The sequence below is a fragment of the Camelina sativa genome, chromosome 5, assembly GCF_030686135.1.
Source record: "Camelina sativa cultivar CO46 ecotype springtype chromosome 5, ASM3068613v1".
Classification (NCBI taxonomy): Eukaryota; Viridiplantae; Streptophyta; class Magnoliopsida; order Brassicales; family Brassicaceae; genus Camelina; species Camelina sativa.
Genome location: NC_141884.1, coordinates 17,705,123 through 17,777,211, shown reverse-complemented (window position 1 = coordinate 17,777,211; position 72,089 = coordinate 17,705,123). Strand labels below are relative to the sequence as shown.

General features: G+C 41.9%; 1 protein-coding gene, 1 long non-coding RNA gene, 2 other non-coding genes and 1 pseudogene across 5 annotated transcripts; 3 read left to right on the top strand and 2 right to left on the bottom strand.

The window, feature by feature from the left end:
* Positions 1 to 35,524: 35,524 nt before the first annotated feature.
* Positions 35,525 to 35,630, top strand: LOC147943892 (small nucleolar RNA R71). The gene has a single exon (XR_015558746.1). It is a non-coding gene; the product is annotated as a small nucleolar RNA R71 (small nucleolar RNA).
* Positions 35,631 to 46,921: 11,291 nt separating this feature from the next.
* Positions 46,922 to 48,634, top strand: LOC147943891 (uncharacterized). Of its 2 annotated transcripts, none has more exons than XR_015557306.1 (4): positions 46,922 to 47,480; positions 47,706 to 47,766; positions 48,353 to 48,421; positions 48,504 to 48,634. It is a non-coding gene; the product is annotated as an uncharacterized LOC147943891 (long non-coding RNA). The 2 variants fall into 2 exon arrangements; XR_015557307.1 differs by having other exon boundaries at positions 47,285 to 47,480; positions 47,706 to 47,853.
* A 3,368-nt stretch (positions 48,635 to 52,002) lies between these two features.
* Positions 52,003 to 52,533, bottom strand: LOC147943890 (uncharacterized). Its single transcript, XM_087512404.1, has one exon. It carries the CDS (start codon positions 52,531 to 52,533, stop codon positions 52,003 to 52,005), a length of 531 nt encoding a protein of 176 aa, XP_087368530.1.
* Positions 52,534 to 60,242: 7,709 nt separating this feature from the next.
* Positions 60,243 to 60,349, top strand: LOC147943889 (small nucleolar RNA R71). Its single transcript, XR_015558674.1, has one exon. It is a non-coding gene; the product is annotated as a small nucleolar RNA R71 (small nucleolar RNA).
* Positions 60,350 to 69,858: 9,509 nt separating this feature from the next.
* LOC147943888 (uncharacterized) overlaps positions 69,859 to 72,089 on the bottom strand; it is a 2,525-nt pseudogene continuing 294 nt past the window's right edge.

The following is a 72,089-nucleotide window of genomic DNA, read 5'->3' as shown; positions in this document are numbered from 1 at the left end:
TCAGTAGAACAATCCGGGATTGCTCTAGCGAGAGAACCTAACGACTCGAACCGGGTTCATTGTCGTAAGCTTGGCCGTATCGAAAAAGTGCGAAGAGCAATTGTACGCCAACTTGAAAAAGTGCGTCTTTGCTGCTGATAAGTTAGTGTTTCGAGGTTTTGTTGTAAGTTCGCAGGGCCTCAAGGTAGATGGAGAGAAGATTCGCGCCATAGAGGAGTGGCCCACGCCTACAAGCATCTCGCACGTCCGATCGCTCCACGGCATCGCTAGCTTCTATTGGAGGTTCGTGAAGGACTTCAGCACGGTCGCAGCATCCTTGACCGCAGTAATCAAGAAGAACCAGGAGTTCAAGTGGGGATGAGGAGCAAGAGCGAGCGTTCAAAAAACTCAAGAGACGTCTCACTCAAGTCCCTCTACTGACCTTGCCCGACTTCAACAAGACGTTCGAGGGTCAAGTGCGATGCGTCTGGTGTAGGCATCGGGGGCGGTTCTCACTCAAGGAGGCAAACCGGTGGCTTACTTCATCGAAAAGCTTAACGGCGCCTCCCTCAACTACCCCACATACGACAAGGAGCTCTACGCCTTGGTGCGCGCTAGGGAGACCTGGCAACATTTCCTCCTGGCCCGAGAGTTCGTGATTCACACCGATCATGAAACTTTGAAGCATTTACGCGGCCAGACAAACCTCAAGAGACGTCACGCCAAGTGGCTCGAATTCATCAAGTCTTTTCCATACGTGATCAAATATAAGAAGGGGAAAGAGAATGTCGTCACCGACGCCTTGTCACGGAGACACGCCTTGATCACCACAATGGACGCTCGAGTGTTGGGGTTCGAAAGCATTAAGGGTGCGTACGCCGAAGATGTCGAGTTTGGTGATTGTTTCAAGAATCACGGCAAATGCATCTACACCGAGTTCTACTTGCACGAAGGGTTCTTGTTCTGAGGCCGGCGTCTTTGCATTCCTACCGGATCCATACGCAAGTTGTTAGTCCGAGAAGCACACAGTAGAGGCTAGTCCCGTAACTTTGGTATCACCAAGACGCTGGCCGTGCTTCAAGAGCATTTCTATTGGTCGAAGATGCGCAGCATGGTCGAGAAACACTACAGACGCTGCGTAGTGTGTCGAGCTTTAAAGTCGACAACTCATCCTCACGGCCTCTACATGCCTCTACCTGTGTCAACAGCGCCTTGGATTGACTTATCAATGGACTTCGTTCTCGGCCTACCTCTCTTACCACATAAGGACATAATAATGGTTGTGGTGGGCAGGTTTTCAAAGATGGCGCTCTTCATACCTTGCAACAAAAGAAATGACGCTGTACGACTGGCGAACCTCTTCTTCAGTCAAGTGATCAGACTTCACGGCTTACCGCGCACTATCATCTCCGACCGAGACCCAAAGTTCCTTGGTCACTTCTGGCGTACACTATGGAAGAATCTCGGCACCAAGCTTCTATATTCCACCGCTGCTCAAACGCAAACTGACGGCCAGACCAAAGTCGTGAACCGGTCAATAGGAGCCTTACTTCGGACGGCGATCGCAAGCAACAAGGGTTCATGGCTCGAGTGCATTCCCCTCATTGAATTCGCTTACAACCAAGCCATCCATTCTTCAACAAAGAAGTTTCCGTTCGAAGTTGCCTATGGGTTCAAGCCGCTTACACCTATGGATCTCCTACCTCTACCACCGGACGAGACCGAGAATCAAGATGGAGCCACGAGAGCAGAGTTAGTCAAGAAGCTGCACAAGGAGGTTCGAGCAAACATCAAGAGAAGGACCGAACAGTATGCACGCTTCTTGAACCGCGGACGCAAGCCGATGTTGTTCAAGCCAGGCAATTGGGTTTTGTTGCACTTGAGGCCGGAGCGGTTCCAGCAGAAGAGAAAGGACAAGCTTAGCTCACGCGGAGACGGACTATTTAGAGTCATCGAGAAGATCAATGATAATGCCTACCGACTCGAACTACCAGGTGAGTATACTACATCTATTTCCTTTAACGTTACTGATCTCATTCCATTTGATGTAGGTGACGATGAAGAAGTTTTGGGGACAAAACATTTTCAAGGGGGAGGGAATGATGTGAGCACAGGACCGGAACCCGACCAAGAAGACCGAGACGCACCGGATGCGACCGAGACGCCTGACCGAGACATGCCAAACGCGACCGAGACTCCAGCATCGAGCACGACCAAGGTTCCAGCGATCCTCCCGGGAGCCACGACAAGGTCAAGGAGCTCCGCCAAGGCCACCAAGCAGAGGATCAACCTCTATGTCCGAGCGTTCGTCCAACAATGCGACCAGACCAAAGACCATGAAGAAACAGTTCGCATGGCCTTATTTCTTACCCAAGGGTGAAGGCAACCAAGTCATTGTAAGTGAGGAATCGTACTCTTTTTCCTCACTCCGGGTTTTCCCAAGTGGTTTACCGGAGGAGGTTTTAACAAGGCGAGGAGCTTCAATGCACAACGTCCGAAGCCAAGTCGTTTCCCGCGCCAAGGCCAAAGATGGTTTTATATTTTTACTTATGCTGTGCGTTTTAATTTGAACTCTAGAATCTTCTTTTGAACGTTGAGAATGTTTGTGGTTAAGTTTGATTGTCAAAGAGCGCGACGTGTTCTGTTTCGAAGAGAACACGTCAAAGGACAAGTGTGCGAAATTGTCAAAGAGAGCGACGTGTTCTATTTCAATGAGAACACGTCAAAGGACAAGTGTGCGGACCATTGCGAGTCCGCGTGTCCTTAAGCCTTCTCTTAACCTAGCTATTTAAACCCTCTCTTAAACATTTGTAGCCTTCAGACTAGAATGAAATAAAAACATTTCTCAAAGAGAGATTCTTTGACCTTGTCTAACTCCTTTCAATAGAACAATCCGGGATTGCTCTAGTGAGAGAACCCTAACGACTCGAACCGGGTTCGTCGTCGTTAGCTTGGCTGTATCGAGAGGAGAGCCATTACTCTCGTGTCGTCACTCGTTCCACCGTCGCCTCCATCAACTCGTTTCCACTCGCGTCCACCATCGCTTCGCATCGAAGCCACTCACTAGCCGTTCCGCATCCGATCCGTCCGTATCGCATCCGTTCGACCTGATCACGGCCAAAAGCTTGATCTCTCAATCCACTCGTTTGTCTTCCTTCATCTTCGGTGTCCCTCGTTTGTTTCGTCCCTAGGTTCGAATCACCAAGCCTTGTCCAAGGAAAACCTCTCACAGTCCGAACGGCCTGAGAGCGACCTCTCTGTCCGTACCGCAACCGCGACCTCGGTTCACATCACTACCACTGCTTGAAATTGTGCATTCTCCCATAACATTTTGTCGCTTACAACTTGATTAATTACCTCATATGCGCGAGCTGCATATTTTGAAAACCTTTTTTATTCATATCCTTCCAAATTGACCATAATATCCAAGGTAACTGAAGAAAGGAATCAAGATCGCCTGAGTGAGATGATCCTCTCCAATAGAGAAAATCAAGATTTGAGTACACAGACTCATACAGAACACTCCCTGAAGAAATCTGAATCAGAGATAAACCCCAAATTTGTCATGAGTGAGAACACTCAAAAAGAGCATGGTTAATTGTCTTATATGCCGAGTCACATTTTTTACACTTGATATCACACTGGACACCACAATTAGCTAATCCAAGAGTGCCGATGCAATTTGCCAAAAGAAATTATTATTTTTTGGTGAAACATGGAGCTTCCATGCTTGGGCTCTTAAAACCGTACATGTTGGGCCATATTCTACCTCTACCGCCATCACCCTAGCCAATACATAACCCGATGTCACCGAATATTTTCCAGACTTTGAATAATGATAAATCAAACGATTTGGCTTGAAATATTTGTTGATAGCCATATTCCGAATAATCTGAATATCATGCAAATTTATAAACTCTTGGAGAATAGTTAAATGTCACTCCCTGGTAACCGGATTGACTAAATGATTAACCATTAAATTTGGATGCAAATGTCGACCCCTGCATGGCCATATAACTTTCCTGTTTGAGCGAAGCTAGAATCAGGCTTCTACAGTCTTCAAGTTCGACGAAATTTAGTTTATCGAGTTTCATGTTTGTAAATCATATTAGATATGAACATCTTACACTCTGTTTCCCATGATCTTCGGCTATTATTTGTTTTTAATATCATCCTCATCAATTCACTAAAACTTTCTCACTAATATACACAAAAACATCAACAATCTCCTTAACTTGTCAATGAACCTGCTCGTTCTTTTTTTTTTCCTTTAGCAGATGTATTGGGTTTAAGAAAACAAATCTGCTAAATCGGAACAGAACCCTCTTGGAATGATGAGTTTGCCAGTTAGCTGTCAAAGGGAGAAGAGTACGTCTATGCCAATGAATACTCCAGAATGTATATGTGAAAATCCACTTTCACGTAGAACTCTAACCATGCACTACTATAACAATATTAGGAAACTCCAAATAGAAACCGCAAATTAAGAATAGGGAATACTAAAATAAATAAAAGATAAGGAAAATAGAATGAAAAACCAGACGAGTAGGATGAGATCCAAGCACTTCTTAATATCCTTTGAAGAAGCACCATTGTGAACTAATAGATGATAAAAATAATCCAAATTAAGTCTGAAACATGTACTGAAAAATAAGAAACGTTAAACAAGATGTCAAATAATGTGACACTAATTGAAATCCATTTTAAGAACTAGAAATTATTTCATAAAGGAGAGACTAAACTTGGAAATAAAGGAACAAGGAGACTGTCACGAAGAGGAGAACAAGACAAGATGTGATATGTAGAGTTTAGGGGTTGAAATAGGAGGGGCTCCTGGAATTGTTTAAAGAGCATCACCTTGTTACCATTCTTGGAAATTGCCGCAGGATGGAAGAGTGAAGTAACATCATGAGGCTTATAGCAAGTGGGGTTAATCTTGTTCAAGTCAATGGAGAACAACTTGTCCATTTTCAATAATGCCCCATCAGTGTTGTGGTTAGTGAGCCTCCAAACGTGTTGCATGCCATCTCCATTTGTCTCTAAAGTCCACACAAGACGACGGTCGTCGTCTATGCTACCGAAGCTCATATCAACAACGGATGATGATAATGTCTCAATAATAGGATTTGGAATCACTTGAAACATGTCCGTGTGAAGATCAAAAGCAATCAATTTGGTCAAGTCTAGGTGGAACCAATAAAGCCATCCGTTTGCAAAAGTTGGTAAGTTGGTGTTGTTTAAGCGATGTTCAGGAAGAGGTGGAGGCACCTGCCTCCATTGCTTGACTTCAAAATCGAATATATCGCATGATAAGGTGGTATTGTACTTGTTAATATTATGTAACCACACTATTTTGTGTGTTCCAGTAACGTAGTCTTTTCCAAATCCTGGACCTCTGAGTCATTGTTGTCTATTTGAAAGTTGGCAAGAGGAAGCTTGTAGGACCATCTCGTGTCTGGGTTTATCACTGTAATTTCTCTTGTGGAGGCATACAAGCAGACAAGACCATCGATACTATCAGAAGGAGTCCCATATTCGTCGCTAGTAGGTACCCCTTTATCTGTAAGACTTTGAACTCTCAAAGTGTTTAGGATCGGACAACAAGAGATGTTACTCTGTTTTTTTGTCTCTCTCTCTGTTTTGTTCTACATTCAATGTGTTTCTCTTGTTAATCGTACTCTGTTTTTGTATAATGAAAACCGTATGTTTTATTAGATTGTGAAACACATATTTATAGGTTTACAAGACACTCTTTGGACTAGGAGTTGCATCTCTAATAGATGCCCCAATGTAAAGACACAAACATTCAAACAATAACTACTTGGTGGTTACTTATATCATTTGTATCAAAGTGATACGAATGATTTAAATACAGCCGACTCTTATACACTATATAAATAAAACAAATATGAAGACTTGATCACTTCCAACACTCCTCCTTGATCATGGCTTCATCTTCACTCCTAGCTCTTCTTGTAGAGACTCAAACCTTAACGTGTTTAAAGGTTTGGTTAAGATATCGGGGACTTGAAATTCTCCTGGACAATGTTCAAGCTTGATCTTTCCTTCTTGTTCAGCCTCTCTTACGAAATGATACTTGATCTCAATGTGTTTTGTTCGACGATGTTGAACCGGATTCTTTCCTATAGCAATCGCAGATTTGTTATCACATAGGATCCTTATACCTTTTTCAGCCTTGAATCCGATTTCATTCACCAGTCTTTGTAGCCATATTGCTTGATTTGCTGAGGAGCAAATCGCAATGTATTCTGCTTCAGCGGTTGATTGAGCAACCGTCTTTTGCTTGCTTGAATTCCAACAGCATGCACCCGATCCAATTGAGAAAACATAGCCGCTACTACTCTTCTTGTCTTCAACTGAACCACCCCAATCACTATCAGAAAATCCCACCAACTCTGGTTCTGCTACTTGTTTGAATTGAATCCCATATGTCAAAGTCCCTTTAACATATCTAAGTACTCGTTTGGCTTCTTGAAGATGTTGCACTGTTGGAGATGCCATGTAACGAGACAAGTAAGAACTTGCATACATGATATCTGGTCTTGAAGCACAAAGATACAAGAGTCCTCCAATCATGCTTCTATACTTTGTAACGTCTTCAAGTTTCTCATCTATGGCTTCCTTCTTCTTGCCGTGAGGAGTTACTGGTGTTGACAAACTTTTGCAGTCTTGCATTCCAAATTTCTTCAAAAGCTTCTTTGCATAGTTTTCTTGTGATAAAAAAATGCCTTCTTCGTTTTGGTTCACTTCCATGCCAATAAAGTAACTTAGTTCTCCCAAGTCTATCATTTCAAATTCATTCTTCATCTCCTCCTTGAAACTTTCAATCTCTTCCATGTTGCTTCTCGTGACTATGATGTCATCAACATATAAACTAACCACCAATATCTCCTTTGAGATCTTCTTCACATAAAGCGCTGCATCATTGATGTTTCTCTCAAAGCCATTCTTGATAAAATAACCGTCAATGCGCCCATACCATGCTCTAGGTGCTTGCTTTAAGCCATAGAGGGCCTTGTAGAGTTGAAGAACCTTTCCTCTTCTCCTTCTTTTACGAAACCTGGTGGTTGTTCTACATAAATCTCCTCTTCTAAGTCTCCATTTAGGAACACTGACTTTAAGTCCATTTGGAAGAGTTTCCATTTGTGTTGAGCCGCAATCGCCATTAACGTTCTGATCGTATCGTATCTTGAAACCGGTGCAAACGTTTCAAGATAATCCACACCATATTCTTGTGTGAATCCTCTAGCCACCAATCTCGCCTTGTGCTTGATTGCTTCTCCACTTGCATTAGTCTTCAAACGAAAGATCCATTTGACACTAATCACATTTTTATTGCTTGGTCTTTCCACAACTTGCCACGTCTTGTTCTTTTCTATCATCCTCAACTCTTCTCTCATGGCTTCTATCGACTTTTTGCTTCCTCAAAAGCTTGTGGTTCTTCAGCCATCATGAGACACATCTCAAGTATAAGCGCCTCTCCTTCAACTTCAGTTGTTTGGTTCATAAGATCATTGATTGATCGGTGACCTCTTGGACCAACATATTCTTCTCCTTCTTCTGTATTTGAAATTTGAAGTTGATTGAAAGCGTTACTTACTTGATCTATTTGAGCATTTAGATCATTTCCTCCTCCTTGTTCTTGTGAATTGATCTTGACAAAGCTGGACTAGACGAGTTAAAATGATGAAAGGAAAACTAAAGGTAGCTCGTCGATTTTAGGCTTTGGACGAAAAAGCAGTCGATCGCTTGTCGTCTTTGTAACCGTTTTCTTTCTTTTTTCATAGATTCCCTTTCCTGAACACCGTACATCCGTATTTATAGGTAATCGTGTCGGTTCGTCCTCTGAAAAGACCAAAATACATCTTTCTTGCCTTGAGATTATTTGGATCTTTTCTGGGCGGGCCTTATGTGGGGGTGAGGATCTACCTCTAACAGGCTAACAAACACGAACATGCAATACAAAACAACTAAAGCGGCTCTTGAAAACAAAGACATGATGATGATGATGATGATGATGATGATTATGGTTGTGGTTTTTTTTATCGGAGAACACGGATTTGGTTAAGATTTTGGAAGAAGAGATTATGATGATAAACAAGCTTTGAGTATTTCCGCACTATTTATATATAGTGTGAGTTGCATTCACGTCCTAGTGTCGTTATGACTTAGGACTACGTTTCCATATTTCGATATTGTTTCCTTTTTGTTTTACCTTAAGTTTCCATATCCCATAAGGGATCTTTCATTAATCTAAAAAAAAAAAAAATTTTCACCTCTTTGCTTTAGCCAACACGATCTTCATTAATCCAGAAGAATTTTTTTTTCTATTCTTTTTTCTAAAACATTAGATTAATATTATTTAAAAACAAATTGATTTTTTTAAAATTATTAAAAAGTTCTACAAGATAAAATGATTGAGCAACCCTTTTTACAAAAAAAAAAAAAAAAAAAGTTCTACAACATAATCTTATAGGTTTTAAAGTAAATAAAAACTATAATCTCTTTAAATAAAGTTTACCCCTTCAATTAATAAATTCAAATATTTGTAGTTTTCAAAATTCAAGTTTATTTCAAGTGTATAGGACATGTTAAGTTGTTAACACATATACAGAGATTTACTGTATTTTGGTCCGAACTACAACTAACCGATTGCTAATCAAATCATTTTGTTTTGTTTGTGTTTACTTGGAATAGTACTTTCGCAATGGAAAAGTATTTTAACCTTTTTCCCCGGTCAACTTCTAAAATTATTGATCGATCACTAATCCTCCGGCAGAAAAGTTCAACTTCGTGGTGCCACAGACAAAACTCACAAGCAGAAGAAGTCTTCATGTCGTTATTGTCCTCATTCTATGGATGCCAACCACAGTTCCTTGCTAAGAACATCATGGTTTTACCATTGCACTTCTCTCGAACGTAGACTATTTTGAGTTGTTCCATCACCGGGTTGGCACGATCCCATTCGCTGTCTCTAATCTTTTCAATCTTGTATCGAAGTTCCACCAGCTCATCCATCGTAGTTGACAACAACGGCTTTGTAACAGAAGACAAGATCTTGAAACCATTTTGTTTTGTTTGGCCTCCAAGACAGATAAGAATCAGCCCATAGACATATTTAGCCTCTTTGTGTCCTTTTTCTGCAGCTTTAGCTAAATACAGTGCCGTACCTCATGTATATCGAAAAGGGCATTTGCCCAAGGCCACACAATATAAAAAAATTGTAAGACCACATATTTTTTTAGTTAGCTTATGTATTTAGTTTGAAAATGTGTTTACGCTTTTCATTTTAAAAATCTAAGATATTTTGTTTGTTAATAATTCTTCTTATTTCATATTTCTTTATCTTTTATTTGCATTAATAGAGTATTATATAATTTATTAAATGTTTGAAACTAAATATGAAAAACCACATAAAAGTTGAGAACTTGTGTTAAAAATTTAAACGAAAATATATTTTTAATTAATTAACACAATGCTAATGTGTAATAACACATAAAATAGACTCTCAAATATCATATCATCTATTTTTTATTGTCATATTAGCATTTTGTTAGTGTGGTTGCAAATTTTCAACTTTCATGTGGTTTTTCAATTTTACTTTCAAACATCTAATACATTATGAAACACATACGTAAAAATATTTTACTTATGTTTTGTTTATATTTTGCATATGTTTTGCTTATTTTTTGTTAATATCTATTCAATATTACAAAGAACAAAAAAATGACTAATTTACTGCCGTAGATAAACAATCACACCTACAATTTATATTTATATAGAATTTAATGTAAACTATACTCAATGTATCAAGCAATCAAATAATTTCTATATATGTAGATGATTTTATCATAGTCACAAAATAATAAATATATAAATAATTAAAAATACATATCATCTACGTTTCTGATGGGTAACCATCTAATCTATATATGTTATTTTTAACTTTTTTTAAAAACAAAAACCATTTTTTTTGCCCTAAGCCTATATGAACTTAAGCACGGCTAAATATTTGAGTCCTTTGTGCTCAAGGTACTGTAGAAAGTAGTAGATGAATCCTTTGCGATACAAAGCTTCGGGGTTTCCATTCTTGCGACATCTTTTGAAAAAATTGGAGAACGTTTCATGGTCGCGATGCCATGGGAACAGAGGGGTTTCTTGGAGCGAAAGTCTGCGGAGAACATATCCATCATCGCAAATACGTCGAAACGGTTTCGAAACTAATCTGAGATTACGAACCTCTGACAAGGAAGAAGCTGCGATACATGACAAAATCTCCACAAGAAGATCTTCCGGTAAAGGATCTGTAAATGTATAGAGGAATAACACCACAATCTTCGGCTTGGAAAATGTCAAGCGAACCTTTTACTATTTATTCTTTTTAAACTCTTAACCGGTTACAAGAATAAATCTAAGCACACTTTTCTTCTCTATCTAAACTCTCACCAATATAGATCTAAGAGAATAACCAAACACTCACATTCTTAGCTTTCTTTGATCAGCCTTGAAGTTACAATCTCACGCAAAAGGTTTTTCAAGTGTTCAAGAAAACCTCCCACACATCACCCTAGATCTTTTATATTCGATCACACTAAAACCGTAAAAAGATCTTCAAATCTTCAAGTAAGGCAATTTCTTGTTTGCCACAATCTCAGTTTCCTTAACCATCGCGAACGATGTTCTCCAGATATCTTCTCTCCCTTATGTGAGCACCAGTCGGCTCGCGGTACAGACAGAAAGTTGGTTCTTCGGAACGGTCAGGTTAGAGCCAACTTTTCTCGGGCAAAACAATGGTGAATGATTGAAGAGGGAAAACGAACGATGGATACGAGTTTTGGCGAGTGGAACGCTAGATAGAACGATGGTCACGACTTTGGGCGTACGGACTGTAATGCCCCCGAACCGTACTATGACCACCCAGGCCATCAGACGGCGCCGAGACGCTACTAAGGGAACGTTCATCAAAGGTCCGGCCGGGTGCGAGAACAAATCAGGCCCTTCGGCCAGTCCCTCGGCGAGGTTCCCGACCACACGACATATCCTTCAGGCTTTGCAACCCTACGGACACGCCGTGCGTTGGGCCGACTCGGACTAAGTCTATATCAGTATGACCCGTTTGATTTAAAAGAAAATACGAACACATTAAAACTTAAACAAGTTTTCACAACCGATTACACAAAATAGTTCACAAGGCGTAACGCCAAAGTTTTGGTTTGCAAATAAACATACTTTGAATTTTACAATAGACACCAAAAAGAAAACTACTCCGGAGCCCTATCATTCACCACGCCCTCTAGTTCCCTCTAGGGTCACCTGCATAACAACAATATTATCATAAGTAATCTAAGATTACTTAGTGAGCTCAGGGTTCCTGCAGAGAAATAAATCCCAAACCCCAATTCCCCATTAACAATCAACATGCACGCAATCACAACAACATGCGAACATAAATAAGCAACATGCAAGCATAGATAAACAACATGCAGGCATCAGCAATTAACAAGCAGCGATTAACATGCAAGCAAGCAAAACAACTTAACAACCATAAGAGATGACATGCGGAAGCTAACAAGCCAACAAAAACACTCTACCAATAATCGCAACTACATGCAACAATATACAACAACATGCAATGACATGCAACAACAAAACTTGAAATAAAACAGCAGTTTTTAACAAGTTTAATTTATCTGGGCCCGGCATGCATTCCTCTTCCTCAACCCCTCATGAATTCTCCAAAACGCAACCACAAAGGCAGGCGTTTCGATATCAACCAAAATTACACCATCGTGTAAAGTAGCCTCGGCCAGGGTAGCGAGCCCAGTAACCTCCGAGCTCTTCGTGACCAACCCTGCACACACACGAACATGGGTTGCATGTCGCGGCTGCATGTGGCACGGAATGGGAAGGATAGCCATACCAAATCTTAAAACACTTAGCCGGAATTTCTCGCGGACTAAAGCGCCTTAAGATCTCACCGAAGTTTATACTTGAGTTTATATGGTTTTAAACCCATAATCTTACCAATAACTCAACCATTTCTCGCCTTCTATTACTAGATCATTTCGATCTAGCAACTGGCGCAACCTTTCTATGCATGCATTTAAACAAGAAAACATGAAAGAACTTCAAGTAAATGCATCTACATGCAACATGCAAAATCGCGCACTAGATGGATGTTTTTAACTCTCCATCTAAGCCGATGCAAATATGTGCCTGAACTCACAGTAAACCGTCGACGAATGATCTCCTTTGATGAAGCTCTTCTCGCGGCAACTCGGATCTCCTCTTCGGTTAGAATCGATTTCCTTATCGATCTAACGTTGATGGTCTTGGTCGATAGTCTTCTCTTGCACTTCTTCTTCTTCTCGCAACACCTTCTTCTTTCTCTTGCAAACGCTCACTCTTCCTCTCTTAATACTCGCTCTTTCTCTTCTTTCTCTCTCAATTTCTCTCAACTTACCCCTTCTTTCTTTGTGAGGAAATGAGAGGAATGAGAGCTTATTTATAGAGTGAATGGGCGGTGGAGACAGCCAATGAGAGTCGCATGCACACTCTCTATTAGAGGGACTTCAACACTTGGAAGCTCCTTGATTAGCCACCTTGAATCCCACTTAAGCTTTTGAATTTTTTAATCCTTCCACTAATGCTCCACTAAGTCTTCTTGAATAAAATATTCATCCCACAATTTCCACTAAGCTTTCTTGATTAAAATATTAATCCACTTAGCTTCCTTGACTTATAATTTTTGGTGGGGAAGACTTTTAACAACTTTGGTCGACAGTCGTCGATCCTCGGCAGCTCTCTCGGCAACTATTGGCATCTATCGGCAACTCCCTCGAGTACTCGACACTTTCTCGGGTACTCGGCAACTCTCCCTCGGGTACTTGACAACTTCTTCGAGTACTCGGTAAATTCCTCGAGTACTCGGTATTCTCGGCATTTCTCGGTAATTGCCGGACGATACGTCTCGGACGGTACGGGCGGTACGTCTCGGACGACCCAGACAACTCTTGGTCCGATAAACTTTTCTCGGACTTCCCTTCATCAAACTTCCAGCTCTTCTTTCTGCCTTCCTCTTCCCGGTCTTTTGGACTTGAATGGACGTCAAAACTTTATCCCTTGGTGAGGGTCACTACATTCTCCCTCCCTTAATAGAATTCGTCCCGAATTCCATAGGGTTATGATGGTCCTGCCTCATCTTCTTCGGCGAACAACTGAGGATACTTGGCACGCAACCTATCCTCATCTTCCCACGTGGTGACTTTACGATTCTGCTTTCCCTAGAACACTTGGATTTGAGGAATGCTCCGGTTCTTCAACTTCCTGGTTCTCCTCTGTCCTATTCCAAACGGTCCTTCGGGGTATGTGAGATTTGGCTCCAACTCCTCGATAGGCTCGGTTACAATCATTCTTGGATCTGGCACATGCTTCCGTAGTTGTGAAACATGGAAGACTTTATGCAATCGCATCACCTCGGGCATTGATAACCGATAGGCTACCTCGCCAACTCTTTTCTCAATCCGGTATGGTCCAATAAACCTTACCGCAAGCTTTCCCACTTTGCCAAATCGATCATTCCCTTTTTGCGGGGCAACCTTCAAATACACCATGTCTCCAACTTCAAACTCTACTTCTCGCCTTTTGCGGTCTGCGTACTTCTTTTGGCGATCTTGTGCTTTCTTCATGCTCTCACGAATAAACTTAATCTTTTCCGTTGTCTCATCAATCAACTTGTGATTGAAACTTGTCCTCTCTCCAACTTCCGTCCAACACAAAGGTGTTCTACACGGCCTTCCGTACATGGCTTCAAACGGTGACATGCCGATACTTGAGTGATAACTATTGTTATACGCGAACTCCACCAATGGCAAATTCTTCTCCCAATCTGATGACCACTCTAGCGCACATAATCGAATCATGTCCTCGATGGTTCGAATAGTTTTCTCCGTCTGCCCGTCAGTTTCTGGGTGAAAAGAGGTGCTCATATGAACATCCGTTCCCAACGCCCTATGTAGATCCTGCCAGAATATTGACGCGAACTTCGGGTCGCGGTCAGAGACGATGTTTGCTGGTACTCCATGCAACTTCAGAATCTCGTCTATATACTTCTCTGCCAAGACTGGCGCTTGATCTATGCTTCTTACTGGAACCAAACGGGCTACTTTGGTTAAACGGTCAACCACTACCCATACTGCGTCGTTGATTCTCCCTTTTCTTATCGGTAGACCGGTAATGAAATCCATAGAGATAGAGTCCCATTTCCAAGTCGGTATGGGCAAGTTGCGAAGCAATCCTGCTGGCACTTGATGCTCTACCTTGATTCTTTGACATGAGTCACATTAGCTTACCCATTTTGCTACTGCTCTCTTCAGTCCAGGCCAATGATAGTATCTACGCACATCTTTATACATCTTGGTGCTCCCCGGGTGTATACTCAAAGCTGAGCTATGGGCGGCTCCTAATATCTCCTCGCGTAATCCGTTCCGGTTAGGTACGGTTACTCTCCCATTGAGTAGTAAAGTGTCATCATCAGCTAGATGATAACCACTAGCATTCGGTCCTTCTGAACTTTTCAACTCCTCGATGATCTTCTTCAGGTTCTCGTCCTTGGGTTACTCTTCACGAATTCGATGTAAGAGGCTCGCTTGTGTTACAGCTTGTAAACATAACGGTACACTAGATTCTCCTTCTAAGGCTAAAAGCCTTACCTTCTTCAATTCCTCGGCTAAAGACTCCACGTCCTTCTCGACATCAACTTGAGCTCTTCTTCGGCTTAGCGCATCCGCTACTACGTTCGCTTTGCCTGGGTGATACTGAATCTTTAAATCGTAGTCGGCTACGAACTCCATCCATCTCCTCTGGCGCAAATTAAGGTCTGGTTGCGTGAACAAGTACTTAAGACTTTGGTGGTCTGTAAATACCTGAACAGCTTCTCCATACAAATATGATCTCCATATTCTTAATGCAAACACCACGGCTGCCATCTCCAGGTCATGTGTGGGGTAATTCTCCTCATACTTCCTTAGCTGTCTAGATGCATAAGCAATCACCCTATCACCTTGCATCAATACACATCCAACTCCAACTCTTGATGCGTCTGTAAACACAGAGTACGGTTGGTTTGGCTCAGGTAGGGCTAACACCGGCGCTGATGTCAACGCTCCATTTGACTTCCTGAAAGCTTCTTCTACCTCCTCGCTCCATATAAAAGGTACTCCTTTTCCGGTAAGTCGTGTTAAAGGATTTGCAATGGACGAAAACCCCTTTACGAACTTCCGATAATAGCCTGCAAGGCCTAAGAAACTCCTAACTTCCGACGCGGTCGTTGGCTTCGGCCACTCCTGAATTGCGGCGATCTTTTCAGGGTCTGCGGACACACCTTGCTCCGAAACTCGGTGTCCTAAAAATCCAATCTCCCTCTGCCAAAACTTGCACTTGCTAAACTTCGCGAATAGCTTCATCTCTCTTAACCTCTCCAAAACCTTCTTCAAATGCTCCGCGTGCTCCTCCGCACTACGTGAATATATCAGGATGTCATCGATGAATATTATCACGAATCGATCCAGGTAATCATGAAAAACTTCAATCATCAATCGCATGAATGCCGCCGGTGCATTGGTAAGTCCAAACGGCATCACTACGAACTCGTACTGGCCATATCTTGTTTGAAACGCCGTCTTCATCACATCTTGTTCCGCAATTGAGATTTGATGATAGCCAGAGGCTAAATCAATCTTCGAAAACCAACTTGCTCCTCTCAGGTGGTCCAACAGCTCATCGATCCTTGGCAAAGGATACTTGTCCTTTATAGTTATGTTATTGATACCTCGGTAATCAATACATAACCGCATGCTCCCATCCTTCTTCTTGACGAACAACACTGGGGCTCCCCATGGCGACGAACTTGGTCGTATAAAACCCTTCTCCAACAAGTCCTCTAACTGAGTCTTGAGTTCAGCCAACTCGGCTAGTGCCATGCAATACGGTGCCTTAGCAATTGGGGTAGCTCCGGGCTCCAAATTTATGGTAAAAGGATGGCTCCTTGGTGGAGACAATCCTTCCAATGGCCTAAACACGTCCTCAAAGTCCTTGACTATGGCAATGTCCTCAACTTCCATGCCTTCCTTGTCATCTCCTCCCATGGCGGTCAGAGTGACTAAATAAACTTCATCCTCTTCAATCGATCTTCCAATCCTAGCTGCCGATGCGAAGTATGCCGTTTTACTTGGGCTGATCCCATTGAAAACTAGAGGGGTCCTTCCTCCATTTTCAAATATAACTCTGCTTCTGCTGCAGTCGATATGGGCTTGGTGTTCCGATAACCAATCCATTCCCAAAATAGCATCGAACCTATCCAATGGCATCACCAAAGGATTTACCGGGAGGTTCGTTTCTTGCAAGACTATCGACACTTCCTTGACCAATCTTCTTGTCTTCAGCGGTGGTTGATTACCAGCAGTGTAGACGTTGATGTTCACCTCTTTCTCCTCACACAAGTCTCCAAACTTGTCAGCCACTTCGGGAGTCACAAAACTATTGGACGCTCCCGAATCGAACAGTACATGTGTGGGGTTACCACCAACAAGTAATGTTCCTAAACGCAAAGCAAGTATAACAAAATGCAATGCTAAAACTAACCACGCAAACACACAAACAATCACTAACAAACACAAGAGAGTTAGAACCCAATCAAACCTGTTATAGAGCCTTTCGCGGCCTGTTAAGGTTTGGGTGGCTCTACTCCTAAAGCAAAAACATTTGCTGGGGTTGCTTGCTTCTTCGCTGGGGGTTCCTTCACTTTGTTCGCTATCTGGGCACGGTTCACAGTTTGGGCGTTCGGTTTGGCCGGCTTCGACGGACATGAGTTCGCATAATGTCCTAACTCGCCACAGTAGAAACATGTGATGGTTGATAGATTGTTGCTTTTTGTTTCTTCAACAGTCGGACAAGCGCGAGTGAAATGCCCAACTTGCCCGCACACATAGCATCCCCTCGGATCCATGTTGCTCACCTTACTACCACCTTGGCTAACGTTCATCTTAAGCTTCCCGCGGCCTGCGCCCCAATTCCGTCCCGCTATTTGATTCACCTTCCGGGTGTTCACAATCTTAGTCTGCTGGACGGGTTCCTTCTTTTTATCCCTAGCTGCAATCACCTTTTCTTTCTCGATCGCTTCCTCAACACTTACCGCTCTCTCTTCTACTTCCTCGACACTGCGGTACGTCACAGCGTGCAACCTTCCTCTAATGTCTAGCCTGAGTCCATTGAAGAATCTCCGGGCCATCGCTGACTCGTCGTCATTTCCTTGATACAGATACCTCCGAAGTCTCGTAAAAATTCTCCCATATGCCCGAACGGTCATTTCACCTTGTTCCAATTGCAAAAACTGACTCTCCAACTGGTCGCGTGACTCTGGTGGAAAGTACTTCAGCTCGAACTCTCTCTTAAAGATTCCCCATGTTATTGTCTGAAATCGATATCGCGAAACTACGGTATCCCACCATGCACGAGCATCTTCTTCCAAGAAATTAACTGCTACTGGCCTCCTAAACTCCTCTGGGCACCTTTTCATCTCAAAGTTACTCTCCAGGTCTTTTATCCAAGCGTCTGCTAAAACGATGTTCGCTTCTCCTTTGAATTTACGGAATCCTAGGTTTCGCAACAACATCACCCGCTTAAGAAACTGGTCGGACGGATCTTCCGCTGTACGATTTGCTTGATCCTGCTGCTGCTGCTGGATCATATTGTTCAAGAGATCTTGGACCATCTTAAGTGTCTGCTGGGTCTCCGGCACATTCGGCACATTCGGCTCACTCGGTCCTTCTCCATGCGCTCGATCTACATTCGGCATGTTCTGAGTTGGATAAGCGGCGTACGGTCCAAACGGTGAAAACCCTGGCGGGTACATACTCTCCGGCGTACTGAAACGATTTGAATTTAATGGTGTGTATCTTGGCGTTGCGCCAGGTACATTCCAATCTGGCATAAACATGTTCGGCCCATACATGTCTGGGAATGACTATTCCCTTTGTGCATCTTCAAACTGCGAATCCCAATCCCATTCCTCCGGACCAAACTGTTGACTTGAACCCCTCCCTGTGCCCGGCGATCGGTACGTCGACCTTGATCTTTCAGATCCTTGACGAGACATCTGCATCCACGATCAACAAAGGGTTTACTTAATCCCATCTAACCCTAAGTGATGAACGATCCGGATTACCCTAAGTGTCTATTGCGACCATTTGACTCGATAAATCATTTGAAAACGCGAGTCCTATACAGCATCATAACCATGCTCTGATACCACCGTTGTAACGCCCCCGAACCGTACTATGACCACCCTGGCCATCAGACGGCGCCGAGACGCTACTAAGGGAACGTTCATCAAAGGTCCGGCCGGGTGCGAGAATAAATCAGGCCCTTCGGCCAGTCCCTCGGCGAGGTTCCCGACCACACGACATATCCTTCAGGCTTTGCAACCCTACGGACACGCCGTGCGTTGGGCCGACTCGGACTAAGTCTATATCAGTACGACCCGTTTGATTTAAAAGAAAATACGAACACATTAAAACTTAAACAAGTTTTCACAACCTATTACACAAAATAGTTCACAAGGCGTAACGCCAAAGTTTTGGTTCGCAAATAAACATACTTTGAATTTTACAATAGACACCAAAAAGAAAACTACTCTGGAGCCCTATCGTTCACCACGCCCTCTAGTTCCCTCTAGGGTCACCTGCAGAACAACAATATTATCATAAGTAATCTAAGATTACTTAGTGAGCTCAGGATTCCTGCAGAGAAATAAATCCCAAACCCCAATTCCCCATTAACAATCAACATGCACGCAAACACAACAACATGCGAACATAAATAAGCAACATGCAAGCATAGATAAACAACATACAGGCATAAGCAATTAACAAGCAGCGATTAACATGCAAGCAAGCAAAACAACTTAACAACCATCAGAGATGACATGCGGAAGCTAACAAGCCAACAAAAACACTCTACCAATAATCGCAACTACATGCAATAATATACAACAACATGCAATGACATGCAACAACAAAACTTGAAATAAAACCGCAGTTTTTAACAAGTTTAATTTATCTGGGCCCGGCATGCATTCCTCTTCCCCAACCCCTCATGAATTCTCCAAAACGCAACCACAACGGCAGGCGTTTGGATATCAACCAAAATTACACCGTCGTGTAAAGTAGCCTCGGCCAGGGTAGCGAGCCCAGTAACCTCCGAGCTCTTCGTGACCAACCCTGCACACACACGAACATGGGTTGCATGTCGCGGCTGCATGTGGCACGGAATGGGAAGGATAGCCATACCAAATCTTAAAACACTTAGCCGGAATTTCTCGCGGAATAAAGCGCCTTAAGATCTCACCGAAGTTTATACTTGAGTTTATATGGTTTTAAACCCATAATCTTACCAATAACTCAACCATTTCTCGCCTTCTATTACTAGATCATTTTGATCTAGCAACTGGCGCAACCTCTCTATGCATGCATTTAAACAAGAAAATATGAAAGAACTTCAAGTAAATGCATCTACATGCAACATGCAAAATCGCGCACTAGATGGATGTTTTTAACTCTCCATCTAAGCCGATGCAAATATGTGCCTGAACTCACAGTAAACCATCGACGAATGATCTCCTTTGATGAAGCTCTTCTCGCGGCAACTCGGATCTCCTCTTCGGTTAGAATTGATTTCCTTATCGATCTAACGTTGATGGTCTTGGTCGATAGTCTTCTCTTGCACTTCTTCTTCTTCTCGCAACACCTTCTTCTTTCTCTTGCAAACGCTCACTCTTCCTCTCTTAATACTCGCTCTTTCTCTTCTTTCTCTCTCAATTTCTCTCAACTTACCCCTTCTTTCTTTGTGAGGAAATGAGAGGAATGAGAGCTTATTTATAGAGTGAATGGGCGGTGGAGACAGGATATGAGAGTCGTATGCACACTCTCTATTAGAGGGACTTCAACACTTGGAAGCTCCTTGATTAGCCACCTTGAATCCCACTTAAGCTTTTGAATTCTTTAATCCTTCCACTAATGCTCCACTAAGTCTTCTTGAATAAAATATTCATCCCACAATTTCCACTAAGCTTTCTTGATTAAAATATTAATCCACTTAGCTTCCTTGACTTATGATTTTTGGTGGGGAAGACTTTTAACAACTTTGGTCGACGGTCGTCGATCCTCGGCAGCTCTCTCGGCAACTATCGGCATCTATCGGCAACTCCCTCGAGTACTCGACACTTTCTCGGGTACTCGGCAACTCTCCCTCGGGTACTTGACAACTTCTTCGAGTACTCGGTAAATTCCTCGAGTACTCGGTATTCTCGACATTTCTCGGTAATTGCCGGACGATACGTCTCGGACGGTACGGGCGGTACGTCTCGGACGACCCGGACAACTCTTGGTCCGATAAACTTTTCTCGGACTTCCCTTCATCAAACTTCCAGCTCTTCTTTCTGCCTTCCTCTTCCCGGTCTTTTGGACTTGAATGGACGTCAAAACTTTAACCCTTGGTGAGGGTCACTACACGGACGGTCCGATGCGGTAGCGGTTTGGATCGGCCGTCGAGAATGGGAAGCAGCTAGCGAACCAAGTGATGGTTTTGCTAGGAGAAATGGAAGCGAGGGTGGATCGAGTGACGACACACGAGTGTTGGCTCTACTCGTGATACGGCCGGACTAGAAGATTACGAACCCGGTTCGTGGATCTACTAGGGTTTCTCAATAGTTAGTCCCCGGACTATGGCTAAAGAGAGAAGTGAGACAAGAAACAAAGATTCACTCTTTGGGAAAATAATTTCATTCAAGTCTAAAGAGTTTGCTAAGGAAAGGAGGGTTTAAATAGTGTGAGGGTTTAGAGGAAACCAGGGACACACGGACTTGCTATGGTCCGCACACGTTTGCCCTTGACGTGTTTTCTTTGATGGAGAACACGTCGCCCTCTAAGTGGTTTAAACAGGACCGCACACGTCACATTATTCTAACGTTACAAAAGAAAATTCTAAACAAAGTTCAAAACGCAACGCTTAAATAAAAAGATAACACGTCCTTAGGCTTTAACGCGGGAACCACGTCATCGGCTTTAAAACACGGAGATTTGCATTAGGACTCGTCGCCTCATTAAAACCTTCTCCGGTAAACCTCGTGGGACAAACCCGGAGTATGGAAAAAGAGTACGGGTCATGATCCTAACGACTTGGTCGCCTTCATCCTTGGGTAAGGATGAAGGCCGTGTGAACGGTCTCCACTTGGATCACCTTGGCCGGGTTCTTTTTTATCTTCTCGAACAAAGGCTTGCACAAACCGGTTGATATTCTGTCTTGCGTCCTTAGACGAGCTCTTTGATCGCATAGTAGCTCCCGGAGTGATCCTTGGTGCATTGGCTTGATGTTGTCCCGCGGGTAATGCAAGTGTCTCGGCAGCATCCTAGGCGTCCTTGTCCGGTACGAGCATTCCTGGCCGCATGTCCGGTCCTGTGCTCACATCATTCCCTCCCCCTTGAGAAGGTTTTTGTCCCAAAACTTCTTCATCGTCACCTGCATCAAACAGAGCAAGATCAGTAACGTTGAATGGTGTAGAAGTGTTATACTCACCTGGCAGTTCAAGGCGGTAGGCGTTATCGTTGATCTTCTCTATGACTCGGAAAGGTGCGTCACCACGTGGGCTAAGCTTGTCCTTCCTCTTCTGTGCGAACCGCTCCGGCCTTAGGTGCAGCCAAACCCAATCTCCCAGTTTGAAAAGCATAGGTTTGCGTCCGTGTTTGAGGAAACGTGCATACTGTTCGGTCCTTCTCTCGATATTTGCTCAAATTTCCTCATGAATCCTCTTGACCAATTTGGCTCTTTCGGCTCCATCTTGACTCTCGACCCCGTCTGGTGGTAACGGTAGTAGATCCATCGGAGTAAGAAGTTTAAACCCGTAAGCGACCTCGAATGGTGACTTCTTGGTGGCCGAGTGAATGGCTTGATTGTAAGCAAACTCGATGAGTGGGACGCATTCTATCCATGTCCCTTTGTTGCTTGCGATCGCCATTTGAAGTAAGGCTCCAATGGATCGGTTAACGACCTCGGTCTGGCCGTCGGTTTGCGGGTGTGCGGCGGTGGAGTACAGTTGATTGGTTCCAAGTTTCTTCCATAGGGTCCGCCAGAAATGTCCAACGAACTTCAGATCACGATCAGAAATAATGGTCCGCGGCATACCATGGAGTCAGACCACTTGACTAAAGAATAGGTCGGCCAATTGCACCGCGTCGTGGCTCTTATGACATGGAATGAAATGCGCCATCTTTGAGAACCGATCGACCACAACCATCAAACTGTCATTCCGGTTTATAGGGAGCAGCCCGAGGACAAAATCCATAGACAGGTCGATCCAAGGTCCTGTCAAAACCGGTAGTAGCGTGTATAGGCTGTGCGGGTGGGTAGTTAACTTGGACGCTCGACACACCACGCATTGTCCACAATGCTTCTCGACCATACTTCACATCTTTGGCCAAAAAAGAAGTGTTCTTGGAGCACATCCAAAGTCTTTGTTATACCAAAATGTCTGGTCAGTCCCCCGCTATGTGCTTCTCGAACCAATAAATCTCGGATCGAACCGGTTGGGATGCATATTCGTCGGCCCCGGAACAGATATCCGTCGTACACGTAGAACTCGGTGAGCGTGCCTTTGCCGTGGTTCTTGAAACTATCTCCAAACTCAGCATCGTTGGCGTACGCTTCCTTGATGCTTTCGAACCCCAACACTTTGGCGTCCATGGTGGTGATCAGGGTGTGTCTTCGTGACAAAGCTCCTTATCATAAGTATGATAGTTGAGAGTGGCGCTGCTGAGTTTCTCATTGAAATAGACCTCCGGTTTGCCGCCTTGTGTGAGAACTGCTCTAATGCCTACACCGGACGCGTCACACTCCACCTCGAAGGTTTTGTTGAAGTCGGGTAGGACGAGTAGAGGCGTGAGTGAGGCGTATTTTAAGCTCTTTGAAAGCTCGTTCTTGATCCTCCTCCCATTTGAACTCCTGGTTCTTCTTGATCACCACGGTAAGAGGCGCCGCGATCGTACTGAAATCTTTCACGAATCGGCGGTAGAAACTGGTGAGTCCATGAAAGGATCGGACGTGTGAAACACTAGTTGGTGTGGGCCATTCCTCGATGGCTCAAATCTTCTCGCCGTCCACCATGAGTCCCTGTTCACTAATAACAAAACCTAGGAAGACTAGTTCATTAGCAGCAAAGACACACTTTTTCAAGTTAGCGTACAATTGCTCTTTGCGGAGAGTGTTTAAAACATGTTCTAGGTGCTGACATGATCATACAGGCAAGAACTATAAACATGGATATCATCAATGTAAAAAACAACAAACTTGTTGATATAAGCTCTCAAGACATGGTTCATCAATCGCATGAAAGTAGAAGGTGCGTTAGATAAACCGACTGGCATTACCCATCGTTCGTACAAACCTTGCTTGGTTTTGAATGCGGTTTTCCATTCGTCCCCTTCCTTCATTCTAACTTGGTGGTACCCGCTTTTGAGGTCGATCTTAGAGAAAATGCTCGAACCACTCAACTCATCCAGCATGTCGTCTAGTCTCGGTATCGGGTGTCTGTTCACGGCCCGATAATTGATGCACATACTTCAGGTTCCGTTTTTCTTCGGTATGAGTAGGACAGGGATGGCACACGGACTGTGGCTTTCTCGGACATAGCCTTGGGACATGAGTTCGGCCACTTGTCGTTGTAACTCCTTGGCTTCCTCCGGGTTGACTCGGTATGCAAGACGGTTCGGTAATTGAGCTCCAGAAACTAGATCGATCTGATGTTCAATTCCTCGGATCGTTTGTAGTCCTTCATGAAGTTCGTCCGTGAACACGTCCGCAAAATATCGAAGAACGTCTCGGATAACATCCAGTAGTGCGTCCACCAAACTTTCAATCCCTTCAACCAACAAATCTCTAAAGACCATCAATAAAACTTGGTTGGAGTCCTTAAGGGAGTTTCTAACATCATTAGACTGAATAAGAAAGTTCATTTTAGGGTCCGAGTCCTTAGACAGTTTAGATTGCATTTCACGAACTTGTGTTGGCGTCAAAGGTTGTAATTTGATACGTTTTTTATCGTGTACAAACGTATACTGGTTTGTGCGACCGCAATGCGAGGTTCCCTTATTAAACTGCCATGGCCTTCCTCATAAAAGGTTGCTAGCTTGCATCGGTACTACATCGCATAGTACTTGGTCCTTGTACGGTCCGACAATGAATGGGACAAGGACTTGGTCCTTTACTTTGATCACAGTCTTATCGTCAAACCACTTGAGTTTATAGGGTCTCATGTGGCATGTGGTGGGCAAAGAAAGTTTCTTGACCATGCAAGAGCTTGCAACATTCGTGCAGGAGCCCCCATCAATGATCAAGCCACACACCTTCCCGCTTACCGTGCATCGCGTGTGAAAAATGTTGTCATGCTGGTTCAAGTCGTCCGTCTCCAGGCTGGCGCTTAGAATACGTCGAATCATCAAGAGTTCTCCGACCTCTGGTTCTACTACGTCCTCCTCCAGGTCTGCTTTGGCCTGATCATTCTCTTCGGCCATCTCCCCTTCGGACTCGAGCTCTCCGGACTCGATAATGATCATGTTCCCGGCGTTCGGGCACTCTCGGGCATAATTTTCTCGGCCTTGGCCCTTTAAACAAATAATATCCGGGCTTCGAACGTCGTTGGTCGTCCTTTGTGGATCTTGGCGATTGTTACTGGCCGGTTCCTTGGGTTTGAACCTAGAGTGAACGTTGGCTGCTTTCGGCTTATCTTGTGGCCTGTTGGAGGGTGAGGCGTTAGGTGACAAGTTAGGCACTCCTTGAGCTGTGGTTCGACTTGTCGTGGCGACCTTCTTCTTGATTTGGGATTCAATTTGCACCGTTAGGTGCAATAATTCTTCGAACCATTGGTAGGGTTGTCACTCGACCTTTCGTGCGATCCGGTCTTGTAAACCGTCGAGGAACTGCTCCATAAGGGACTACTCGGTGTCTTATACTTGGAGTCGGTTGCTTAGGTGCTCTAACTCCTCGTAGTACTCTTCAACGGACCGCAAACCTTGAGTGAGTCTCCTAAATTTCTTTTGGAGCTCTCGATGATAGAACGGTGGAACGTATCGTCGCCTCATGACGGTTTTCATGACTTCCCAAGTAGCAATCGGTCGATCATGGTTGCGGTGTTGTTCGGCTACTAAGCGATCCCACCATGTAAGTGCCTAGTCGGTAAACTGGCCCATGGCGTAAGAGATCTTATGAATCTCCGGATAAATGTAGCATGAGTAAAAGTGGTCCATCCGGCTTTCCCAGTCGAGGTAGGCCTCGGGGTCAGATTTGCCGGAAAAAGTTGGGGCTGCCATTTTGTGTCCTGGTTAGTTCGGCCGTGGTTTGTTCTCATACTGGTCATCGCGTCAGTGTCGTTGCCTCGGACGCGGTTCATAATCTTCATCGGATTGGTCGCTTGGTTCCGAGTCTTGTCGTTGACGTTGCATGGGTAGTGGATCTTCCCTTGGAGGGTTAGCAAGTTCGAGACGCGTCATTCGTACGGCCAGACGTTTTGTGCCGTTGCGAAGGGCCGTCAAGGTGGCGTCAATCTCTGGTGGAGGTAAAGGGATCTCTGGTGGATGTTGTTCGGCCATGGTGCTTGTACGGATGGTCAATGGTGACGTAGTTTGGTCCGTACATGTTGCGCTGTCCGATTGATTCCAAACCTCGTTGAAACAAAACGAATATTCGTGAGTATATTATGTTCAAAGGGCAAGGGATAAGATATTTCTTTGGCCAGTCAATGATTGAAGACAGCAAAGCAAGATGACAACCTATGACTAAACAAAAAGCAACTACACGCGCCTAAAAGCAAACACATGCACAATAAGACAAATTTTTGGGACCACAACACAAACGAAAAACAAATTTACAATACTTTATGGATATTTCGGTTTCTAAGCAAGAACAAGGATGAACAAAAGATAACTTAATCGATCTAACGACAATACTACGCATAAAACAAACCGAACGCCCTAACGAAACAAGATGAGAAAAACGAAGACTACTAGAAACACTTAAGATTAAAGCTTTAAACAAATAAAAGAAAGTTCTGGGTTTCAGAAAGATACAACATTTGGGTAGAACCTTTTAGCTCTGATACTAGCTGATGTGAGCACCAGTCGGTTCTTCGGAACGGTCAGGTTAGAGCCAACTTTCCTTGGGCCAAACAATGGTGAGTGATTGAGGAGGGAAAACGAACGATGTATACGAGTTTTGGCAAAGATCAAACGAGTGGAACGCGCGATAGAATGATGGTAATGACTTCGGGCGTATGGACGGTCCGATGCGGTAGCGGTTCGGATCGGCCATCGGGAATGGGAAGCGACTAGCGAACCAAGTGATGGTTTTGCTAGGAGAAATTGAAGCGAGGGTGGATCGAGTGACAACACACGAGTGTTATAGGATCAGCATAGAGTCTATCTAGCCTAGAAGAGATCTATAACAAACAAGCTTGACCTAGCTAAACAAACCACAACCACAATCCAGCCTAACCCATCCTCAAGATCCTAAGCAAACTACTCACAAATGCTAAACATGATGAACAAAGTTATAAACCCAGAAAATAACGAAACTTGTATCATTAGAAAGATAAAGCATAGATCTACAATATTGAAGAAGGAATCAAACTCGAATTCTTAATACTTTGAGAGTTATTGAACAAACAAATATGAAGAAATCTCTTGTTTTCTCCTTCAAAAGTAGAACAAAATCTAAGAAATGTAAAAAGCAAAAAGCATAAATTCCCAAAAGGTTAAAAACTAGGTTTGTAGATTTTCTCAAAGATGGCTCTCTTGGTGGCTGAAGGGTACAAGGCCCTTTTATAGAAAAAGTAGTGGAAGCCCTAAAAATTCTAAAAGACAAAATAGCTAGGCGGCTCGGCCAACTCGACCTGGTGCTCGGTCGAGTGACCGGTCGAGTTGGCTCTTCTTCTGCTCCTTCCACTCGATCGAGTTCTTCTCCGCACATGGTCGAGTGGGCGGTCGAGTGGAACTCCGGACCTTGGTTCTTCAGTTCTAACTCCCTTGCTTTCTTCTCTTGATAGCTTCACTCCTCTTCAGCATTGCTTCCATGCTCCTTAGGCTCCATATTCACCTGTTGAAACACATATCTTTCTACGGTGGTGAATGGATGAATGAATGAAGTATGATGATATGATGAACAAATGGAGTGCAGGGTGTTTCAATTCCCCTTATACAGTTGCAGTATAAGAGGTGTCAATCCTAAATGAGTGTTGCAAGCAATCAGGATGTGGATATTGGTCTAAGTCAAGCCAAGTATGTAGGATGTTTGTCACTAACAACCTTTTGCTGAATGTAAAATATAGAATGTAAAAACTACTAGAACTAGATGCTAAATGTAAATGGAACATAATGATTGTGACAATTATGAAGCTAGAACAGAAATGGAAACTATAGTAATGCAAGTAATAAGCTTATGCAAGACAAGTAATGAACAGGAAACTAAGTGAATGCTTCAGAGATGCAACTAAAATGAGACAAGAAATGAGACAGGACAAACTTGAATCATAAACGAAAGTTCTGGGGATGAACTCGAGCAAGCACTCAATCAAGTGTAGATCGAGTGCAGGGTCGAGCTGGACAAAAAACGTAAAACAGAGCAATGCAAACAAAACAGAGCAATACGAAAGCGAATCAAACAACGATCAAACAACAGGATTTAAGCTGAGAAATCAATAAACAAAGAAGACCTTGAGGAGGTATTCATGGGCTGGACTAATGATTGTGATTATCTAACTTGGTCAACGAATCTCAAACAACTTGAGCTAATCTCTAGACAATAATCTCTAAGAACATGTTTAATCCACTCTCATGGCAAAAAACAATCAAGCTCATATATTTCTAGACTTGTTCTCACAATGCAAAGAACCTATACAAGCAAGCATTAAGCAATATGTCAAATATCAAACAAGACTTCTAATCTCTTAGCAAGCCTAATGATAAACTCTAGATCTAGCCTTATCTATGCTCCTTAAACACTGGTGTGATGCTAAGAGGCTTGAGATCAAACCCTACCCTCTCGGTTATAGGATCAGCATTAAGAATATCTAGCCTAGAAAAGATCTATAACAATCAAGCTTGACCAAATCAAACAAACCACCAACACAATCCAGCCTAACCCATCCTCAAGATCCTAAGGAAACTACTCAGAATCACACATGATGAACCCAGAAAATAACGAAACTTGCATCACTAGAAAGATAAAGCAAAGATCTACAATATTGAAGAAGGAATCAAACCCGAATTCTCAATATTTTGAAAGTTATGAATCCAACAAAAATGAAGGATCTAGTGTTTTCTCCTTCAAAAGAAGATACAAGATCTAAGAAAATAAAAGTGCAAAAAGTAATAATTCCCAAAAGGGTAAATACTAGGTTTTGAGAATACCTAAAAAGTTGGACTCTTGGTGGCTGCAGGGTACAAGGTCTTTAAATAGGAAAAGGAGTGGAAGCCCTAAAAATGCTAAAAGACAAAATAGCTAGGCTGCTCGGCCAACTCGACCCGGTGTTCGGTCGAGTGACCGGTCGAGTTGGGTTTTCTTCTTCTCCTTCCACTCGGTCGAGTCCCTCTCCGCACACGGTCGAGTGTCTGGTCGAGTGGGCAGTCGAGTGGAACTCCGGACCTTGGTTCTTCAGCCTTAACTCCCTTGCTTTCTCCTCTTGATTGCTTCACTTCTCCTCAGCATTGCTTCCATGCTCCTTAAGCTCCAAAATCACCTGTTTATGCATGAAAAGATGCAAATGCAATGCAACTAGACTCTAATGCATGAATAGTCCTAAAGCTATGCAATAATGGTCAAAATGGATAGCAAAAGATGCAAAAGATGTGAATATACTAAGGGAAAACAGGGTAAAATATATGAACATCAACACCCCCAAACTTAGTCTTTGCTTGCCCTCAAGAAAATAAACAAGACATAAGAAGGTAGGTGAGGTTTGAAAGTGGGATCTCAGCTCCTAAAGCTTGCAAATAGACCATCTAGAATCAATGTCCAAGTTACTAGTACTATGATGCAAGTTGAATGAGCTGTACTTAAAGATTTTAGACAAGCATATCACAAACTTTACTGATTTGAGCCTTAGATGTCCACATGCATTCAAATCAACCATTTCCTTTAACATTCATTAATCAAGAACATGAATCAATTCTATGCAATGCTTAAACTCATTTGGCTTGGTAATAAAGGCTTAGAGACAATGATGGTCTCTCTTAAGAGTAGGGCTTATCAATATCAAGGTTCTCTCATGAAAAATGGATTGTGCTTTAGAAGAAGGCTAAAGGTAAGAACACTTAGACACATACAAGAATAAAACCTTGTCTACCCAAAGGCACCCAAAGTATTCATCCTATCAATCTAAACCCAAATGATCCTAGTTTCACCCTTTTTACTTCTTCACTTCTCTTTAACCCTTTTCTCTTTTGATTTTAAAGTCTTAGGAGAGGTTTCTTATTGATTCTTTTTAGTGGAATGGGGGTTTCTTTCTTATTGCTATGGTTCTCTTTTCTTCTTATTCTTAAGACATACAAGCATTTTGCTAAACTCTTCTTTTCTTTCTTTTCTTTTCTTTTACTAGAACCAACTTAAACAATCTTATACTTCCCATTCTTTCACTAGACTTTGACTTTACTTAAACACATTTCTCACCTAAGGACTCCAACCTTTTCTTTCTCTTTTTCCTCTTTTCTTTTCAAAACAGCCAAGTCCCAAACCCAATAAGTAAACCACCTAGGCCTATCTAGTTTGGAAAATACAAACTAGAACTACACAAGGTCTTACTCTTGTCAGTTCAAACCTAACACATTCTACCAAGCTCAATCCCAAAATAGGCCTCACACACCCAAGAATAAATTTGGCTTGAAAGAAGGTTTGGTTAAGGGTAGGGGAAACTGATTTTAATGGTTTAATCAGCTACTTGGATCAACAAGAGTGGTAAAAAGGAGAAAAATGATCCAAATATGTATATGGTATCCATGAGTTTAAAGCAATGCACACATTGATATTTGAAAGTCAATATTAGGTTCTTATAAGTAGGAAATGGTGTCAAATCACAACATGCTTCAATTTAGACCAAATGCAATGCAGGAATTCAAGGCTTGGTTCAATCTTATGCTTCTAACTACTCAACTAGCATCAAAGTGCTATTAACTTGGACATTGATCCTAGTCTAGTGAATTAAGCAAGCTAACAAGGCAAAACTCATCATAGATCCCTAATGCAAATATTATACAATCCTACATGAAACATGCTAAACAAGATCCTAATATGCAATGCAAACTACATGAACACTCTTTTTTATAAAGATTTTTTCAAAAACTTTCAGATTTTTAGGGTTTTTCAATGCCTTAGATGCTATGCACATACTAACATGATGATGCTAAAAATTTGAAATAAGATCACAAAACACAACATCAAATACTATCTCAAACCCTCCCCCAAACTTAAATCACACAGTCCTCTGTGTGAAAGAAATTTGATTGAAGATTCAAGACCAAAAAACAAAACACAACATTAAATGCAATGGTATTTACAAGGAAGGTGATTAGTGTTACCTCATGGATTGTGGAAGACGCTGTCCACATCCTCTTGCATGCTGTCAAAAGTGTAGTTGGGGGCTTGTTGTTGATTCGGAGGTGGAGATTGGGGCAGCTCGACGATAGCAATCGATTGGCACTCGGTCGAGTGCCCGGTCGAGTGGGGGGGGGGGGGGGTCGAGCTGGAACGCGAGTCTCAAAATGCTGACCTTGCTGCTGGTAGAACTGCTGGAACTGTGCTGGATCCATGTAATACTGTGGTGGGAAGGGAGGGTAACCTGGATATCCTGGATAAGCCGCTGGAGCTGGGAAGCCATAAAGAGTTATGGGTTCGAACTCGGCCGAGTGCATGGGAGGTGCTCGGTCGAGTGGGTGCTCGAGTGAACCTGTCGAGTGCCTCGAAAATGGTTGTTCTCGGCTACTTGAACTTCTCTTCCTCTGAATTGGCTCGTACATTGAAGCTCTAGCTGGTTCCACAGGGTTTTCAACTCTTGAAAGTGCTCTAGTTGAGCTACTCCTCCTCAAAGGGCTAGATGGTGTTGGTGAAGAATTCCCACTCTTCAACTCAGCAATCTCTTTCTTTAGGCCCTTGATGGACTTAGCCATGTTGCCCACCTTCTTCTTCAGCTTCTCAAACCTCTTCCCATGCCACTTGTTCCATTTTTGAAGGAGTGTCAACCTCTTGCTATTCTCCTTCACACCTCTACTATCTCTTGGGTTGGGCTCATAATCTTCAAAGTAAATTTGCTCCTCCCCATCAGCCATTTGTACATCTCTTGCTCCATCAACTCTAACTTGAGCTGTCCCATCAAACAAGTGCTCCTCAGCTGGCCAAAAGTCAATGTTTGCTCCTTCTTGAATGGTGGTGAGCTCTTGATTTGGTAGGACAAGTTGTCTTTTCCCAATTGTTGGAAGCTCAAAGTTGAAAATGTGATTTCCTTGATGCTTCTCCTTGGCTAGTATGAGAGTAGAGGTGAGGTAGCTTGCAACTATCCATCTAGGCATGACCTTCTTCCCTCTAAGAGGCACCTTAGCAGCTTGTAGGATTGCAGTGATGATGCCTCCAGTGGTTAAGGCTTCCATTGAACCTTTGTTATACAACTTCCCTACCCAGCTTCTCAAGTAGATCATGTGATCAATAAGCACCATTGCAAGGTCAGTTCCTTCTTTGCTTTCAAGGATGATGCTTCCATCCCTTGCTTCAAGAATATTAATATTAAGTGCCACATCAATCATCTTGAGCTCTCCTTCATTCAAATTTCCAGTTTCCTTCCTAACAAAGAAGGTTTTTGCTAAGGCCTTGTGGAAGTACCTTAGGACTGGGCTCCTTATCTTGGAGCTCTTGGTCTTGGAGGATGAGTATATGACATTGTCTCCAATGGTTTCCCATATGGCATAGAGCTCTTCTCTTGGTATCTCCATGCTCCTTTCACTACCAACTTCAAAGCCAAAGATGTTGGCTATCTTCTTCAATGAAAGTTCATACTTCTTCCCCTTGATAGTGAAGGCAATGTGACCAGGTCCAAACTCCTTGTCCTTCCTTGAATAGCAATGCATCTTGATAGTAGCTAGAAGCTCACAACTCTCCTCTTTATACCCCTCCATGCAAAGCCCCATGAACTTGGTTAGGTTGGAATTCTCAAAGAGCAATTCCACATCTCCATCAATTCCTAGCTTCTCCATGGTCTCCTTGTGTGGGTATCTAGTCCCCAAGAACTGCATCCTCAAGAAAGCTTCATAGAGCTGCCTTTGAGTCAAGCCACAAGACTCTTCCTCACCATCATCTTCTCCCTCTTCTTCTTCACTTTCTTCTTCACTTTCACTCTCAACCTCCTCTTGTGGAGTTTCAACTGCTGGCCTCTTGCCTTTGGCTTTGTTTCTCCTCATGATCTCCTCAAGATTTGGCTCCCTTTCTTCTTCACTTTCGGTTCTCTCAGGATCCTCCTCAGCTGACTGACTCCTCTCTCTCGCAACCCGACTCGATCGACTACTCGAACCACCACTCGGTCGGGTGCCTGCTCGAGTGGGTGGTCGAGTGGTTCTTGCGGTTTCTCCTCTCGTTTCAAGACGGGCATCACGACGATCCAGGGAGCTTTCAGCCGCTTGTTGAGACTTCCTAGTTATCCTTGAAGACATTTTCAAATAGAACTGAGAGGAATAGACTCAAATCTTAAAGTTAATAGGTTAGTGACCCAAAAACTAAAAGAGCTAAGCTTGAGCAAAAAGATGAACTTTGAGAGAGATTTTAAACTTGAATTTAACTTGTTTTTAGCAATGAGAGAGTGTGACAGATACATGATCGAATCAAGCTCTATTTAAAGAAGCTAAGGAGACAAGGAAACAAGGCTGGAGCGTCCATAATATTCAAATTTGAAATGGGAATCTTTGAGCTGCTTTTTGCTGCCACTCGACCCCACACTCGACTGCAAGTGGTCGAGCTCCTTGACCAAATTTTGAAATTTCAAAATTTTTCTTCTTGGTCTTCCCTCCTCTCGATTATTCTAGAGAAATGGGAATCGAGTGGGCCTTGGTTGCTTGTCAGCTCGGTCGAGTACCTCTCGTGGGCTGGTCGAGTGGGATTGCGAGTCTACTTCCCCAAGTCCAAATCTCTCCATACCCATCTACACTTTCATTAAAAGGCCTGCCCAACACAATCACAAACAAAAAAAAATCAAAACTACTAAGAAAATAAAGCATATTTACAAATGATACCTTAGGGACTTCCTCCCTAGTGAGCTTGTTTAGAGTCACTAAGCTTGAATTTGGTTGCCTTTTCAGGCTTGGTTTAGATACCAAGGAGGTGATGAAATCCTCCCTGGCACTTCTTGATCATTGTGAAGTTGACCCTTGATCACTTCACCCTTAACACACAAACCATATTTCTTCTTAATTTTGAACCTTGGTCTTGCCTTCCTCAAAGACCTCTTGTTGAGTTTGACTTGGAGATCCTTCACCAGATCAGTCAACTCTTGAACTGAACCCTTAAGCTTTTCCACTGATTCCTCTTGAATAGAGAGCTTAGCCTTTAGAGTTGCCTCATCACTTAAGACCTCTTGACCACCTTTGTCCTTGATAGTGAAAGGTTGATCATCAATAGTAGGCAGATTGGTGTGATTGTAGATGTCAAACTCTATGGTTATACCCTTAGAAATGTTCAAGGTCACAAGACCTTCCTTGACATCTATCACAGCTCCAACAGTGGCTAAGAATGGCCTCCCTAGAATGATTGGATCTTCAGGCTCCTTGTCCATCTCTATGACCACAAAATCTGTATGAATCCTTGCCTTTCCTATCTTGACCGGAATGTTCTCCAACTTACCAACCACATCCTTATTTGACCCATCAGCTAGGCATATATGAAGGTTGGTGGATTTGAAGTCAGTGTGCCCAAGCTTTTGTGCTATGGAGTAGGGCATCACGCTGATAGAAGCTCTCAAGTCACATAGGCATTGGTTGTAGTGAAGGTAACTGAGTATGCAAGGCAGATAGAATAGACCTGGATCCTTAAGCTTAATTACGATGATCACTCCCTCAAGGTTTTCAAGGTCCTTCTCATCTTGAGCATGAGCTTTCTTCTTTGACAATTCAAGCATAAAATCCTTATAGATAGGTAATGGATCATACTGTTCCAAGGCAGGTCCTCTGTCTTCTTCTTGGTAAGCAATGATGACCTCTTGTATGGCCAACACTTCCTCTTGTTTCTCAATCACAACCTCTTCCTTCAAAGCTTTCACTTCCTCTTGTTGCAAAGCTATCATCTCCTTTTTCTCAATGATTTCCCTTAGTTCCTTAAGCTTCTTTGCTTTGGAACGTCCTGGGAATGGTAGAGGCGGTTTGTAAGCAGGAGGAATATACTTAGCAGGCTTGACGGCTCCGGAATCTTCAGCTCGATTGACCACTCGATCAGGCACTCGGTCGAGTGCCAGCTCGAGCTCCTCGTCGAGTGAAATGTCAGACTCAATTTGCTTTGCACAATCGTCACTTGGGGCTTCAGTAACTGATGAATCCCCCCAGCTTGGACTTCACTGTCCTCACTGACTTCTTCTTCATAGATATGAATGGCCTTAGCAGTGAACTCCTTAGGATTTTGAACAGCCTTTCCCGGTAGTTGGTTAGGCTTAGAAGCTGAAGTAGAAGCAAGGTTGCTCTCCATATACTTCACTCTAGAGTTGAGACCTTCAAACTTCATGTTTAGATCATTATAATGTGATGTGAGCCTTTGATTCAACTCAGCGAACTGTTTAGCCACCTCAATCTTCCCATTGGTTTGTCCAATCAACAATTGTTGCATCATTGCTCTTAAGTCTTGTTCTTGGCCTGGGTTAGTCTGAAACCCGGGTGGGGGACACAACTGGGGCTGAAACACTTGTTGTTGCTGCTTGGGTATATAGGTTTGTTGCTATTGAGGCTATTGAGGTGGGTAGACTTGGTCTTGTGGGTTGGCCACATTAGTGCTTCTATAGGAGAGGTTGTTTTGCTTGAATCCTCCTCCTTGGTTGTAGCCTTTGAATCCTCCTTGATTCTGCATGTAGCACAACTCAGCAAACTCCCTATCTCCTTCTTGAACTTGAACCTCTTCTTCACCAATGTAGTGAATGGACTTTTGTTGGCTTAGAAGGATTTTGTCAAGCTTCTCATTGACCATTTTCAAGTCCTTCTTGTACTTCTCCTCTTGATCAGTAGAGGTAGACCTTACTGTTCTGTCATAGTCCTCATTGTAGTTGTCATCTGATTGAGCAAGAATCTCAACCAATTCCCATCCTTCTTCCACATTCTTGTTGAGGAAGTTGCCATTAGAAGCTCTGTCAAGAAGCATCCTTATCTTGGGAAGAACTCCTCTATATAGAGTGCTTAGCAAGGACTCATTACTGGATACATGGTGAGGACACTGAGTTTGGAATCCTTTAAACCTCTCCCAAGCTTCACAAAAGCTCTCATTGTTCCTTTGAGCAAATCCAGAAATTTCATTCCTCAATCGAGCTGTTCTAGCATTGGATAAGAACTTGGCCAAGAAAGCCTTCTTGCAAGCATCCGATGTGGTTATTGCTCCAGTAGGAAGAGTCTTCTCCCAAAGATGAGCTTTGTCTCCAAGTGAGAAGGGGAACAGCCTAAGCTTGAAGCCATCTTCACTCACACCATTAATCTTTGTGATACCACATATCCTATCAAACTCATCAAGGTGATCTAGGGGATCTTCCATTGGCAACCCATGGAACTTGTTGGCTTGGATCATAGAGATCAATCCACTCTTGATCTCATAATTATTATTAGCAACTGTAGGAGGCACAATACCAGCTCTTTGGTTGTGGGTGTTTGGTGCATCTCCAACACCAATGTGTCTAGGTCTTTGATCATGGTTAGCTTGTTGCTCCATGATGACTTGATCCTATTGTTCTTGAACTAATCTTCTTTGCTTATGTCTCAAACCCTTTTGTAGCCTGTGGATGTTGTCAATAGGCCTTTGAAGATTGTGATGACCCTTTGACCTTGTGTGCATCAACAAACGCGAGTACAGACTCGAACAGGTACACTGTCGAGCTTAGGCTCGAGTGGGTGGTCGAGTCGACTGGGAAGTGGTGTCTATATGTATCCAGCGTCTAACTCGATCAAGTGCTCGATCACGACTCGGTCGAGTAGGTGGTCGAGTGGTACCTGAAACGCAAGACAACCAAGCAAAAGAAGATTCGAGTTCAGTAAATGGATGAATGAATGAAGTATTGAAACACACTCAAATGGGCAACGGCACCAAATTGAAACACAAATCTTTCTATGGTGGTGAATGGATGAATGAATGAAGTATGATGATATGATGAAAAAATGGAGTGCAGAGTGTTTCAATTTCCCTTATGCAGTTGCAGTATAAGAGGTGTCAATCCTAAATGTGTGTTGCAAGCAATCAGGATGTGGATATTGGTCTAAGTCAAGCCAAGTATGTAGGAGGTTTATCACTAACAACCTATTGCTGAATGTAAAATGTAGAATGTAAAAACTACTAGAACTAGATGCTAAATGTAAATGGAACAGAATGATTATGACAATTATGAAGCTAGAAAAGAAATGGAAACTATAGTAATGCAAGTAATAAGCTAATGGAAGACAAGTAATGAACAGGAGACTAAGTGAATGCTTTAGAGATGCAACTAAAATGAGACAAGAAATGAGACAGGACAAACTTGAATCATAAACGAAAGTTCTGGGGATGAACTCGAGCAAGCACTTGATCGAGTGTAGATCGAGTGCAGGGTCAAGCTGGACAAAAACGTAAAACAGAGCAATGCAAACAAAACAGAGCAATACGAAAGCAAATCAAACAACGATCAAACAACATAATTTAAGCTGAGAAATCAATAAACAAAGAAGGCCTTGAGGAGGGATTCATGGGCTGGACTAATGATTGTGGTTATCTAACTTGGTCAACAAATCTCAAACAACTTGAGCTAATCTCTAGACAATAATCTCTAAGAACATGTTTAATCCACTCTCATGGCAAAAAACAATCAAGCTCATATATTTCTAGACTTGTTCTCACAAAGCAAAGAACCTATACAAGCAAGCATTAAACAATATGTCAAATATCAAACAAGACTTCTAATCTCTTAGCAAGCCTAATAATAAACTCTAGATCTAGCCTTATCTATGCTCCTTAAACATTGGTGTGATGCTAAGAGGCTTGAGATCAAACCCTACCCTCTCGGTTATAGGATCAGCATTAAGAATATCTAGCCTAGAAGAGATCTACAACAATCAAGCTTGACCAAATCAAACAAACCACAAACACAATCCAGCCTAACCCATCCTTAAGATCCTAAGGAAACTACTCACAATCACACATGATGAACAACAAAGTCTTAAACCCAGAAAATAACGAAACTTGCATCACTAGAAAGATAAAGCAAAGATCTACAATATTGAAGAAGGAATCAAACTCGAGTTCTCAATATTTTGTAAGTTATGAAACCAACAAAAATGAAGAATCTAGTCTTTTCTCCTTCAAAAGAAGGTACAAGATCTAAGAAAATAAAAGTGCAAAAAGTAATAATTCCCAAAAGGGTAAATACTAGGTTTTGAGAATATCTAAAAAGCTGGACTCTTGGTGGTTGCAGGGTACAAGGTCTTTAAATAGGAAAAGGATTGGAAGCCCTAAAAATGCTAAAAGACAAAATAGCTAGGCGGCTCGGCCAACTCGGCCCGGTGCTCGGTCGAGTGACCAGTCGAGTTGGGTTTTCTTCTTCTCCTTCCACTCAGTCGAGTCCCTCTCCGCACACGGTCGAGTGTCTGGTCGAGTGGGCAGTCGAGTGGGACTCCGGACCTTGGTTTTTCAGCTTTAACTCCATTGCTTTCTACTCTTGATTGCTTCACTTCTCCTCAGCATTGTTTCCATGCTCCTTAAGCTCCAAAATCACCTGTTTATGCATGAAAAGATGCAAATGCAATGCAGCTAGACTCTAATGCATGAATAGTCCTAAAGCTTTGCAATAATGGTCAAAATGGATAGCAAAAGATGCAAAAGATGTGAATATACTAAGGGAAAACAGGGTAAAATATATGAACATCACCTGTTTATGCAAGAATATATGCAAATGCAATGCAACTACACCCTAATGCATGAACAGTCCTAAAAGCTATGCAATAATGGCTATACTAGATAGCAAATGATGCAAAAGAGGTAAAAATACTAAGGGAAGGGTAAAATATATGAATATCAACACCCCCAAACTTAGTTTTTTCTTGCCCTCAAGCAAATAAACAAGACATAAGAAAGTAGGTGAGGTTTGAAAGTGGGATCTCAGCTCCTAAAGCTTGCCAATAAACTAGCTAGAATCAATGTCCAAGTTACTAGTACTATGATGCAAGGTGAATGAGCTGTACTTAAAGATTTTAGACAAACCTATCACAACCTTTATTGATTTGAGCCTTAGGTGTCCACATGCATTCAAATCAACCATTTCCTTTAACATTCATTAATCAAGAACATGAATCAATCTTATGCAATGCTTAAACTCATTTGGCTTGGTAATAAAAGTTTAGAGACAATGAAGGTCTCTCTTTAGAGTGGGGCTTATCAATATCAAGGTTCTGGCCCAGTTCATTTTCAAGTCTCTCAATGAGCGACTGCGACAGAAAAATAGGCAAAAGCAGCTCATACTAATGTGAAGAGGAGTCGCTGCCGGTGTGAAAAAGAGTCGCTGCACTGTTCAGATGATCTGCCGCAACGATCGCTAGAAAATCTAGAGACTTCTCTCTACCCCCTGCGACACTTTTTCTCTCCCCCTGCGACACGTCCGTGTCTTCCTCTTACCCTCTCCGTTGTCATTTTTTTTTTAATAGTCGTTATCACCGCCGTTTTAAGCTGTCACCGTCGCTGTTTCAGCGTCTTGAAAACGAACAGGCCCTCTCTCATAAAACATGGATTGAGCTTTAGAAGAATTCTAAAGGTAAGAACACTTAGACACATACAAGAACAAAACCTTGTCTACCCAAAGGCACCCAAAGTATTTATCCTATAAGTCTAAACCCAAATTGTCCTAGTTCTACCCTTTATCTTCTTCACTTCTCTTTCACCCTTTTCTCTTTTGATTTTAAGCCTTAGGAAAGGTTTCTTATTTGATCTTTCTATGGGAATGGGGGTTTCTTACTTATTTGCTATGGTTCTCTTTTCTTCTTATTCTTAAGACATAAAAACATTTTTCTAGACTCTTCTTTTCTTTCTTTTCTTTTCTTTAACTAGAACCATCTTCAACAATATTTTTACTTCCTATTCTTTCACTAGACTTTGATTTTACTTAAACACATTCCCCCTTTTCCTTCTCTTTTTTCTCTTTTCTTTTCAAAACAGCCAAGTCCCGAACCCAACAAGTGAACCACCTAGCCCTATCTAGTTTGAAAATTGCAAACTAGAACTACACAAGGCTTTACTCTTGTCAGTTCAAACCTAACACTTTCTACCAAGCTCAATCCCAAAATAGGCCTCACACACACAAGAATAAACATGGCTTGAAAGAAGGGTTGGTTAATAGGTGGGGGAAACTGATTTTAATGGTTCAATCAGCTACTTGGATCAACAAGAGTGGTAAAAAGGAGAAAGATAATCCAAATATGTATATGATATCCATGAGTTTAAAGCAATGCACAAGTTGATATTTAACAGTCAATATTAGGTTCTTATAAGTAGGAAATGGCATCAAATCACAACATGCTTCAATTTAGACCAAATGCAATGCAGGAATTCAAGGCTTGGTTCAATCTTATGCTTCTAACTACTCAACTAGCATCAAAGTACTATTAACTTGGGCATTGATCCTAGTTTAGTAAATTAAGCAAGCTAACAAGGCAAAACTCATCATAGATCCCTAATGCAAATATTAAACAGTCCTACATGAAACATGCTAAACAAGATTTTAATATGCAATGCAAACTACATGAACACTCTCTTTTTTATGAAGATTTTTACAAAAAATTTCAATTTTTTAGGGTTTTTCTACGCCTTAGATGTAATCCAAATACTAACATGATAATGCTAAAAATTTGAAATAAGAAAACAAAATACAACATCAAATACTATCTCAAACCCTCCCCTAAACACAAATCACACAGTCCTCTGTGTGAGAGAAATTTGAAAGAGGATTCAAGACTAAAACAAAACACAACATGATATGCAATGGTATTTACAAGGATAAGGTGATAGTGTTACCTCATGGATTGTGGAAGAAGCTGTCCACATCCTCATTCATGCTCTCATAAGTGTAGTGGGGGTCTTGTTGCTGACTTAGAGAAGGATACTGGAGCAACTCGACTATAGCCATCAACTGGTACTCGGTCGAGTGCACGGTTGAGTGGGGGGGGGGTCGAGTTGGACTGCGAGTTAGAAAAATTCTGACCTTGCTGCTGGTAGAACTGGTGCAAGAGTGCTGGATCCATGAAGTATTGGGTTGGGAAGGGAGGGTAACCTGGATAGCTTGGATATCCTACTGGAGCTGGGAAGCCATAAGGAGTTCTGGGTAGGTACTCGGCCGAGTGCATCAAGGGTACTCGGTCGAGTGGTTGCTCGAGTGAACCGGTCGAGTGCCTCGAAGATTGTTGTTCTCAGCGACTTGAACTTCTCCTCCTCTGAATTGGCTCGAAACTTGGAGCTCTAGCTGGTTCCACAGGGTTTTCAGCTCTTGAAAGTGCTCTAGTTGAGCTACACCTCCTTAAAGGGCTAGAATGGCTTGGTGATGAGTTTGCACTCTTCAGTTCAGAAATTTCCCACTTTAAGCCTTTGATGGGCTTAGTCATTCATCCCACCTTCTTCTTCAGCTTTTCAAATTTATTCCCATGCCACTTGCTCCATCTTTGTAGAAGTGTCAGCCTCTTGTTAGTCTCCCTCACTCCTCTACTATCTCTAGGGGTTGGCTCATATTCTTCAAAGTAGAATTGCTCTTCCCTATCAGCCATTTCTACATCCCCAGCTTCATCAACTCTAACTTGAGCTGTCCCAACAAACAAGAACTCATCAGCTGTCCAAAAATCAATGTTTGCTCCTTCTTGTATGGTGGTGAGCTCTTGATTAGGTAGGACAAGCTGTCTTTTCCCAATTGTTGGAAGCTCAAAATTGAAAAGGTGATTTCCTTGATGCATCTCCTTTGCTAGTATTAGGGTATAGGTGAGATAGTTGGAATCAATCCATCTTGGCATCAGGTGCATCAAGTGCATCAACTGGAGTGCATCAAGTGGCACCTTAGCAGCTAGTAGTATTGGAGTGATGATGCCTCTAATGGTTAGGGCTCCCTTTGAGCCTTTATTGTGCAGCTTGCCCACCCAGCTTCTCAAATAGATCATGTGGTCAATGAGCACCATTGCAATATCAGTCTCCACACTGCTCCCAAGGATGATGGTTCCATCTCTTGCCTTAAGGATGATTCCATTGAGAGCCATGTCAAACATCTTGAGTTCACCCTCATTGAGATTTCCAGTTTCCTTCCTAGCAAAGAAGGTGTTTGCTAAGGCCTTGTGGAAGTAACTTAGGACTGGGCTTCTTATCTTAGAACTCTTGGTCTTGGAGGATGAGTAGGTGATGTTATCTCCAATGGTTGCCCAAACAGCATAGAGTTCTTCTCTTTGTATGGCCATGCTTGTAACGCCCCCAAACCGCGCTATGACCACCCAGGCCATCAGACGGCACCGAAGCGCTACTATGGGAATGTTCGTCACAGGTCCGGCCGAGTGCGAGAACAAATCAGGCCCTTCGACCAGTCCCCCGGCGAGGTTCCCGACCACAAGACACATCCTTAAGGCTTTGTAACCCTACAGACATGCCGTGCGTTGAGCCGACTCGGACTAAGTCTATATTAGTACGACTCGCTCGTTTTAAAAGAAAATACGAATGCATTATTACTTAAAAGAGTTACTACAACCGATTACACAAAATGGTTCACAGGGCTTAGTGCCAAAGTTTGGTTCGCAAATAAACATACTTTGAATTTTACAATAGACACCAAAAAGAAAACTACTCCGGAGTCCTATCGTTCACCACGCCCTCTAGTTCCCTCTAGGGTTACCTGCAGAACAACAATATTATCATAAGTAATCTAAGATTACTTAGTGAGCTCAGGGTTCCTGCAGAGAAATAAATCCCAAACCCCAATTCCCCATTAACAAACAACATGCACGCAAATACAACAACATGCGAACATAACTAAGCGACATGCAAGCATAGATAAATAACATGCAAGCATAAACATTCAACGATCAAGCAAGCGATTAACATGCAAGCAAGCAAAACATCACAACCACCAACAGAGTTAACATGCGGAAGCTAATAGGCTAAGCAAAATCACTCTACCATCAATCGCGACTACATTCAACAACATACAACAACATGCAACAACATAACTTGAAATAAAACATCAGTTTTTAACAAGTTTCAATATATTTGGGTCCGGTATGCATCCGTTTCCCTAACCCCTCATGAATTCTCCAAATCACAACCACAAAGGCAAGCGTTTGGATATCAGTCCAAGCCACACCGTCGTGTAGATAGCCTCAGCCAGGGTAGCGAGTCCAGTAACCTCCGACCTCTTCGTGACCAACCCTGCACACACACGAACATGGGTTGCATGTCGCGGCTGCATGTGACACGGAATGGGAAGGATAGCAATACCAAATCTTACAACGTTTAGCCGGAATTTCTCGCGGACTTAACGCTTAAGAACTCACCGAAGTTCATACTTGAGTTTGTATGGTTTTAAAACCCATAATCTTACAAGTATCTTAACCAATTCTCGCCTTTGTTACTAGATCATTTCGATCTAGCAACTAGCACAACCTCACCGCACATGCATTTAAACAAGAAAACATAACAGAACTTCAAGTAAATGTATCTACATGCAACATGCAAAACCGCGCACTAAATGGATGTCTATAATTCTCCATCTAAGCCGATGCAAATATGTGCCTGAACTCACAGTAAACCGCCAACGAATGATCTCCTTTGATGGGGCTTCTCTCGCGGCTACTCGGATCTCTCCTTCGGTTAGAATCAGTTTCCTTATCGATCTATCTTTGTGGTCGTTGGTCGATAGTCTTCTCTTGCACCTTCTTCTTTCTCTCGCAAACACCTTCTTATTTCTCTCGCAAACACCCACTCTTTTCTTCTTTCTCTCTTAATTTCTCTCAACTTACCCCTTCTTCATTTGTGCGAAAATGAGAGAAATGAGAGTCTATTTATAGAGTGATTGGGCGGTGGAGTCGACCAATGCATGTCGCATGCACTCTCCTTATTAGTGTGTGTATTAGAGTAACACCCAACACTTGGAAGAGTTTCGGTTAGCCACCTTGATTTCCACTTAGCTTCCTTGAATTTTTAAATCCTCCACTAAACTCCACTAAGTCTTCATGATTAAAATATTAATCCACCTAACTCCACTATGTCTTAATGATTAAAATATTAATCCCATTAACTTTCTTGGACTTAAGAGATTTTTGGTGGGGAAGACTTTCAATATCCTCGGTCGACCGTCGTCGATCCTTGGCAGCTCTCTCAGGCACTCTCGGCATCTATCGGCAACTTCCTTCGGCGCTCTCGGCAACTCCCTCGAGTACTCGACAACTTCCTCGGGTACTCGACACTTCCTCGAGTACTCGACAACTTCCTCGAGTACTTGGCAACTCTCTCGGGTACTCGACAACTCTCTCGGGTACTCGACAACTTCCTCGAGTACTCAACGATTTCCTTGGGTCCTCGGTACTCTCGGCGTTTCTCGGCGACTGCCGGACGATGCGTCTCGGACGACACGGGCGGTACATCTCGGACGACTCGGCCAATTCTCTATCCGTTAAACTTTTCTTGGACTTTCCTTCATCAAACTTTCAGCTCTTCTTACTGCCTTCTTTTCTCGGTCTTTTGGACTTCAATTTGACGTTGAAAATTTACCCCTTGGTAAGGGTCACTACATTCTCCCCCTCTTAATAGAATTCGTCCCGAATACCATAGGGTTCTGATGGTTCTTCTTCATCTTCATGACAAATAACTGAGGATACTTGGCACGGATCTTGTCCTCGTCTTCCCATGTGGTGACCTTACGGTTCTGCTTTCCCCAGAACACTTGGATTTGAGGAATGCTTCTGTTCTTCAACTTCCGGGTCCTCCTTTGCCCTATTCCAAACGGTCCTTCAGGGTATGTGAGATTTGGCTCCAACTCCTCGATAGGCTCGGGCACAATCATGTTAGGATCTGGCACATGCTTCCGTAATTGTGAAACGTGGAATACTTTATGCACTCGCATAACCTCGGGCATTGATAACCGATAGGCTACCTCGCCAACTCTTTTCTCAATCCGGTACGGTCCAATAAACCTTACCGCAAGCTTTCCCACTTTGCCAAAACGATCCTTCCCCTTTTGTGGTGCAACCTTCAAATACACCATGTCTCCAACTTCGAACTCCACTTCTCGCCTCTTAAGGTCTGCGTATTTCTTCTGGCGGTCTTGTGCTTTCCTCATGCTTTCACGAATAAACTTGATCTTCTCCGTTGTCTCACCAATCAACTTGTGATTGAAAGTTGTCCGCTCTCCAACTTCCGTCCAACACAAAGGCGTTCTACACGGCCTTCCGTACATGGCTTCAAATCGCGACATGCCGGTACTCGAGTGATAGCTGTTGTTATACGCAAACTCAACTAATGGCAGATTCTTCTCCCAATCTGATGACCATTCCAGCGCACATAGTCGGATCATGTCCTCTATGGTTCGGATTGTCCTCTCCGTCTGCCCGTCAGTCTCTGGGTGAAATGAGGTGCTCATATGAACATCCGTTCCTAATGCTCTCTGCAAATCTTGCCAAAATATTGATGCGAACTTCGGGTCGCGATCAGAGACAATGTTTGCTGGCACTCCATGAAGCTTCAAAATTTCATCAAACATACTTCTCTGCCAAAACGGGTGCTTGGTCCGTACTCCTTACTGGAACCAATTGGGCTACCTTGGTTAAACGATCAACCACTTCCATACTGCATCATTGGTTCGCCCCTTTCTTATTGTAGGCTGGTAATGAAATCCATCAAAATAGAGTCCCATTTCCAAGTCGGTATGGGCAAGTTGCGAAGCAATCCTGCTGCACTTGATGCTCTACCTTGATCCGTTGACATGAGTCACATTGGCTTACCCATTTTGCTACTGCTCTCTTCAGTCCAGGCCAATGGTAGTACCTACGCACATCTTTGTACATCTTGGTGCTCCCCGGGTGTATACTTAACGCTGAGCTATAGCAGATCCTAATATCTCCTCTCGTAGTCCGTTCCGGTCTGGTACAGTTACTCTCCCATTGAGAGTAAAGTGTCATCATCAGCTAGATGATAACCACTAGCATTTGGTCCTTCTGAACTCTTCAACTCCTCGATGATCTTCTTCAGGTTCTCGTCTTTGGGTTGTTCTTCGCGAATTCGATGTAACCGGCTCGCTTGAGTTACGGCTTGAAAACACAACGGCTCACTAGATTCTCCTTCAAGGCTAAAAGCTTTACTTTCTTCAATTCTTCAGCTAAAGACTCCACGTCCTTCTCGACATCAACTTGTGTCCCTTCTTCGGCTTAGCGCATCCGCTACTACATTAGCCTTTGCCTGGGTGGTACTGGATCTTTAAATCGTAGTCGGCTACGAATTCCATCCATCTCCTCTGGAGCAAATTAAGGTCTGGTTGCGTGAACAAGTACTTAAGACTTTGGTGGTCTGTAAATACCTGAACAGCTTCTCCATACAAATATGATCTCCATATCCTTAATGCAAACACTACAGCTGCCATATCCAGGTCATGTGTGGGGTAGTTCTCTTCATGCTTCTTAACTGTCTAGATGCATAGGCAATCACCCTATCTCCTTGCATCAACACACATCCAACTCCAACTCTTGATGCGTCTGTAACACAGAATATGGTTGATTTGGCTCAGGTAGGCTAACACTGGTGGCCGATGTCAGCGCTCCCTTTAACTTCCTGAAAGCTTCTTCTACCTCCTCGCTCCATATAAAAGGTACTCCTTTCCCGGTATGTCGCGTCAAAGGCTTCGCGATAGATGAAAACCCTTTTACGAACTTCCGGTAATAGGCTGCAAGGCCTAAGAAACTTCTAACTTCCGATGCGGTCGTTGGCTTCGGCCAATCCTGTATTGCGGCAATCTTTTCTGGGTCGGCGGACACACCTTACTCCGAAACTTGGTGTCCTAGAAATCCAATTTCCCTTTGCAAAACTTACACTTACTGAACTTAGCGAACAGCTTCATTCCTCTTAGCCTCTCCAAAACCTTCTTCAAATGCTCCGCGTGCTCCTCCGCACTGACGCGAATATATCAGGATGTCATCGATGAATATTATCACGAATCAATCCAGATAATCGTGGAAAACTTCATTCATCAATCGCATGAATGCCGCCGGTGCATTGGTAAGTCCAAACCCTACAGGGAAATAAGGGTATTAATAGCATTAGAATATAGTGTTTTTAATAGTTTTGCTATAGTTGAGTTTTGAGAAAATTTGCATAGCGTTTCTAATAAGACAAACGCTTATTATAGGATTACCGCGAAAACATTTTGTAGTGGTGCCTAGTTTTTAGTTCTACAATAGCATAAATGATAATAAAACGTTATCTTAGAGGTAACGGGGAAAGTGAAAATTTTCGTTGCCTCCAAAAAATTTATAAGTTACTACACAAAAAAAAAAATAGAAAAAAAATTACAAGAGGAATATTCGATTAGGGTTACATTAATTATTACTGGGTGAAACACTTTGGCCATCTCTTCTCTCTCTTTCTCTCTGAAACTCGATTGGAAACCTTACATTCGATCCTAATTTATTTGTCTCTTCTTTCACTCTCTTTCCATCTCAATCCGTCTTAGAGGAAAAAAAAGAATTAAAAGAGAAATAGATCGATTAGGTTGAATTTCTCGTTAAACAGCCACCTCTTCTCTCTTCTTTCACTCTCCTTTCTTCTTCTTCTCCGACTTGAGTTGCTCGGCGATAGGAGACGAGAAGCCGGCAACTGTGATGGCCAATCGTGGAAGAGATCGAGAGCTTTTGATTCTCGTTGCTGATACCGGTGACAAAGAGACGATGGTTCTCCTTTCGAAGCTTCTTCCTTCTCCTCTGCTTCTTCTCTCTTCTGTCTCGCTGAAACTTGATCTGAACCCGTTCTGAAACTCGATTCGAAACTTGATCCCAATTTGTTTGTCAAATCTTTCACTCTCGATCCCTCTCAGTTTACAATCTCTTCTGAACTCGACAATGGCGGCTTCCCTTCTTCTCAATCATATTTTGCAAAGTAGTAGCTCGATCTCTCTCCGTCGGGTCGTCGCACGGTTTCAGGTCCAATTTGCTTTTGATTTTCAGACTTGATTATTTGCTTATCACTTATTAGACTTGCTATTGTAAGAACTCTTGTTGATTAGAAGTGATGACATGCCTTTAGATTCTGTGTGGAGTTGTAAGATGATATATTTCATGAGTACAATATCTATAGAAATTGACTTGTATCTTGTTTGCTCATGTTTCTTCTTTGAATCTCTGATTTTGGTTTCTCATTGTGAAAAGGGTGATACATTCAACAATTCTCATTTCACAGACTCAAGCTCAATACATTCAACAAATCTCGGTGATTATTCTTCTTTTCCTGTTGAGAAAATTACTCGACAGATTATATGAAGCTTTGTTATATTCTTGATGGAGGAAAACTGATAATGTAAGGCATGGCTTAACCAGTGTCAGTGAGTCTAGCTTTGATGATTGGGAATTTTCTGGATTTTGTGGTTACTCTATTCATTCTTGTTTTTGATTAGTCAATGATTCCAAAATTTGTTGATTTGGCAAAATAAATTTGTTGAGGCAATGAGATGGCAGCGACTATGATATCTGTTTTAGTTTCTAAAATTTGTGAAAGTTGCTGTCTGCTGACTCTTGGAATTGAGAGTTCCAGTTCCAGATTTAGATTGAGGGTCTTGTGATTGTTAACTGCTGACAAGAAGTCGAGTATAGACTATGGGATCCTTGCTACAGGTTATACGTTCCGATCTCTAGTTTTTCTAACAATTTATGTCTCTGTCTATGCCTTCTTAATTTATCTCTTTGTATAATATTTTGACTGGATGCTTTCTTATAATATTTGTCATTAGCATTAACTAGCCCTGTTCTCATCCGATGGATCTGTGATTAACGGCTTTTATCTATTGATTTTGAAACAGAATCACCAGAAAGAGAGTGAGTTCCTTTAGCAAAGAACAAGAAACACTTATTAAGGAACTACACGAGAAGTAGTGTCAAATCCTCATCTGCATAATCTCTTTATGTGCATCAATTTTAATGACTGTTATTTTCTACTGTGTCTATGTGCAGGTTCAAAAACCAATACTGAAAGGAAAAACTTGTGGCTTTACTTTAGAAATTTAAGCTTTGGATACTTGATTTAATGACTTGACTACTCCCTTTGGATATTTTGTTTACTTTAAAATGTTAAGCTTTAAATATTTGATTCAAGACCAAATAAAAAGGGAAAAAAAAAATACTTTGATTCAATGACTACTCCCTGGAATATGTTTCGACAATGTTTATTTTTTATGGTTTAATTTCATTAGACTGTACATTTAGAAGTACATACAACTACCTTTAAATTGCTAACCAAGAAAAACCTCAAATATGACAAATTAATATGTGGAATTAACCGTGTAGTTAATATTTCTAATTGGACAACTAAAGCATTGAATTATTCTATAATTTCAATGAATACTTTGACAATTTAAAAACAAACTACGTATTAATTAAATTAGGTTCAATCTTAAACATATTTTATTAATTAAATTAATGAAATACAAATAAAACCATCGAAACACAAAATTTTAAAAATATATAGACATATATATAATACATAACACAAAATTAAAATATATATACAAGTAACTTTTTTTTTTTTTGGGTCAAACATATATACAAGTAACTATGGATTATACAATTAACTAATGTAACATGTAATAAAAAAAATATACTAATATACTAATGTCTCATAGGTTCATAATTTCTAAACATAATTTAAGTGAAAAGTTTTAATGTTTTTTATTGCATTAAATTTATTTTGTTAATTGAAAATAATGAATGTGTTTCAAGATTGAACCATATATCCTTAATGGTTTAGGGTTTAGGGTATAGGGTATAGGGTTTAGGGTATAGAGTTTAGGGTTTTAGAGTTCAATCTTGAAACAAAATTCATTATTTATAAATTAACAAAATAAAATGTATTAAAAATTATTTTGTAATAATAATAACATAAAATATGAATAAATATAATATTACAAATATACAAATTAATTATAAAATCAGTTATGTGTAACATATATATATTTAATACATTTCAATCTTTTTAATATATATATATCTTGTTACTTATATATTAATCTCTAAATTATCAATTCAATTATCATATATATTCAAACCTAAAATTCTCAATTCCTAAAACTTAAATTCCAAACCCTATATTATAAAGTCTAAACCTTTAATACTCATACATCAAAACTAAAACAAAAAATTATAAAACTAAATAAAAAAACAAAATAAAGGAGAAAACCTCTTATTGGCTAATCCATAGAGACGCGGATTGGACTTTGGCTTATCCTCACCGTTGATGAGTTAAATCTAACGGCTAAAATCTCTTCTTTTTTTTTTCGTTTGGTTAAAACTTCTTCCCCCTTGTCTTTATCATCTCTTTCATTATCTTCTTCTTCTTCTTCTTCTTCTTCTTCTTCGAAATTCTTCGAAACCCTACCGAGAACCAAAAACCAAGCAATCTAAAGCCTCATATCACGATGGATTCGCCGTGACCAACGTTGGCGGGAACAGATCGAGTTTCGTTGAAACATCAACGGGGAACCCATTGAGCCACACGTGAGACTTTTCACCTTCTTATTTCCATAGATCTGATTCTAAGGTTCTAGCTCAAAATTCAGGGTGAAATCGCCGTTGCTCGCTGTTTTGTCATCCCTTTTGCACGTTGCTGTGTTTGTTGATGCTCTGATTGATGTTGAGTTGTGATATTATGTTATGTTAGTTGTGATATTATTTATCATATTACTTTGTTTTTATATAGAGCTCTGATTCGTGCTTGCTTCTTCTGTCTAGTACGCATATGCTTTTCATTCTCTTGTTGCAGGTAGTGTTTATAATTTTATATATGTACTCTATTAGGGTTTTGTGTTGCATTTTTGATAATGTAGGGATGACCATTCTTGTGTATATCTGAGATCGTTCTTGAAATTCTTGTTTTATCTTGAGACGGTATAAATTTGTGTAGCTATTAATGAATTTTTTGGATTGTGTGTTTATGTTATAGTGGGATGATGGTACAAGATCCTAAGAAACCAAAAGATTGTTGATGAACTATTTGACCAAGCGAGGTAGTCAGCTAAAGACATACCTGTTGAATCATCAAGATCAGCTTCTAGGAGCTTCAGTGGTGTGCACGATTGTTGTCTGGTGAAACCGTTTCCTCTACACCTCAGCAACAACAGCAAGACCGGCTCAGATGGTTATGCACACTATACTTTCTGTTTGAATGGTTCACCGTTGATGATGGTCCATTGAGGGGGTTTAATGACCCTGAAAACAAAGACTTATGGAGGTAATATCAAAAATTTCTCTTATCACCATGTAACTCAATTTGACCAGTGTATTCTGCAAGAGTTAAATAATAGGCTTCTTCTGGAATCATTGTTATTTCAGTGATATAAATTTATTTTCATGCCTAGTTATTGAGCAGCTGATTCTTGTCACGATTCACTTGGATACTTTTGAATCTTTAATCATTGTTCTGTTTTATGCTAGAAGACAATTTCGGTTAGTCTTTCTCTTTACTGATTAAGTTCTATGATATTTGCTTGGAATTACAATAAAGTATTAACCTTTGTGTGTTTATGTATGTATGTGTATTGACTCTTGGAGATTGTTTATATGCAGAAAAGAGGAAAGCTGAAAGCTTAAGAAGAACAGAGCAAAAGAGCAAAGAACGATGAAGAGCTGTCGTGAGTTGTGAAGGACAAAGAGAGACAAGTCTAAAAGAGATTGTGGCTATAGCAGTCCAAGAAGTCACCTTTTCCTGTCCAAGAAGTCGATGATTTGGATGATGAAGCTTGTGATGATGATAGTGTTTATGTTAGGGATGATTGTGAAGGCATGTTAGTGGTAGATTGATAGGTGTTTGTGTTTTTTTTGTAAACAATGAAATTTGTTATAGTTTTCTAAACACTTAAATATTTATATATTTTGTATTAATTTTAATTGTTTTTAACAAATATTCAAAATAAAATTTTTATTTTAAATAACAAATAATTTGTAATTCTTTTTAATAAAATTTTTTTGAATAATTTAAAAACAAATTAATAACACGAAACATTTGCTATTTTTGCTATAGGTAAAATCAAATTAATGATTTTTAATAATATTTGTATAACGTTATTATAAATATTAACAATTGCACAGCAGACAATGCTATCGTTGTATAGTTAGTTATAGCACACCAACAATCCGCTATTAAAGTGTCCGACCTACTATAACGGGCGATCTTAGAGCGTTTTAGGAAACGCTATAATTGTGAACTCATAGCGTTTAACAGCCGCTATTAATACCCACATTCCTGTAGTGAAACGGCATTACCACAAACTCATACTAGCCATATCTCGTGTGAAATGCTGTCTTCATCACATCTTGTTCCGCAATCGAGATTTGATGATAGCCGGAGGCTAAATCAATCTTCGAAAACCAACTCGCTCCTCTCAGCTGGTCTAACAGCTCATCGATTCTTGGCAATGGATACTTGTCCTTGATGGTTATGTTATTGATTCCTCGGTAATCAATACATAATCGCATGCTTCCGTCCTTCTTCTTGACGAACAGCACTGGGGCTCCCCATGGCGACGAACTTGGTCGTATAAAACCCCTTTTCCAACAAGTCCTCTAACTGAGTCTTGAGTTCAGCCAACTCGGCTGGTGCCATGCGATATGGTGCCTTAGCAATTGGGGTAGCTCCAGGCTCCAAATTTATGGTAAAAGGATGGCTCCTTGGTGGAGGAAATCCTTCCAATGGCCTAAACACGTCCTCAAAGTCCTTGACCACGGCAATGTCCTCAACTTCCATGCCTTCCTTGTCCTCTCCTCCCATGGCGGGCAGAGTGACTAAATAGACTTCATCTTCCTTAATCGATCTTCCAATCCTTACTGCCGATGCGAAGTATGCCGTTTTTACTTGGGCTGATCCATTGAAAACTAGAGGGGTCCTTCCTCCATTTTCAAATATAACTATGCTCCTGCTGCAGTCTATATGGGCTTGGTGTTCCGATAACCAATCCATTCCCAAAATAGCATCGAACCTATCCAATGGCATCACCAAAGGATTTACCGGGAGGTTCGTATCTTGCAAGACTATCGACACTTCCTTGACCCTTCTTCATGTCTTCAGCGGTGGATGATTACCAGCAGTGTAGACGTTGATGTTCACCTCTTCCTCCTCACACAAGAGTCTCCAAACTTGCTCAACCACTTCGGGAGTCACAAATCTATTGGACGCTCCCGAATCGAGACATGTGTGGGGTTACCACCAACAAGTAATGTTCCTAAACGCAAGCAAATATAACAAAATGCAATGCTAAAACTAACCACACAAGTACACAAACAATCACTAACAATCACAAGAGAGTTAGAACCTAATCAAACCTGTTATATGGCCCTTCGCGGCCTGCGGAGGTTTGGGTGGCTCTACTCCTAAAACATTTGCTGGGGTTGCTTGCTTCTTCGCTGGGGGTTCCTTCACTTGGTTTGCTGTCTGGGCACGGTTCACAGTTTGGCGTTCGGTTTGGCCGGCTTCAACGGACATGAGTTCGCATAGTGGTCCTAACTCGCCACAGTAGAAACACGTGACGGTTGACAAGTTGTTACTCTTTGTTTCCTCGACAGTCGGACAAGCTCGAGCGAAATGCCCAACTTGCCCACACACATAGAATCCCCTCGGATCCATGTTGCGCAGCTTACTACCTCCTTGGCTAACGTTCATCTTAACCTTACCGCGGCCTGCGCCCAATTTCGTCCTGCTACTTGATTCACCTTCCGGGTGTTCACAATCTTAGGCTGCTGGACGGGTTCCTTCTTTTTCTCCTGAGTTGCAATCTCTTTTTCTTTTTCGATGGCTTCCTCAACACTTACCGCTCTCTCTTCTACTTCCTCGACACTGCGGTAAGTCACAGCGTGCAACCTTCCTCTAATATCTAGCCTGAGTCCGTTAAAGAATCTCAGGCCATCGCTAACTCATACATCATTTCCTTGATACAGATACCTCCGAAGTCTTGTGAAAATTTCCATACGCTCGAACAGTCATTTCTCCCTGTTCTAGTTGCAGAAACTGACTCTCCAATCGGTCGCGTGACTCTGGTGGAAAATATTTTAGCTTGAACTCTTTCTTAAAGATTCCCCACGTTACAGTCTGAAATCGGGTAACGAGAAACTACGGTATCCCACCACGCATGAGCATCTTCTTCCAAGAAAATTAACTGCTACTGGTCTCCTAAACTCCTCCGGAAACCTTGTCATCTCAAAATTATTTTCCATGTCTTTTATCCATGCGTCTGCTAATACAACATTCGGGTCTCCTTTGAATTTACGAAATCCTATGTTCCGCAACAACATTACCCGTTTTAGAAACTGGTCGGATGGATCTTCTGCTGCACGGTTTGCTTGATCCTGCTGCTGTTGCTGGATCATATGATTCAAGAGGTTCTTGGACCATCTTAAGTGTCTGCTGGGTCTCGGGCACATTCTGCACACTCGGTCCTTCTCCATGCGCTCGATCTTCCCTCGGCATGTTCTGAGTTGGATAGGCGGCGAACGGTCCAAACGGTGAAAACCCTGGCGGGGTACATACCCTCCGATGTACTAATTCTATTTGAACTTGATGGTGAATATCTTGGCGTCGCGCAGGTACACTCCACTCCGGCATAAACATGTTCGGCCCATACATTTCTGGGAACGACTCTTCCCCTTGCGCAACATCAAAATGCGAACCCCATTCCTCCCGACCAAACTGCTGACTTGAACCCCTCCCTGTGTCCGGTGAACGATGCGTCGACCTAGACCTTTCGGATCCTTGACGAGACATCAGCATCCACGATCAATAAAGGGTTTACTTAATCCCATCTAACCCTAAGTGATGAACGATCCGGATTATCCTAAGTGTCTATTGCGACCATTGACTCGATAAATCATTTGAAAATGCGAGTCCTATATAGCATCATAACCATGCTCTGATACCACCGTTTTAACGCACCCAAACCGCGCTATGACCACCCCGGCCATCGGACGGCACCGAAGCGCTACTATGGGAACGTTCGTCAAAGGTCCGGCCGAGTGCGAGAACAAATTAGGCCCTTCGACCAGTCCCTCGGCGAGGTTCCCGACCACACGACACATCCTTAAGGCTTTGCAACCCTACAGACATGCCGTGCTTTGAGCCGACTCGGACTAAGTCTATATCAGTACGACTCGCTCGTTTTAAAAGAAAATACGAATGCATTATTACTTAAAAGAGTTACTACAACCGATTACACAAAATGGTTCGCAGGGCTTAGTGCCAAAGTTTGGTTCGCAAATAAACATACTTTGAATTTTACAATAGACACCAAAAAGAAAACTACTCCGGAGTCCTAATCGTTCACCACGCCCTCTAGGTTCCCTCTAGGGTTACCTGCAGAACAACAATATTATCATAAGTAATCTAAGATTACTTAGTGAGCTCAGGGTTCCTGCAGAGAAATAAATCCAAACCCCAATTCCCCATTAACAAACAACATGCACGCAAATACAACAACATGCGAACATAACTAAGCGACATGCAAGCATAGATAAATAACATGCAAGCATAAGCATTCAACGATCAAGCAAGCGATTAACATGCAAGCAAGCAAAACATCACAACCACGAACAGAGTTAACATGCGGAAGCAAATAAGCTAAGCAAAATCACTCTACCATCAATCGCGACTACATTCAACAACATACAACAACATGCAACAACATAACTTGAAATAAAACATCAGTTTTTAACAAGTTTCAATATATTTGGGCCCGATATGCATCCCTTTCCCTAACCCCTCATGAATTCTCCAAATCGCAACCACAAAGGCAAGCGTTTGGATATCAGTCCAAGCCACACCGTCGTGTAGATAGCCTCGGCCAGGGTAGCGAGCCCAGTAACCTCCGAGCTCTTCGTGACCAACCCTGCACACACACGAACATGGGTTGCATGTCGCGGGCTGCATGTGGCACGGAATGGGAAGGATAGCAATACCAAATCTTACAAACGTTTAGCCGAAATTTCCTCGGGACTTAACGCTTAAGATCTCACCGAAGTTCATACTTGAGTTTGTATGGTTTTAAAACCCATAATCTTACAAGTATCTTAACCAATTCTCGCCTTTGTTACTAGATCATTTCGATCTAGCAACTAGCACAACCTCACCGCACATGCATTTTAAACAGGAAAACATAAAAGAACTTCAAGTAAATGCATCTACATGCAACATGCAAAACTGCGCACTAGATGGATGTCTTTAATTCTCCATCTAAGCCAATGCAAATATGTGCCTGAACTCACAGTAAACCGCCGATGAATGATCTCCTTTGATGAGGGCTTTTCTCGCGGCTACTCGGATCTCTCCTTCGGTTAGAATCGATTTCCTAATCGATCTATCTTTGCGGTCAGTTGGTCGATAGTCTTCTCTTGCACCTTCCTTCTTTCTCTCGGCAAACACCTTCTTCTTTCTCTCGCAAACACCCACTATTTTTTTCTTTCTCTCTTATTTCTCTCAACTTACCCCTTCTTCATTTGTGCGAAAATGGGAGAAATGAGAGTCTATTTATAGAGTGGTTGGGCGGTGGAGTCGACCAATGCATGTCGCATGCACTCTCCTCATTAGTGTGTATTAGAGTAACACTCAACACTTGGAAAGAGTTTCGGTTAGCCACCTTGATTTCCACTTAACTTCCTTGAATTTTTTAATCCTCCACTAAACTCCACTAAGTCTTCATGATTAAAATATTAATCCCACTAACTCCACTAAGTCTTCATGATTAAAATATTAATCCCACTAACTTTCTTGAACTTAAACGACTTTTGGTGGGGAAGACTTTTTAATATCCTCGGTCGGCCGTCGTCGATCCTCGGCAGCTCTCTCGGGCACTCTCGGCATCTATCGGCAACTTCCTTTGGTGCTCTCGGCAACTCCCTCGAGTACTCGACAACTTCCTCGGGTACTCGACACTTCCTCGAGTACTCGACAACTTCCTCGAGTACTTGGCAACTCTCTTGGGTACTTGACAACTCTCTCGGGTACTCGACAACTCTCTCGTGTACTCGACAACTTCCTCGAGTACTCGACAATTTCCTCGGGTCCTCGGTACTCTCGGCATTTCTTGGCGACTGCCGGACGATGCATCTCGGACGACACGGGCGGTACGTCTCGGACGACTCGGCCAATTCTTGATCCGTTAAACTTTTCTCGGACTTTCCTTCATCAAACTTTCAGCTCTTCTTACAGCCTTCTTTTCTCGTCTTTTGGACTTCAGTTTGACGTTGAAAATTTACCCCTTGGTGAGGGTCACTACATGCTCCTCTCACTACCAACTTCAAAGCCAAAGATATTGGCTATCTTCTTCATGAAAGCTCATACTTCTTTCTCTTGATAGTGAAGTCAACATGACCAGGTCCAAAACTCCTTTTTCTTTCTTTAGGTAGCAATGCAACTTAATTTTGGCTAGAAACTCACAGCTTTCTTCTTTATATACCCTTCCATGCAAAGCCCCATGAACTTGGTTAGGCTGCACTCTCAAAAAGAAATTCCACTTCTTCATCAATGCCTAGCTTCTCCATGGTTTCCTTGTGTGGGTATCTATTCCCCAGGAACTGCATCTTCATGAAGGCTTCATAAAGCTGCCTTTGAGTTAAGCCACAAGATTGTCTTCTCCATCATCTTCGCCCTCTTCTTCTTCATCTTCTTCTTCACTCTCTTCATTAACATCCTCTTGTTCAACCTCAACTGCTGGCCTCTTCCCTTTTGCCTTGTTTCTCCTCATGTGCTCCCTAAGAGTGAACTCCATCTCTTCTTCACTCTCAGTTCGCTCAGGGTCTTCCTCAGCTGACTGATGTTTCTCTCTCGCAACCTCACTCGACCGCTTACTCGAGCTAGCACTCGGTCGTGTGCCTGCTCGAGTAGTAGGTCGAGTGCTTCCGGCAGCTTCTTTCCCTGATGCAAGGTGTGCATCATGACGGCCTAGAGAGCGATCAGCGGACCTGTTGAGACATTCTTGTGGACCTTGAAGACATTCTTGAAGAGAACTTGAAAGGAATAAACTCAAAACTCAAAATTAATAGGTTAGTAACCAAAAACAAAAAGAGCTAAGCTTTGAGCAAAAAGATGAACTTGAGAGAGATTTTAAGCTAGATTTTAATTGTTATTGAGCAAAATGAGAGAGTCTGAGAAGCATAGGATCGAGTTTAGCTCTATATAAAGAAGCTAAGGGGATAAGGAGACAAGGGTGGAGCGTCCATACCATTCAAATTTGAAATGGGAATCTTTGACTTGTTTTTTGCTGCCCACTCGACCCCACACTCGACTGCACGTGGTCGAGCTCCTTGACCAAAGTTTGAAATTCAAAAAAATTTCTTCTTTTTCTCCCCCCACTCGATCATTCAAGAGAAATGGGAATCGAGTGGGCCTTAGTTTCTTCATAACTCGGTCGAGTACCTCTCGTGGGCCGGTCGAGTGGGCTTGCGAGTCTACTTCCACAAGTACAATCTCTCCAAAACCATCTACACTTTCATTAAAAAACCTGCCCAACACAAACATAAAACAAAAGAAATCAAAACTACAAGGAAAATAAAGCATATGTACAATGATACCTTAGGGACTTCCTCCCTAGTGAGCTTGTTTAAAGTCACTAAGCTTGACTTTTGATGCCTATTCAGTCTTGGTTTAGATATCAAGGAGGTCATGAAATCCTCCCTGGCACTTCTTGATCACTGTGAAACTGATCCTGATCATTTCACCCTTCACACATAACCCTTGTTTCTTCTTAATCTTGAGTCTTGGTTCTTGCCTTCTTCAAGGACCTCTTGTTTAGCTTGACTTGGAGATCCTTCACCATATCAGTCAACTCTTGAACTGAACCCTTGAGATTTTCCACTGATTCTTCTTGAAGGGAGAGCTTAGCCTTTGGAGTTGCCACTTCACTTGTGACCTCATGACAACCTTTTCTTTTAATAATAAAAGGGTTTATCATTGATGGGTGGCAAGTTGGTTATGTTATTGATGTCAAACTTCATGATGAAATCTTCAGTGATGTGGAGCTTGATAGTCCCCATCTTGACATCAATTACAGCCCCAACTGTGGCTAAAAATGGCCTTCCCAAGATAAGAGGGTCTTCAGGCTCATTCTCCATGCTCATTATCACAAGTCAGTTGGGATTCTAGCTTCTCCTTTCTTGACTGGGAAGTTATCAATCACTCCAACCACATCCCTCTTGGATCCATCTTCTAGAGTGATATAGAAGTTGCTGGCTTTCAAATCTTCATATCCCAACTTTTCAGCCACTGAGTATGGCATCAAACTCACTGAAGCTCCTAAATCACATAGGCACTTGTTGAAGTGCATGTAGCTGATGGAACAAGGTAGGTTGACTGAGCCTGGATCTTTAAGCTTGTTGGACAACAGCTTTCCCAATCTCCTTTAAATCCTTCATGTCTTGATCATGAGCCTTCTTCTTTGACATCTCAAGCAGAAAATCTTATAGAGGGGATATGGAGCATACAGTTCCAAGGCAGGTCCTATCTCTTCTTCTTGGTAAGCAATGATAACCTCTTGTATCACTTCCTTCTTCTCAATCACAACCTCTTCCTTCAAAGCTTTCACTTCCTCTTGTTGCAAAGCCATTATTTCTTTTTTCTCAATGATTTCCCTTAGTTCCTTCAGCTTCTGTGCCCTGAAACGTCCTGGGAATGGTACAGGTGGTTTGTAAGCAGGAGGAATGTACTTGATAGGCTTAACAGCTTCAGATTCTTAAACTCGATCGACCACTCGAGCTGACACTCGGTCGAGTGCTGGCTCGAGCACATGGTCGAGTGCACTACTGGATTCAGTCTGCTTTGCACAATATTCACTCTGAGCTTCAAGAAATGACCAATCCTCCCCATCTTGAACTTCACTGTCCTCAGTGACTTCTTCCTCATGGATAAGAATGGCTTTTGCAGTGAACTTCCTTGGGTTTTGAACAGTTTTTCCAGGGAGTTGAGTAGGCTTGGGAGCTGAAGTGGAAGCAAGGTTTCTCTCCATATACTTCACTCTAGAGTTGAGACCTTCAAACTTCATGTTGAGATCATTATACTGGGATGTTAGTCTTTGGTTCAACTCAGCAAACTGTTTAGCCTCCTCAATCTTTCCATTGGCTTGCCCAATCAACATTTGCTGCATAATTGCTCTTAAGTCTTGTTCCTGGCCTTGGAAGGTCTGAAACCCTGGAGGGGGACACAATTGAGGCTGGAACACTTGATGTTGTTGCTTGGGTGCATAGTTGTTTTGCTGTTGAGGCTGTTGAGGTGGATAGACTTGATCTTGAGGATTGGCTACATTAGTGCTTCTATAGGAGAGGTTGTTTTGCTTGAAACCTCCTCCTTGGTTGTAACCTGTGAATCCTCCATGGTTTTGCATAGTATAGAGCTCAGCAAACTCTCTCTCCCCCTCTTGAACTTGACACTCTTCTTCACCAATAAAGTTAATCGTCTTTTGTTGGCTAAGGAGGATCTTGTCTAGCTTCTCATTGACCATCTTCAAGTCTTTCTTGTACTTGTCCTCTTGATCATTAGAGGTGAACCTGACTGTTCTGTCATAGTCCTCATTGTAGTTGCCATATGACTGAGCTAGGTTCTCAACCAATTCTCATCCTTCTTCCACATTCTTGTTGAGGAAGTTACCATTGGAGGCTGTATCAAGAAGCATCCTTATCTTTGGGAGAACTCCTCTATACAAAGTGCTTAGCAAGGCCTCATTGCTGAAGCCATGGTGAGGACACTGAGTCTGGAAGCCTTTAAATCTCTCCCAAGCTTCACAAAAGCTCTCATTATTCCTTTGTGCAAATCCAGAAATTTCATTCCTCAATCTAGCAGTTCTAGCATTGGAGAAGAACTTGGCCAAGAAAGCCTTCTTGCAAGCATCCCATGTGGTGATTGCTCCAGTTGGAAGTGTCTTCTCCCATAGATGAGCTTTGTCTCCAAGTGAGAAAGGGAACAGCCTAAGCTTGAAGCCATCTTCACTCACACCATTGATCTTTGTGAGACCACATATCCTATCAAACTCATCAAGGTGGTCTAGTGGGTCTTCCATTGGCAACCCATGGAACTTGTTTGCTTGAATCATTGAAATCAATCCACTCTTGATCTCATAATTTTTGTTGGCAGCTATTGGAGGCACAATACTAGCTCTTTGGTTATGTGTGTTTGGTGCATCTTCAGCACCAATGTTCCTTGCTCTTGGAGCTTGTTGATCTTGTTGCTCCATTAGCACTTGTTGTTCTTGTTCCTGATAGATTCTTGTTCTCTGCTGTCCCAGGTCCCTTGGAGGTCGGTTGATGTGATCAAGTAGTCTCTGAAGATTGTGATGGCCCTTTGACCTTGTTTGCATCAACAGGCTCGAGTACAGACTCGGACAGACACTCGGTCGAGCGCAGGCTCGAGTGGGTGGTCGAGTCGACTGGGAAGAGATGTCTATTTGTATCCGGCTTCTGACGCGATCAAGTACTCGATCAAGTACTCCATCACTTACTCGGTCGAGTGGTGGTCGAGTTGGTGGTCGAGTGCGTACCTGAAACTCAATCACAGACAAGCAGGAGAAGAAGCGAGATCAGTAGCGAATAAGGGCAGAAAGGAACTTAATCTTAGACTTCTATTAATCCTAATTGTCACAAAACACACTCAAATGGGCAACGACGCCAAATTGAAACTTGGTTTGTATGGTGGATGGAATGATGAATGAGATATGATGTGATGATGGTGAAAAAGTGGAATTCAAGGAGTTACAATTACCCTTATGATGTTGTAGTATAAGATGTCAATCCTAAATGAGTGTTATGCAAGCAATCAGGATGTGAATATGTGTCTAAGTCAAGCCAAATATGTAGAATGTTTGTCACTAACAAACTAATGATGAATGTAAAATGCAGAAAGTAAAAGCTAATAAGACTAGATGCTAAATGTAAAGAGAACATGATGATCTAAGCAGCAATGCAATGAACAGAAACAGAAATTATAGATATGCAAGACAAGTAACTAATGCAAGGCAAGTAATGAACAGAATTGAACAGAAAACTAAATGAATGCAACAGGAATGCAACTAAAATGAAACAGGAAATGAGACAGGACAAACACAAAGCATAAACAAGAATTATGGGGATGAGCTCGAGCAAGCATTCGATCGAGTGTGCGATCGAGTACAGGGTCGAGTTGAAAAATCCGAGAAATAGAGCAATGCAAACAAAACAGAGCAAGACAAAAGTAAATCAAACAACAGGCAAACAACATGATTTAGACTAAGAAATCAATAGAAAAGGAAGGTCGTGAGGAGGGATTCATGGGCTGGACTATGGATTATGGTCATCTAACTTGGTCAACAAATCTCAAACAACTTGAGCTAATCTCTAGACAATGATCTCCTAGAACATGTTAATCCACTCTCATGGCAAAAACAATCAAGCTCATATATTTCTAGACTAGTTCTCACATAGCAAAGAACTTATACAAGCAAGCATTAAGCAACAGATCATTTATGTCAAAAATCAAACAAGACATCTAATCTCTTAGCATGCCTAATGATAATCTCTAGATCTAGCCTTATCTAGCAAACTAGACATTGGTGTGATGCTAAAAAGATTAAAATCAAACCCTATCCTCTCGGTTATAGGATCAGCATAGAGTATATCTAGCCTAGAAAAGATCTATAACAAACAAGCTTGACCTAGCTAAACAAACCACAACCACAATCCAGCCTAACCCATCCTCAAGATCCTAAGCAAACTACTCACAAATGCTAAACATGATGAACAAAGTTATAAACCCAGAAAATAACGAAACTTGCATCATTAGAAAGATAAAGCAGAGATCTACAATATTGAAGAAGGAATCAAACTCGAATTCTTAATACTTTGAGAGTTATTGAACAAACAAATATGAAGAAATCTCTTATTTTCTCCTTCAAAAGTAGAACAAAATCTAAAAAATGTAAAAAGCAAAAAGCATAAATTCCCAAAAGGATAAAAACTAGGTTTGTAGATTTTCACAAAGGTGGCTCTCTTGGTGGCTGAAGGGTACAAGGCCCTTTTATAGAAAAAGTAGTGGAAGCCCTAAAAATGCTAAAGACAAAATAGCTAGGCGGCTCGGCCAACTCGACCTGGTGCTCGGTCGAGTTGGATCTTCTTCTGTTCCTTCCACTCGGTCGAGTTCTTCTCCGCACACGGTCGAGTGTCTAGTCGAGTGGGCAGTCGAGTGGAACTCCAGACCTTGGTTCTTCAGCTCTAACTCCCTTGCTTTCTTCTCTTGATAGCTTCACTCCTCTTCAGCATTGCTTACATGCTCCTTAGGCTCCATATTCACCTGTTTATGCAAGAAAATATGCAAATGCAATGCAACTACACCCTAATGCATGAACAGTCCTAAAAGCTATGCATTAATGGCAACTAGATAGCAAATGATGCAAAAGAGGTGAAAATACTAAGGGAAAACAGGGTAAAATATATGAACATCATTTATGCATCTTAACATCTAAATCATGTGTATACCTCATAGAGAATTGTTGAGGGACCCAGAAAGAGATCAAACCATGATATTTTAATTTTAAACACATGGAACATACTTGAAAAACTTTCCTTGTGAGATCATGCCACTTGCTTGTATAGTACACACCTCAGATACTACCACAACCTCTTGGATTGTCAAAGATTACCAGTCGACAATGGTGGCTATACTTTCACAGTGTCATGGCTTCAGTCCTTTTGATGCTAACCAAACATGCATAGGCAGCTGGAAATTCTTTGGAGAGATCTAGAAGCAAGATTCGTCCCCCTCCTTTTTTTTTCTTTTTTTTTATTTTCTTCACTGCTTTGATGTTTCACAGTGCTTGGCCTTGGGACTGTCACCTTTTTGTGCTTCGAAGGTCTTGACACTCAGTGATATCATTTGGCTTAATCAATCACCGACGTCAGCTTAAGCCTCTGAATGAAACACATGGCTTTGTCTCTCCTCAGATCTTTGACCTCCTAATGACATGACAACGTTTTACTGGGGCCTTGGACCGGCATGACAGGCAGGTATTTTCCATCCAGTCTTTAAGTACAAAACAACTGCTAACCTCCTATATATCCTAGGATTTCCATGGCCTGATTTGAAGTGTGTCCCTATCAGTCAAGATAGCACCACTCAACAAAGAATTAGATTTCACATATCCCAATGGAATTTTGCAGATTAGTGAATCTGGTAAAGTCCAAAGGTTTAGTAACCAAATCAGCCAGTTGAAATTCAATACGGACATGATCAATCTCAATCAGTTTTGCCTCAACCAATTCCCTAATGAAATGATGTCTGATATCTATGTGTTTAGTTCGCGAGTGTTGAACAGGATTTTTCGAGATGTTTATTGCACTTTTATTGTCACAATGAATTAAGATAGAGTCAGAAACAATACCATAATCGGCAGCCATCTGCTTCATCCACATTAGTTGTGTGCAACAGCTACCCAAGGCTATGTACTCCTCTTCAGCTGTTGACAGAGATACACTGTTTTGCTTCTTGCTGTGCCAGGATATGAGATTGTTTCCCATGAAGAAGCATCCACCACTTGTGCTTCTGCGATCATCCACAGAGCCAGCCCAATCGGCATCACAGTAGCCTGTTAGACTGTTGGTGTGTGGATACCCAGTTCGACTGTTCCTTTGATGTACTTGATGATCTTCTTCACAGCCAGGAGATGTGACTTCTTAGGTTTGGATTGATATCTAGCACACACACCAACAGCTAAGCAGATGTTCGGACGACTTGCTGTCAAATACAGAAGACTACCAATCATCCCTCGATATAGCTTCTCGTCTTCGTCTTCTCCTGCTTCATCCTTTGAGAGCTTGTCATTCACCCCCATAGGTATCTTGGCCTCCTTACTGGTTGTAAGGCCAAATCTTGTATCAAGCCCCTCGCATATTTGCTTTGAGACACAAATATGCCATCAGCTGAATTTTGTACCTGCAAGCCCAAGAAATAAGTTAGTTCACCGCACATACTCATTTCAAACTCATCAGTCATATTTTGGACAAACTGATTAACGAGTTGCTGGCAAGTTGATCCGAAGACAATGTCATCGACATAGATCTGCATAAACATCAAGCCCTTGTCAAGACTAAGAACGAACAGAGTCTTGTCCACACTTCCGCGAACATAGCCTTGCTCCATAAGGAACGTTGTCAACCTCTCATACCATGCTCTAGGTGCCTGTTTGAGTCCGTACAGAGCTTTCTTCAGTTGGTACACATGTTGCGGATACTGTGGATCCTCAAACCCTTTAGGTTGCTCAACATAGACCTCCTCTTGAAGAACCCCGTTAAGAAATGCACTCTTGACATCCATCTGATGCAAAGTGAAATTTAATGCATAGGCCATGCCAAACAGAAAGCGAATGGATTCCAATCTTGGCACTGGTGCGAAGGTTTCATCAAAGTCGACTCCTTCTACTTGCGAGTAACCCTGAGCAACAAGGCAAGCTTTATTTCTCACGATACATCCATTTTCATCACTCTTGTTCTTAAAGATCCATTTGGTGCCCACAACATTGACATCCACCGGTCTGCTTGTGAGTTCCCACACATTACTGCGAGCAAACTGTTCAAGCTCATCTTGCATAGCAGCTATCCAAAACTCATCGGCCTGAGCTTCTTTGTGATTCTTCGGCTCAACTGAGGAAACAAAACATGCAAAATGTACGACTTCAGAGTCCTAAGGCACTTGTTGAATGATTGATTGCTGTTTCTTTCCAGCAAGATGGAGAAAGTCAATATGCATTCCCCTGGTAACTCTTCACCCCTGAATCTCGCCAATAACATCATTAGAGGGCTGATTCCGATGCACCTGTGAGACATCTGGAAGAGGACACACCTCAGAAGAAACACAAGGAGGTGTTGTGGAGGCTGGAGACTCGAGAACACTAGAAGAAGTTTCCGGAGCATCAGTTACCGAGTCATCTGGATATGGGATTGGAATGAGCGAGACTCGGTGGAAAGAAATATCATCAAACACCACATTCACAGTTTCCTGAACAGAACGCATACGCTTGGTGTACACACGGAACGCAGTACTGTTGCCAGAATAACCCAAAAATAACCCATCATCGCACTTTGAATCAAATTTTACTAGCTGATCTTTGTCATTTAAGATGTAGCATACACAACCAAAGACATGGAAATAGCTGACTGATGGAGTGCGACTCTTCCACAATTCATTGGGTGTCTTGGAGGTTCCTGGTCGAACATACACCTGATTGATAATGTAACATGCAGCATTGACAGCCTCATCCCAGAACTGTTAAGGAACTTGATTCCCATGAAGCATTGCTCTTGCCATCTCCTGCAGGGTTATGTTCTTCCTTTCAACTACGCCATTATGTTCTGGTGTCTTGGGTGTTGAGAATTGATGCATAATCCCTTGAGCTGTGCATAACTGATAAAACTGCTCATTCTGAAACTCACCACCGCGATCACTGTGTATTGCCTTGATAGCCCACTTCTCGCTTTTAATTTGGAGAGCCAAGATGCGAAAGCATTCAAGCGTATCTGATTTTTCCCTAAGGAAATGCACCCATGTGTAGCGAGAGAAGTCATCAACCAGAACAAAAATGAATCGTTTACCCGACAGGCTATTGACACGAATTGGACCCACAAGATCTATGTGTACCAGTTCCCAAATACGCTCAGTGCGCACATCAGGAACTGCCTTGTGTGGCACTTTTACCTGTTTTCCTTTGTTACATGGTCCACACACAAAGTGTTGATCAGACTAGGTATCCCTCGAACAATATCTTGATGCGCGAGTTTATACATGATGTGTATGTTCCGATGACCCAGCTTCTGGTGCCACAACTCAGTGTTGGTCCCTGTGGATGCATGAAAGCAATGATTTGTTGACTTCCACATATAGCAGTTATTACCCGACCGCTTGCCTTAAAGCTTCACAGATCCTTGTTGATCCCGTTTAGTGAAAGTAACATCCATGCCTTCATCACACAACTGACTGACAATGATGAGATTTGCCTTTAACCCATCAACTAGAAAAACATCTCTAAGACTAGGTTGTGCACTTCCACCAGTATTACCTTTGCCTTTGATTTCTTCTTTTGCTCCATTACCGAAAGTAAACCGACCAGTAGATACATTCTCAAATTCTGACATGTTGGTATGAGCTCCAGTTATGTGTCTGGAACAGCCACTATCAAGGTACCACTTCTTTTGGTTAGAACCAAACTTACCCTCAGCCTGAGCTACATTACAGTACATACCACTCCTCTTGACAAACAACGGCTTGTTGATTGGTCTCATATCTCTAGGATAAGCCATTTGCTGAGTTGTCCTTGACATGCAATTGTTGTACTCATAGCACTTTGCTTTTAAATGAGTTAGGTTTCCACAGTACCAACACCCATTTCTTTGACTTCGTGAAACTTGGTAAGCTGGTCCAAATGCTTGATGTGCTGGGTAGTGATTTGCAGCCAACCCATATGGATCAAATGACTGAGTCACAGGCATAACTCTAAACGGTGCTCTTTAAGAAGCCTGAACTCTCCTTTGAGAACGTACATTTCTTGCTTGGTGAGAATCGGTTTTGACCGGTACTGCCGCTTGTGTCTTTGGTTGGATGGGTATAGCTTCTTTGTTTTCTGTATCAAGACCCTTGACAAACTTCGTGGATGTTGAAGCATCGTTACCTTGATACCCGAGTCCCCACTTAGTATTACCCATCCTCCCACTATTCAGAATGGTATCAAGATCCTTTGTTTCTTTGCTCATCATTCTAATGTTTTTAAGCTGCTCTTCCAGTTGTTTTTCAAGTCCCTGAGACTTTGCTCTTTCTTCCTCAAGATCTGAAGACAGCGAGTTGAACCTTGCCAAAGATCTGCCTTTTCAGCCAGCAGCACATCATACTCCTGAGTTTTCTGAACCAGACTTGAAATTAACAGAGTAAGCTGTTCCTCAGCGGATAGATCTGCCTTGTCATCTTCATAATATGACCCAACAGCTGGTTGATCCTTCACTTCCTGCTCCACCACTTCATCTTCCTCAATGACTCCCAGCAGAGCCACATAGTTATTGAGAACTTCACCATCTTGCTCATTATCATCAGAGTCATTATCACTCCAGACGACAAACGATTTGGATCTACTCTCTTTAGTAGGAAATTCCGCCTTGATGTGTCCATATCCTTTGCATCCATAGCACTACATTAACCCTCTATGCTTGTAGCTAGGGCATTCTGCCTTGACATGACTATATCATTTACACTCCAGACATTGGCGCTATTGCCTATCATCCCTCTTAAAGTCCCTTTCCGAATCACTTCTGACTGTAGATGGGGATCCTCTGTGCTGACCACCCTCCATCTTCTTGAAGAACTTCCTAACAAGTAACCCAACGTTTTCTTCATCTGCAGTATCTTGTGTCTCAGCATTCTTCGGTGTTTCAACAGCCTTTAGAGCAAATGATCGTTCAGCGCGTTGTTCTTTTTTCTTCAGCTGCATCTCAAACGACTGTATCATCCCAACAACTTGATTGAACTTCAACTCATCTGAGTTCAAGGAAACATCAATGGTAGATCTGTGTGGTTGAAATTTGTCTGGAATGCTCCTAAGAAATTTCTTCACCAGCTTCTTGTCCTTGTAGCATTTTCCCATGATAACAGCTTCCTGTGCGATAGCACTCAAACGACTGTTGTAACTTGCAATGGTCTCACCTTCTTCCATGGACAGATTCTCGAAATCTGATGCCAGATTGTCCAGGCGTGTCCTTTTACATTGCTAGTTCCTTCAAAGGTAACTTGGAGGATATCCCAAGCTTCTTTCGCAGCCACACAACCCTGGACACTATTGAACTGATCCAGCGGCAGGGAGTTGAAAATCACCGACAAAGCTTGAGAGTTGTGCTTAGCCTCAGCCTTTTCTTCTACAGTTCACTGCTTCCAGGTTTAAGCATCGATTCACCCTTGTCATTTTTCACCATTGGTTTGGTCCAGCCATCTTCAACAGAAAACCAGGCCTCCATGTCGATACCTTGAATAGCCTGTTTGACCGACACCTTCCAATGCCCATAATGCTCTGGATCCAGTTTCAGAACTTTCGGTATCGCAACAAAAGCTTGTGGTTTCTCCATACCTCTTGTCACAAGATCTCACATGTTGAAAAGGCAAACAGACTTTTATCAGGTGTATGCTCTGATACCAATTGTAAAGGTATAGAGGAATAATAGCACAATCTTCTGCTTGAACAACACCAAGCGTACGCTTTTACTATTTATTCTTATTAAACTATTAACCGGTTACAAGAATAAATCTAAGCACACTTCTCTTCTCTATCTAAACTCTCACCAGTATAGATCTAAGAGAATAACCCAACACTCACCTTCTTAGCTTTCTTTGATCAGCCTTGAAGTTACAATCTCACGCAAAAGGTTTTTCAAGTGTTCAAGAAAACCTCCCACTCATCACCCTAGATCTTTTAAATTCGATCACCCTAAAACCCTAAAAACATCTTTAAATCTTCAAGTAAGGCAATTTCTTGTTTGCCACAATCTCACTTTCCTTAACCATTGCGAACGATATTATTCATATATCTTCTCTCTCGATTCTGCTTTATCTTCTTATTCCATCCAAATCGGACTTTCTATGTCAGCTGCGCTTTCTCGCTACTCTCCACTCGTCTATCCTCAGATACAAAGCTCTGTGTCCTAGCAGGACCTTGTTAAACAAACATACTGCTGCGGCAACTGCATCTACAGAATCGAGGTAAATTCTTGTTTTCCTAGATTTCCTTATAGACGAAGAAGACGAGAACAGAGAGGATGATACCACGTTTTTGTTGTTGTTAAGATTCAAGAGTACTGTTTCCAGTTTGGCCATTTCCCATTATTATTATATCTATATATATAGAGAGAGAGAGGGCTTAATTCGTTTTCCTTTTTTGATTAGGAGAGACAAATTGTTCCTTTTCCTTATTAAAAAAGGAAACAAAAATAGATAAATGACTAAAGAAAACAGGAATAAGAAATTCACAATAGGCTTTAAGATCCTATTCTCAACCCGATAGACTCGAGAAGATTGTATATCCATCGAACAGGATCAAGAACTCACGTTAGTCTTTAGCTGGGCGTTCTGGAGATCCTACAACCAAAAAAAAAAAGGTTTCATTAGCATCAATATAGACAATATAAACCTAGGCGCGCGTTATAAAATTACTAAATTGTTTTGTCATAAGCAGATATACAAAAATAGAATAATAACCCCATTGTAATAGATTCTATATATATAATAGCAAGAGAGTCACATACGACGGAGATGTTATCTAATAACTGGCTAGGTTCAAATCAATACAATCAACTACTCAAGAGACAGTCCTTCACATATCCTCATACCAAAATTAGTAGCATCAAAGAGGCATAACAATTTAAAATAAAAGACATACTTCCTAGTACAATCTCCATCAAGTGCATGGAATACAAACTTTCCTACACGGTATCCAGAGAATTACAGCCAACAAAACTACACAGAAATATTAAAAAAGAAACCAACACTTGTATATACAAACACGAACCATAGTCTATGACAATCCACTTGCTATTGTGCCCTTGCACAGAAGGCAGCGTTACAGGTTTGGCTCCTTTCTGCTTTTGCTTGGTCTGTGAAGAGAAATACAAGAAAACCATTTGATCACTCTTATAATGTTCCAAAATAACAAATTACTTAAAACGAGTTCACAAAACAGCTATACGGTTTATCAGAGGTCAATTCTCACATATCGAATCACAAAATAGGCTATACCCAAATAAAATCAACAGTACTCTCTCAACGATATATATACCTCTTGTAAGAGATATATCTCTCTATCTCTGATTTATGTTCAGGCTTATAAGCTAACCATCTTTCATGTGGACATAAATCATCAAATGTTCCTAGATCTGCATATTAATAAGATTGAGATTAAATTACTAAACACATTTGCATAACAAAACATATTTAAAAACGTACGTTAAGCAAAATTTCAAACCTTGAAGCAAAAATTTGGTTCTTCTTCATAGCACTTGATTTTCCAAAGAACAAGACCATTATCATACAATATAATTGGTTTAGTTCTACTTGCATCACATATACGCGTCACTGTAAATAGAATTTGTCACGTTAAAGACAACAAACATATTAGACAACAATATATAAAGCATATTGAGTCTAAGGATTTAGACTTAAGTTGAGATGTCATGCCTTTTGCTTCCATCATCTCATCATGAGCTTCTTTAGCTTCGGCTCTTATTTGAGACATGACTACGTTATGTTCCTCAATGGACAATGGAGCTCCATTTTTCTCCATAATGGCTTTGGCAACATCATCTTGCATCTTCTGTTTGAGCTTCTTCTCCTATAAAGACAAAATGAGCTTTAGCACAACAAAGAGATTTTAGAAAATACCTTTTCCTTTGCTGCTGCAAACTTTTCTTGAGCTTCTTTTTTCTGTTTTTCTCTTCAATTTCGCTTTTTATGTAATCTCTCATTACCCTGAGAAAATTACACACATGAGGTATCTCAAAACGAAGCATAAAAACTACGTACAAGAAAAAATTGATATTGGCGTATATATAAAGATACACATACTTTGTGCTAAGTGATTCATCACATAAGAAATTTAGAAGCTTGAGCCTTCTCGATACATCCATCTTCTCGTATTCAGTGACACCCGCTACAAAATTTTCAGGAGGGAACTCATCACTCAAAACTTCTGACTGCGATAGGATCTCTCCGATAGCAGTGAACCAACTGCTGTCAGTTGCACTTAGAGTCAAGGACCTGTAATATAAAATTCAAATGCATCACAAACTTGAGCAAGAAAACAAACATGTGTATACATTTATATAGACTCATACATCTCTCTTTGATGTGATATTAAATCCAACAACTGGATCATCATCTGGACAATAGGGCAGTATTGGTTTCTCCTTGTGTTACTGTAGAAACTAAGTTTCACACAATGAATTTGTTTGAAGGGGGAAACAAATTCAATAGCACTATCTCTCTAAGCAATCGGATCAAAGTAAATAAGCAAAGGGGAACTGAAATCTCTTGGAAAACAAGTTAGGTTTTGCTCAAGAACAAAGAAGAACTAGGGTTTTTGAATTAATTGCTGGATGGATTACAATAGGAGAGAATCCCCTCTATTTATAAGTTTTGTTAGATTTACATAATATATCCACTTTCCAAATCACAGCCGAGCTGATTAGAAAAGTTTCTTGTTTCTTGTCAGGTATGCCGCTCGGCGAGCTGGGAAGTCGGTTCCTCACCTCGGCACTGGGCTTCTCAGTTCTATTGGGCCTTCGAAGACAGATTTCACCTTGGGACCGAACTCCCGGTTTAGATAACTGGTTTCTCTAATCGGGTTTAGATCGGTATGTTGGGGGTGCCAATTCCCGCACCAACAATTAGTCCCCCCCCCAGTTTGGTACATTCAGAAGTTAATTCGAATGTCCGGACAATAGGAAAAGAATATCTGATCTAATTCGTAAGGAAAACCGAATCTAATCACCTGCATCGTCTCACCACTCCGTTATCCATTAGAAAGGTGA

Excerpts from the sequence above, each read along its gene's own strand:
- LOC147943890 (XM_087512404.1), bottom strand. The coding sequence starts at position 52,533 with ATGCCATTGGATAGGTTCGATGCTATTTTGGGAATGGATTGGTTATCG.